Source organism: Xenopus laevis, chromosome 5S (assembly GCF_017654675.1).
Source record: "Xenopus laevis strain J_2021 chromosome 5S, Xenopus_laevis_v10.1, whole genome shotgun sequence".
Lineage (NCBI taxonomy): Eukaryota > Metazoa > Chordata > Amphibia > Anura > Pipidae > Xenopus > Xenopus laevis.
The window spans coordinates 140,097,249-140,160,223 of record NC_054380.1 but is presented as its reverse complement, the minus strand read 5'-3'; the positions used below and the strand labels follow the sequence as shown (position 1 = coordinate 140,160,223).

General features: G+C 43.8%; 1 protein-coding gene across 5 annotated transcripts; it reads left to right on the top strand.

The window, feature by feature from the left end:
- Positions 1 to 13,589: 13,589 nt before the first annotated feature.
- Positions 13,590 to 59,017, top strand: asxl2.S (ASXL transcriptional regulator 2 S homeolog). Of its 5 annotated transcripts, XM_041565126.1 has the most exons (13): positions 13,591 to 13,829; positions 24,300 to 24,382; positions 26,362 to 26,470; positions 36,452 to 36,623; positions 48,411 to 48,526; positions 50,541 to 50,676; positions 51,931 to 52,059; positions 52,410 to 52,573; positions 53,403 to 53,499; positions 53,842 to 53,947; positions 54,350 to 55,043; positions 56,646 to 57,217; positions 57,248 to 59,017. In XM_041565126.1, exons 1-13 carry the CDS (start codon positions 13,749 to 13,751, stop codon positions 58,827 to 58,829), a joined length of 4,041 nt encoding a protein of 1,346 aa, XP_041421060.1. In that variant the 5' UTR covers positions 13,591 to 13,748; the 3' UTR covers positions 58,830 to 59,017. The 5 variants fall into 5 exon arrangements, with proteins under 5 accessions (XP_041421061.1, XP_041421060.1, XP_041421059.1 ...); XM_041565125.1 differs by having other exon boundaries at positions 56,646 to 59,017; XM_041565127.1 differs by lacking the exon at positions 51,931 to 52,059 and having other exon boundaries at positions 13,590 to 13,829; positions 56,646 to 59,017.
- The last annotated feature ends 3,958 nt before the right edge of the window (positions 59,018 to 62,975 follow it).

Genomic DNA, 62,975 nt, shown 5'->3' with positions numbered 1-62,975 from the left:
AACGTCAATGGAAGAGAGCAGCTACATATAAACAGTGTATACTTCCCCTTGAACGCCTGTCATTTAGGGAAGCTTGTGCTATAGAGTTATATGTTTATAAACATCATTAATTTGATCACTTTAATTCCACCCCAACAGGTTATTAAAACTTAAATGAACATCATAATAATAACAATATAATGATTATGAGTGACACAAGAGGAGATCGATGACAGTGTGCCGTGTTGGATCTGCTGATGGAACTCAGATGTACAACAATGGAGGGTGGGGAATTAACTGCAGGGGTATTCATGTGTATAATGTACGGTGCAATAATTCTCAGTATGTCTATGCAGCCGCAGAAATGTACAGATGTTTTGTGTCCATTCATTTCCATCATGATAATCAGGCCTTCACCAGTTGTCTCATAAAAAAAAAGTTGCCGTGTCGCTCAGTATTGATTATCCTGTGTGCATTAAAAATGGCCACAATGTCGTTCACTATGGTTGTCCCTGTGTGCATTAAACATGGCCGCAGTGTTGCTCAGTGCTGATTTCCCTGTGCATTAAACATGGCCGCAGTGTTGCTCAGTGCTGATTTCCCTGTGCTTTATACATGGCCGCAGTGTTGCTCAGTGCTGATTTCCCTGTGCATTAAAAATGGCCACAATGTCGTTCACTATGGTTGTCCCTGTGTGCATTAAACATGGCCGCAGTGTTGCTCAGTGCTGATTTCCCTGTGCATTAAACATGGCCGCAGTGTTGCTCAGTGCTGATTTCCCTGTGCATTAAACATGGCAACAGTGTTGCTCAGTGCTGATTTCCCTGTGCATTAAACATGGCCGCAGTGTTGCTCAGTGCTGATTTCCCTGTGCATTAAACATGGCAACAGTGTTGCTCAGTGCTGATTTCCCTGTGCTTTATACATGGCCGCAGTGTTGCTCAGTGCTGATTTCCCTGTGCACTAAAAAAGCCCGCAGTGTTGCTCAGTGTGGATTTCCTTGTGCATTAAACATGGCCGCAGTGTGGATTTCCTTGTGCATTAAACATGGCTGCAGTGTTGCGCAGTGCTGATTTCCCTGTGCACTAAACATGGCCGCAGTATTGCTCAGTGTGGATTACCCTGTGTGCATTAAACATGGCTGCATTGTTGCTCATAGTGGATTTCCCTGTGCATTAAACATGGCCGCAGTGTTGCTCAGTGTGGATTTCCCTGTGCATTAAACATGGCCGCAGTGTGGATTTCCTTGTGCATTAAACATGGCTGAAGTGTTGCGCAGTGCTGATTTCCCTGTGCACTAAACATGGCCGCAGTATTGCTCAGTGGGGATTTCCCTGTGTGCATTAAACATGGCCGCAGTGTTGCTCAGTGTGGATTTCCCTGTGCATTAAACATGGCCGCAGTGTTGCTCAGTGTGATTCTCCCTGTGCATTAAACATGGCTGCAGCGTTGCTCAATGCGGATTTCCCTGTGTGCATTAAACATGGCCGCAATGTAGCTCAGTGCTGCTTATGTTGTGCTTCGGAGCAGGAGGGAGGGAGCGAGACAGAGAGAGAGAGGGAGAGTGCGCAAGTGAATTAGGGCATGAGAGGCCCCAGCTGGGATTAGCGAAGAGAATCTAATAGCCTTTGTCTTGCCTCCATTCACTGCAGATAATGGGCACAGGGTGGAAAGAAATGCTCCAATCTAAGAACCTTCACATAAAACCACTTGCCATTTCTTACAGCGAATCCAACAGGGGCTGCGCGGTTGGCTTTTTGATACAATAAATTCCTTTGTTTTGTGCATGCGACGAGCTTTAATCTTCTTCTCAGTGTAAAATGCGTCTGCTCTGTAGAAGTGAAGTGCTCCCAGTGGCCCCGCAGTCGAATCTACTTTACTCTGATGTGCCCAGAGCCCTGGTGCTTCATCGGAAGGAATTTCAATTACGCTTTCAATGCAAAATATTAAAGGGAATGTTGACCTTTATATTAACTCTTGGTATGTTGCAGATGGCAGTAATCTGACCAACTCTACCATTGGTCGATTGGTTGTCAGTGTTTTATCTTTATATTTGACCCTTGAAGGAGAAACCAGCAGATAGAGAGTAGCTTCACTATGAGGCTTACCTTCCAGTTCAAGCCGTTCATCCTTCCTATTGACATTCAGACAAAGACCTGGTTCCTAGCATCAACAGGCATATCAACCAGGAGAGCAACTCCAAACTGGATAGCTGCAAAAATACATAAATTAAAAAAACACACACACACACACAAATAAAGTCCAAGTGCAAACTGTCTACACAATCAAAAGATTAAATTGTAAAGTTAACTTCCCCTTTATCATTTGCAGATGGGCTTGTGCTCATGACAGGTGACAGTACAACAGTATTTATGCAATATAAGAACATTATTTTGGGAGGGAAGGGGCCCCTTTTAGTATTTAGGGCCCAATGGGCAGGTTGTCAGAAACCATTATGCAGAGACAGGATGGTGAATTGCACTAACATTGTGGGGCCCACAATGTTTGAATTTCGAATGTTTTTTTTTGGCTACTTCGACCATCGAATTGGCTACTTCGACCTTCGAATCGAACGTTTCGAACAAAAAATCGCTCGAATATTCGACCATTCGATAGTCAAAGTACTGTCTCTTTAAAAAAAAACTTCGACCCCCTAGTTCGCATCCTAAAACCTACCGAGGTGCCATGTTAGCCTATGGGGAAGGTCCCCATAGGCTTTGTAACAATTTTTAGGTCGAACAAAAAACGTTCGATCGATGGATTAAAGTCCTTCGAATCGAATGATTCGAAGGATTTAATTGTTCGATCAAAAAACCCTTCGATTTGAAGGATTTTAATCCATCGATCGAACGATTTTTCTTCGACCTTCGAAGTTGAAGGATTTACATTCGACAGTTGAATATCGAGGGTTAATTAACCCTCAATATTAGACCCTAGGTAAATCTGCCCCTGTATGTTGCTAGTCTGCAAGCATGGGTTCCAAATGGAAATTATAAGACTAATAATAGGTCAACCAAGCCTGGGACCCCTCCTGACACCTCCAAACTGAGCTAATATAATCCAAAGCAAGGAATGAACAAGGGATGCACCGAATACACTATTTTGGATTAGGCCGAACCCCCGACTCCTTTGCGAAAGATTTGGCCGGATACCAAATTTGCATATGCAAATTAGGGGTGGGAAGGGAAAAACTATTTTTTCTTCCTTGCTTGTGACAAAAAGTCATGCGATTTCACTCCCAGCCCCTAATTTGCATTATGAATTTGGTTCGGCCGGGCAGAAGGATCCTGCTGAAAAAGGCCCGGATCCCTAACACATTTTCTATGATATAAAAACGGGAGGAGTTCCTGAAGACATTAGAGGAAATCCGGATACAACTGCCATCAGAACCACGGATACTGAAGCTGCCATGCTGCATGCCAGTCTCTGCATTGCCGTGCTTAGTAAGGGGCACTGAAAAATCATCCATTAAATAGTTTCATAATTCCTATATGGATATCATTTCTTTCCCACAGTTTTTTTTTCTCTCCTTTGTTACACACTTATTTGAGGGCACACATGGGGGGTGGGGGTGGAAAGCCAGTTATAGGAAAAAAAAAATGCAGGGGGCACTATAAGGGTCCCAATTTTGGGATACAGAGTCAAGTTGGCCAAAATCAACCCATTTACCCAGAGGTTTAAAGGAGAATTAAAGCCTGTAAAAGAACATGAGAACATTTGCTGCATTTCCTATAGTGAACTTACTGCACTGGCCCAGAGATTCATCAGCCCCCAGTATCAAACTGGGCTAGATGGACTCCGGGAGGAAACCTGGTGGACCCCCGATGCTCCAGGCCCGGTGCCCACCACAGATCTGCAGCAGGAGGATATTTTTGCTGGAGCCACGTGTTTTCAGGGCTGGGCTGTGGCACCGGTTTTTAAAACAGCGTCTTTGCGAATGTTTAGCACTGCTCGCAATCTAAAATCAGTCGCTGGCGAATAGCATTTTCGCTAAGCAAAGGTTAAGCGGTAACACCTGGAGTTTTGTTAAATATTTTGTCGCTAAAAAAGTTTTGCGGTTGCGAAATCTTATTACATCCACTGTGAACGTTTGCAAAAACGATTTTGTCACAAACTTTGTGAAGTCGTCGCAGGACGCAAACATGGTCGCTAACCTTCGCAAGCATCTTTGTGCAGGTTTCTTGAGCTAGTGAAACATAATACATTCGCCCCAATGGGCGTGATTTCTTGTGGAGCCTTTTTTTTTGTGACTTTTTGTCCAAATGCATTCGGCAATGGTTGTTTTTTTAAATCCAAATGCATTAAAAAAAAGGGCGTTTTTTTCTTATGGCTACCTTTTTGTCTCCAAAATGCATTCAAGTCAATGGGAGGTTTACTCAAGTTTCTTTTAACTCCAAATGCGTTAAAGTCAATGGGCGTTTCTTTTGTCTGTTTTTTCGCTCCACATTTTTGCGAAACAAATTTGCAGAGGGGGGGAAATGTGGAATTTCGCTTTAAATTCCCTCACCACTACTGATAACATTCCACTAAATCATAACCTGTAAAAATTGATAGAAAAATCTAACAACACGAGCAGGTCAGAGTTCCTGGCTCGGTCTTATACTACTCTCTTTATCTGTTTCGCAGGAGATTTAGAGTGGGGCGCTGGTGCCCGGGGTGCCATTAAGTAGCTGGAGGGGAAGTGCCAACATTGTATAGATTCTTTTAATCATTTGCCCTATCTTTCAGCACCTCCCCCCCTTTCAGTGCAATACTAATGGTGCGTATGTGTTTGGCACTTTAACCCCCGGAACTGGCAGGGGTAGAGAAATGCCAAGATCAAGCCCAGCCAGGCAGGTCCCACGGGTACACACACAAGAGCAAGGAGCAGGCAGTGATGTCACAATTGCTAAGCAGCCTCACAATCTTTTATAATCTTTTGTGCAGCTTCAGACTGGGGAGATGAAGTCCATCAGAAAGTCTGAGCTATGGACCCACCACTCCAGTCCCCTCACAATAATTAACAAGGGAATGTTATAAAAATGTATAATGAAGCAATAGAATTCTTAGATGAAAGTTGAGTGTAGGACTGGCCAGATATGGGGTGGCCTGCTTAAATATATAGACAAAACAATCCCTGTTTTGTTTACAAGGTAAGACATTTTTAGGTAGCTTAAAGGGATACTGTCATGGGAAAAAAAAAATTTCAAAATGAATCAGTTAATAGTGCTACTCCAGCAGACTTCTGCACTGAAATCCATTTCTCAAAAGAGCAAACAGATTTTTGTATATTCAATTTTGAAATCTGACATGGGGCTAGACATTTTGTCAATTTCCCAGCTGCCCCCAGTCATGTGACTTGTGCCTGCACTTTAGGAGAGAAATGCTTTCAGGCAGGCTGCTGTTTTTCCTTCTCAATGTAACTGAATGTGTCTCAGTGGGACCTGGATTTTACTATTGAGAGTTGTTCTTAGATCTACCAGGCAGCTGTTATCTTGTGTTAGGGAGCTGATATCTGGTTACCTTCCCATTGTTCTTTTGTTTGGCTGCTGGGGGGAAAAGGGAGGTGGTTGATATCACTCCAACTTGCAGTACAACAGTAAAGAGTGATTGAAGTTTATCAGAGCACAAGTCACATGACTTGGGGCAGCTGGGAAATTGACAATATGTCTAGCCCCATGTCAGATTTCAAAATTGAATATAAAAAAAAATCTGTTTGCTCTTTTGAGAAATGGATTTCAGTGCAGAATTCTGCTGGAGCAGCACTATTAACTGATTCATTTTGAAAAAAAATGTTTTTCCCATGACAGTATCCCTTTAAAGAGATACCGACATCAGAAAGTAAACCTTTTTTTATCTAGCATAACATTGTCTTTGCATGCTATTTATAATTTTACCATGAAAGTATTCACAGATGCTTTTACATTACCCATCTGATCCCCCATGTTCCTGTATGAGGGGGCTGCCATATTTGAGCTTCAGTAGTCTGTTAGCATTAGTTAGACCAGTGATCCCCAACCAGTAGCTCGCGAGCAACATGTTGCTCTCCGACCCCTTGGATGTTGCTCTCAGTGTCCTCAAAGCAGGTGATTATTTTTGAATTTCTGGCTTGGAGGCAAGTTTTAATTGCATAAAGACTAAGTATAGTGTCAAGTAGAGCCTCCTGTAAACTGGCAGTCCACATAGGGGCTACCAAATAGCCAATCACAGCCTTTATTTGGCACCCCACTGGACTTTTACATGTTTGCGTTGCTCCCCAACTCTTTTTACATTTACATGTGGATCACGGGTAAAAAAGGTTGGGGACCCCTGAGTTAGACTGTTGTGCCTGGCCGAAACTAAATCCAAATCCTAATTTGTATATGTAAATTAGCAGCGGGTAGGGAATAAATGTGATTTTTCCTCACAAAAGAAGAATTTTTTCCACTTTTTCCTTTCCCGTCTGATTTATTTTCAGATACTTAGTGGGGGTTTGTTTGACTTCACTATTAATGGTAGCTTTTTTTTTTTTTTTAGTTGAGTTTCCCAGTTGACCTATGAGTCATAATCTGATCCCAAATTTTATTTAAATCTAATATGCTTCTAATATGGGTTGCCTTCTAAATACAAATGTATCTGCATTACATATATGTATATAGTTTTGAGTTCATATTTGGGATGCACCGAATCCACTATTTTGGATTTGGCCGAACCCCCGAATCCTACTCGAAAGATTCGGCTGAATACCGAATCCTAATTTGCATATGCAGGGAAAGGGGGAAATATTTTTTACTTCCTTGTTTTGTGACAAAAAGTCACGCGATTTCCCTCCCCTAATTTGCATATGCAAATTAGGATTCGGTTTGGCCTGGCAGAAGGATTCAACCGAATCCCAAACCGAATCCTGGATTCGGTGCATCCCTAGTTCATATGTAGAACTATTGATACAATTGAACAGGCCAGAACTAGCCATTGGGCTGTATAAATGCCTGATGGGTCGCTCCTAGGGTTGCCACCCAGCCGGTATTTTACCGGCCTAGCCGGTAAAACACCTGCCAGGGCTTGTATTACAAATTTACCAGCAATGTAGCTGCCGGTAATTTGTAATACCATTAACAAAATCCCTTGCCCGCCGATTGGGGCGGTGGCCCCGCCCCTTTTGTGGCCCTTCCCCCGTGGCTCTGCCCATTTTGTGTTGCGTCTCATCGGCTCCGCCACTTTTTGCACCCCTGCCCCTTCCAATCGCCGGTAATTTTTTTTTTTAAAGGTGGCAACCCTAGTAGCTCCATTTATAGGCTGGTGTAGCTGTAGAATGGGAGCTTCACCCGAGACCGAATGGGGGACCAAAGATGAACTGGGGGATGAAGCCAAATGGGGCCGAAGATGAATGGGGGCCAAAAACGAAGCTGTTGAATAGGAGCCAAAGCGGAAGCCACTGAAAAGAGCTGAAGCTGAAGGTAAGTTTCCACTAAACACCAATGTTTTTTTGTTTACTTGTATATGATCACATATCTAAATAATAAAAAATATAGTTGTTTATATCCCAGAACTATGTTAACTGTTAATCTGTCTGTAGCTGTTGAGATGTATCTCTGTTCAATGCAACGGATGGAACTGAAGTTAAGTAGGTCCCACCCCAGTGGGAGGGCAGTTTGCCCTGTCAGTGACTGCAGTCAAGTTTGGTTGTAATAAATTTGCAGTACAGATGACTGATCCTGTATTTGCCCATTGGTGTGTATAAACAAGCACCTGTGACTTGTGAGATCTTGCACCGTTCCCAAGAATAAAAGGGAAAGGATCACTGGTGCAAACCCGAATGTGCTTCTGTTCAAGGTCTCTGTGTGAGTGCACCATTATTTATGGAACAATCTATACTCTAAAAAAAAAAAAACATGACCTGTTAACATTGCAAAAATACTCTGCCCTTATAATCAGAAAGTGCTTTGTATTCCATTAGCCTTGGAGTGATCTCTGATCATTAGGGTTTAGGCATTTTTCAACCACAGCAACTATGAATGTATCATTTGCCATCAAATTACAGACCTTCTATTAGGGTTGCCACCCGGCCGAGGCCGGTATTACAAATTTACCGGCAATGCAGCTGCCGGTAAATTTGTAATACCCTTAAAAAGACCCCTCGCCCCCCCCCCCATCCCCTGTAAACTTAGCTTGTCCTTCGGTTTTTGTCCTGGCCGTGCCCCCGCCTCTTTGCGTCACAACACCGGCCCTTTGACGTCACACCATTCCCCTTTTTGTACCCGCCCCCCACCAGCCGGAAAAAAATTTGCAAAAGGTGGCAACCCTACCTTCTACATGTATATCAATACAGAATCATAAGGTGAAGCAGCACATGTCCCTGCCCCAAAGAGCTTATAGTCTAGGTTTCAGGCCAGAGGCAAAAGATTTGTGTAGTGACGTGCCCAGACGCAACAAGAGGGTGGCACCACAATCACACGCACAATTTCCCAAGTGATTCTCTTAAAACTGTCCCCCACCAATTAAATTTCTGAGAGCACAGCGAGGGGCGCCCAATCTCCTGGCCAGGATGCAGGGATTACAGGCAGTGCATGCTGATTGGGTGTCATGACAACTGTTTCCAGGGGCTGATGCTCAGCTAAGGGTGCACCAGCCTAAGGTGCTGGGTTCCTTATTAGTTATTAACATGGGTGCAAACTTTTCATAGAGGTACTGAACGTGCCTTCCAGTACTTTATTACTTCAGGAATCTCTCCAGCTGAGGTTAAAGGAGAATTCAACCTGTTCATAAAAAAACTGTACCCCCCACCCCAGGTAGACCCCCCTCCCCCCAGGCTAACTACCCCCCCCTCGGGGGAAATGCCCCATACTCCATATTTACCCCTCGGCGCAGATTCTTCCACGCATCCATCTTCCACAATCTCAGTAAGCTGACTGCGAGATCGGTTTGCGACAACTGCGCATGCGTGAAACTCTGAGTCAGCTTACAGAGATCGTGGAAGATGGATGTGTGGAACTCCGTTGGAAGAATCTGCGCAGAGGGGGGAGTATGGGGCATCTCCTCGGGGGGGGGGGGTACTTAGCCTGGGGGGAGGGGGGAAGGAGGGTCTACCTTGGGTGGGGGGTTAGGGGTTTTTTTTTTGGTTGAATACTCCTTTAAACTACAACTCACAGCATTGCCACCAGCCAAAGGTTCCCGTTTCTTTAGCCTCTAACCCTGTTATTTGACCCATGTGCAGATTGTAAGTGCCGTCATCTCCAAAGTGTTATAGAGCAGTCTGCCTCTTACTGATGAACCTTATCTCAGGTAACAGGTTATTGCAGCTGTCTATAGCACAGCTGGTATATTTAAGTGCTATTATAGCTCCACCTGGTGCCTATTTTAAGCATACACACTCCATGCATGCTTTGAATAGTTGTGAGACAGAATGAAAGACTTGCTACTTTTTTTTGTTGTGAAACTTTCCACTTTCCTGACCACTCACCTTGGTGCCTCCTTCCTCATCTGCCTGACCATATTTTTTCAAGTTTCCATTTATTTTGTCATGGTTTCTGAGATGTGTGCAGTTTTAGACCGATACCAAGCTTTGGGCTCAGCAGCTCTCTATCAGAGTCAGAGTGACAGCAACTCTAACCACCGACAGTGGAGTCACTTAACCCCAGGGTCGTGGACGCTCTGCTGGGACACTATTGGGTCAAGGGATCGTCACAGGGAAATGCTGCCATTATCAAGCAACATGCCCCCTTACCCATATCTCTTCCTTCTTTTTCTCACTTGCACCTATTTGACCTATGTGACACTCCACATCACCACAATACAGTATTGCAATGCTGGTTTTTTTTATATTTTTATACAATCTTCACTCACTGTCACTTAAGTAAATAATATGGTTTATGTCACCTTACCCATATCTCCTACCCCCTCTCCCTTTTTTCACTTGCACCTACTTGATCTATGTGACACATTACGTCACCACAATAAAGTACTATAATTACTATACAATCCACATACTATGCACTTTAATACCGTGTATTGTTACTGCACCGTTTTCTTCTACCCTCAAGTAACATGGTTATTTGGTGTATATTTGTATACACTCTTCACTCACTGTCACTTATGTAAATAACATGGTTCATCTTGTACTACATATGCTCTGCTGCTTTACTTACTTCGTTGTTGTATTTAACTAGTATGTTTTAATTCTACACAATGTGGATCAGGATGCATTTCACTGCACGTTGTACTTGTATATCTATGCACGCGACAAATAAAGAATCTTATCTCTTCTCAACAATTACACGGTTCCAGGCAACTGCCCCAGAACTGAATATGAGCATTTTGGAGTATTTCAGCAAAATACCCCAGAACTGAATGTTATTTATGATATGATGAAAACTAGTGCAATCAAATAGTCATACTGTAGGTCACTCCAGCTAATGAAAAATCAACAAACTGACTGCATTTTTTGTGGGGTAAAAACACAGAAATATGTTTAACCTCCAAAACCAAATATATTTGAAAAGGACACATTCTACCAAATCTAAAATAGTTACCTATGCCTTTCTGCTCCAAACTCTAAAATGAAGTTAGAGCATACAAAAAGTCCTGTGGGTAAATCCAGCTAATGAAAAATCATTACATTGCCCTCACTTTTTGTGGGGTAAAAACAGGCCCGGACTGGCAATCTGGGGGCTGCTGTAAGACCCCCATAGACAGTCAGTATTTAGTGGGCTAGTGTGGTCTGATTGGGCTTATGTGTAACTGCAATGCCAGGGCCTATTTTGACTTCCAGTGCAGACCTGGGTAAAAACACAGAAAAATATGTTTACCCCGCAGAAAACAGTATATTTTTGGAAAGTACACATTCTACCGAATCCCATGCCTTTCTGCTCCAAACGACTGAGTCGCGAGGCTTTCCCAAAATTGGCAGTTTTGGTGAAATACCTAAAAATTGCTTCAAAGCTTCAACTTGCCAGCACCTATCACCCATGTATCATTACGTACCGAGAAAAAGCACCTAAATATGATTGCCTGGCGTCCTCCAACAGTTTAGCCCACTGTTCATAGGTTTACCAAAGTATGTGGCATTTAGAGGCCCCAAAATGAAGTTAGTGCATACAAATAGTCCTGTGGGTAACTTCAGCTAATGAGAAATCAACACATTGACTGCATTTTTGGGGGGTAAAAACATCGAAAAATATGTTTACCCCACAGAAAAAAAAAAAAAAAAAAAATAATAATTATTATACATATATATATATATATATATATATATATATATATATATATATATATATATATATATGTATATATAGTATATTTTTGGAAAGTACACATTCTACTGAATCTAAAATGGGTATCTATGTATTTCTGCTCCAAATCGCAAGGCTTTTTTTTATTTTGATTAAATATCTGAAAATTGCCTCAAAGCTTCAACTACCCAGCATCATATCACCCATGTATCATTAGGTACCAAGAAAAAGCACCTAAATATGATTGTCAGGGGTCCTCCAAACAGTTTGGTGGCCATTGTTCATAGGTTTACCAAAGTATGTGGCATTTCGAGGCCCTGAAATGAAGTTGGCGCATACAAATAATCCTGTGGATAAAATCAACACATTGACTGTATTTTGGGGGGTAAAAAGAGAGAAATATATGTTTACCCCTCAAAACCCTATATTTTTGGAAAGTACACATTGTATTGAATCTAAAATGGGTTCCCATGTCTTTCTGCTCCAAAAGACTGAGTCGCAAGACTTTGCCAAAATTGTTGGTTTTGGTGGATTACCTGAAAATTGCCTGAAAGCTTCAACTTGCCAGCACCTATCACCCATGTATCATTACGTACCGAGAAAAAGCACCTAAATATGATTGTCAGGAGTCCTCCAAACAGCTTAGCCCACTGTTCACAGGTTTACCAAAGTATGTGGCATTTAGAGGCCCCAAAATGAAGTTAGCGCATACAAATAGTCCCGTGGGTAACTTCAGCTAATGAAAAATCAACACATTGACTGCATTTTTGGGGGGTAAAAACACAGAAAAATATGTTTACCCACAGAAAAAAAGTATATTTTTAGAAAGTACACATTCTACTGAATCTAAAATGGGTACCCATGCCTTTCTGCTCCAAATGACTGAGTCGCAAGGCTTTCCTAAAATAAGGGATGCACGGAATCCACTATTTTGGATTCTGCGGAACCCCCGAATCCTTTGCAAAAGATTTGGCCGAATACCGAACCGATTCCTAATTTGCATATGCAAATTAGGGCTGGGAAGGGTGAAAACATTTTTTTACTTATTCCTTGTTTTCTGACAAAAAGTCACGAGATTTCCCTCCCCACCCATAATTCGGATTCAGATTCAGTTCAGCTGGGCAGAAGGATTTGGCCGGATCTGAATCCTGCTGAAAAGGGCCGTATCCCGAACCGAATCCTGGATTTGGTGCATCCCTACCCAAAATTGTCAGTTTTGATGAAATATCTGAAAATTGCCTCAATGCTTCCACTTCCCAGCATCATATCGCCCGTGTATCATTACGTACCAAGAAAAAGCACCTAAATATAATTGCAGACTCTGGTCTGACCACGAGTCCCTCGCACCATTTAGCTCATATAACGGAGCAGAGATAAAGCACCTAAATATGATTGTCAGGAGTCCTGCAAACAGTTTAGCCCACTGTGCATAGATTCAGGACCGCCATCAAGAATCGCAGGGGCCCATACGACAAAATTTCCTGGGCCCCCTGGGCTCCACCCACTACAAGCCCCTCCTACAGGCCTGCCCCCCACCACACAGTAAGAAAACAAAATGGCTAGGGTTCCCACATGTTAATAAAAAGATATTGGTGGTCAGGGAACCCCATAAAAAAACGTGGCCAGGGCCCCCCCATTAAAAAATATTGGTGGCTAGGACCCCACATGAGAAAAGATTGGTGGCCAGGGTCCCCTCCCCACATTATGAGAAAATTGGTGGCCAGGGCCCCTTAAATGTCCATGCCTTATCGAAGTCAGCAGCTCTCAGAAAGATGGGGGGCCCGGCTAATCAAGTAAGTGTGGCGTGGCCCCCCCTTACCCCCCCCGATGGCGGCCCTGCACAGGTTCACCAGAGTATGTGGCATTTTGAGGCCCTGAAATGAAGTTGGCGCCTACAAATAGTCCTGTGCGGAAAATCGACACATTGACTGTATTTTTGGGGGGTAAAAAGAGAGAAATATATGTTTACCCCTCAAAACCATATATTTTTGTAAAGTACACTTTGTACTGAATCTATAATGGTTCCCATGTCTTTCTGCTCCAAGTCGTAAGGCTTTGCCAAAATTGTTGTTTTTGGTGGATTACCTGCAAATGGCCTGAAAGCTTCAAGTTGCCAGCACATATCGCTCATGTATCATTAGGTACCGGGAAAAAGCACCTGAATATGATTTCAGACTCTGGTCTGACCACGAGTCCCTCGCCCCTCATATAACGGAGCAGTTTGTGTGAGAGAACACGACGCTACATCAGTAAGACTCACACAGCAACACGTTCTGTCCCCGCCCCAGTGAGGGCACCTGTAGAAGCGCCTCTACCTCAGTGCCACCACTTCTCACTGCGCTTGCGCGCAGCATTCCCCGCCTGAAGTACTTGAAGCTCCCCGGACACGCCCTTAATGCTAGAGGACACGCCCTGTGCATAACAGCCCAGCCCCTGTGTTTGACAGCGGGTACAGTAAGAGTTGTGACGTCAGGTAGGGTCACATGATCTGATCCCCTTACAGTACGGAGCCAACATGGCAGCGGGCAGTTGAGCGCGGGCAGTAGCGACTGGCAGTGATACCGATTGGGCCCCGGCCGGGACATGAGGGACGCGGCACGGAGGAAGAGGAGGAGGCGGCGGAGGAAGAAGAAGGGACGGACGTGGGCCGAGGCCGCCAAGACGGTGAGTGAGAGTTTGTGGGGGAGGGAGGCCTGGCACTGACTGAGGAGCAGGTGTCATTCTTGTACTGGGACTCAGGGCCGGAACTAGGGCTAGTCACGTGCCTTCTGTCTCATACCCCAGTCCCGTCCCCCCTCTCTCCGTTCTAGTCAGCTTGTGCCTACCGTGCGCGTCCTTTTTTGCGCGCCTCCTTTTCGCGCATGCGCCCGCCTATTAGTCTCACCTGGCCTGTCTCACTAGGCGCAACTGGGACTGACCACTCGCTACTGTCTCTCCTGCACTGACTGACCACTTACCTCTCGCCACTTACCTCTCACCACTCACCTCTCACACTTACCACTCACCACTTACCTCTCACCTCTCACACTCACCTCTCACCTCTCACACTTACCTCTCACCACTTACCTCTCACACTCACCACTTACCTCTCGCCACTTACCTCTCACCACTTACCTCTCGCCAAAGATCTCACCACTTACCTTGCCACTCACCACTTACCTCAACTACTTACCTCTCACACTTACCTCTCACACTCACCTCTCACACTTACCTCTCACCACTTACTTCTCGCCAAACCTCTCACCACTTACCTCTCGCCAAAGATCTCACCACTTACCTCTCACCACTTACCTCTCAACCACTTACCTCTCGCCACTTACCTCTCACCACTTACCTCTCACACTTACCTCTCACACTTACCTCTCGCCACTTACCTCTCGCCACTTACCTCTCACACTTACCTCTCACCACTTACCTCTCACCACTTACCTCTCAACCACTTTCCTCTTACCACTTTCCTCTTGCCACTTACCTCTCACCACTTACCTTTGCATGGCAGACACACTACTTACCTCTGCATGGAAAATAGACTATATACTTCTGCATGGGAGTCTGGCTGAACACTTACCTCTGACTTCTGCATGGGGGACTGGTTACTGAAGGCTGGACTGGCATGGGCACATAGGCACTGGCTACTTACCTTTTTAGTGCTGCTGGGTGTCTGCCTCTCATAGGCACCGGGTTTGCTCTGAGCATTTAGATATAGTTGATGCTGGGTATATATATATATATATAATACACAAAAGTCATTAATATCTTGTAAATTATATCCTTATAAACGGTGAGTTCTGATGTCATCAGTTATAAACGGTGAGTTCTGATGTCATTTCTGTCACATGACTCACTGAAACTTGTGTATTATAATAAATAAAGTACCCCCAGTTGTAAAATATGAGGATATTAGAAGTTACCTCGGAGTTCCATGACCTGTATAACTTGGCCTTCAGCCTCGTACTTTTATATGGTCATGAAACTCCTCGGTGATTTATAATCTCCTTATATTTAACAAGAGGGGGTACTTTATTCACTATTTATTGCCACAGTACACTGGGTATCTACCTGTAATTGATAACTGTTTTGTACAACACGTGGCACTGACTACTTCTCCCTGTCATTCACAGTGTCCCCCATATTATCTGTAACTTTGCTCTGATCATTTACCCCTCTATATACCCTTCTAATAGGCAGGGTACTAAACACGCCCCTGAGTATTTACTCCAACCTTGGACTGGTACTTACCCATACTTTGCTACTCGGCGGTCACTAGGGGGCACAATGGAAACCTGGGGGCAATACAGCCTTATAGAAAGTGCAAATGTGCCCCAATCCTGCGAAAATTGTGTTTATTTATGTACAGGAATCAGCACTGAGTGCTCTCTGTTTCCTCTTATTTAAATATGCAGCATTGGCAGCCAGTGAGTGAGCTGCTTCTCACATTCCTCTTGTGTTGTGTGTGTTGTGTTGTGTGTGAGACTCTCCTGGTGTCGGTCGCTGGGGAATAAAGAGCAGAAATCCGACTGAGAACAACACCTTCTCTCCCATAGTGTTAATAACAGCAGATTTTGTAGCGAGTCTTATAAATATCATTTACAGCTCCGGTTTCAGGGAGGAAAATCCACTTTGGACCTGACAGAACCGTGATTTAGAATTCTGCAGAACCGTGATTGAAATGTTTGTTTAATTGGGTCCAAGAAGGTTGATCTCTCCACCCCAATTTATGTCATGCAAACATATATCACAACGAAATCACAATTCATATATTTAACCCATTAACTGCCAAGATCGTAGCTACTACTATCTGGCAGGGAAAAACTGCCAAACACATAGTACCTATGTGCTGATTAGTAAAGGGTTTCCTTGCTGCTCTAGCGACTGTTTGCTGCTGTGAAACAAGTCCAATGGGCCCCTAACCCCTTATACAATGAGCTAAGTGTACACCTAGGTTTGCAACGAGATCATCACAGGACTTGACTTCCAGTGCCTTTAGTGTAACTTTGCAATGGTCGCAGTGGTAGTTTGGAGTAGAAAGACATGATTACCTATTTTGGATTTGTCAGAATGTGTACTTTCCAAAAATAGATGTTTTTGGGTGGGGGTCTTTGTGCTGTTAGAAGGCTCTTGTGGCACATAATACGCAGTCGGGGACTTTGTTCACAGAAGGCAAATTGACAGCCGAGAAAATTCACATGCACTATGTTGATTTGGGGTCCGCACATGCCCACCTGCTTTGGTAAATTTATGTGAATTGGGCATCAGACTGTTCAGTAGACCCCTGGAGTCAATATTTATGTAATTGTATGTAAGAAATTGGGTGAGATAAATGTGACCAATTGCAATATTTTTAGACGATTTTCAGAAATGTCATAAAAACCGCTGCCCTTAGCGTAATTTTGTAGTATGGTAGTTTGGAGTGGAAAGACATAATCACCCATTTTGCATTCATCAGAATGTGTACTTTCCAAAAATATATGTTTTTAGGGATCAACCTCATTTTTGTAGCTTTTATTCCACATAAAACTGGCAGCGTTTATAAATTAGTGTAAATGCAAGCCATCAAAAAAGTATACACAATGTAGATTTGGGGTTTTTTAAATGCCATATACTTTGATAAACCCACGTACATTGGGAATCAAACTGTTTAGTGGACCCCAGGCTTTCATATTTAGGGTGTTTTATCTTGGAAACCTAATGGTATGTGGGAAAAAAGATGCTGCAGGCTGTAAGCTTTGAGGTCATTTTTGTAAATGTCACCAAAATCGTCAAATTTAGGAAAGGTTTCCGGCTCGGTGCTTTGTGGTAGAAAGACATGCATACTCACTTTAGATTTAGGGGAATGTGTACTTCCGAAAATATATGTTTTTCTGGGGTGAACATACTTTTGTACTCCTTTTACATTGGTACCTAATGATGTGTGCGAGATATGATGCTGCAGACTATAAGCTTTGAGGTCATTTTTCAAAAATGGCACAAATTTTTATAAAAAATGATAACTTTACGAAAAAATTGCAACCTGTCAATTTGGAGTACATAGATATATTCACCCATTTTGTATTCGCCAGAATCTGTTCTTTCCAATAATGTGTCGTTTTCTAGGCATAATCTACCGTTAGTGGGGTGTTTGGCCTTGAAATCGGAAGTAGGGATGCACCGAATCCACTATTTTGGATTCGGCCGAACCCCTGAATCCTTCATGAGAGATTCAGCCGAATACAGAACCGAATCGAATCCTTATTTGCATATGCAAATTAGGGGTGGAAATGGGAAAACTTCTTTACTTCCTTGTTTTGTGACAAAAAGTCACGAGATTTTCTATCCACCCCTAATTTGCATATGAAAATTAGGATTCGGTTTGGGCGGGCAGAAGGATTCATCTGAATCCTGCTGAAAAAGGCCGAATCCCGAACCGAATCCTGGATTCGGTGCATCCCTAATCGGAAATATGCCATTTTGTAGAGCGGTGCTTTGAAAATTTGGTAGTTTAATGCTTGGAGTTTTTGTCCTATACAAGTGTGAAATCTATTTGGTATTGGTGTGTTCAGGAGACATGGAATTTTCCAAATCTGCTGTGTTTTTGTGCATACAATTATTTATGTTTTCTGATATCTGTGTTTGTATTATTGGAAATTATTTTTGTTTTATTTGTAGACACTAAGAAGGCAATATCTTGTTACAGTAGAGGAATTACACCAAAGTTCTAGCATATTTTGAAAGCTTAGGTTCTCCCGAAAAAAACCTTTATATTGTTTTCCTGGGTAAACTAAAAGACCCTCCCAGAAAAGGCCCCTAAATTGAAAAAGCGCAAAAATGGTCTGCCAATAAAGTACCAAATTGGCTGGCAGTGAAAGAGTTCTACATTATACATACACACGCATATATAGTAAATAATGTACACCCTATTGTAAAATATACGGATATTAAAAATCAAAGAGGCGCTGCATGACTATATAGAGTAGTAGTAGATCCAGGATTCTGCATTTTTAGCAGGATTCAGATTCGCCAAATCCTTCTGCCGTGCCGAACCAAATTGGAATACTAAGTTGCATACGCAAATTAGGGACAGGGAGGGAAATCGCGTGATTTTTGTCTCAAAACAAGGAAGAAAAAAAAAATTTCCCTTCCCACCCATAATTTGCATATGCAAATTCGGTTAGGTATTCAGCCGAATCTTTCACAAAGGATTCGAGGGTTCGGCCTAATCCAAAATAGTGCATCCCTAATATAGAGATACAAGATCGAAGGCTTAGTGTATTTATACAGGTCATGTAACTCCAAGGGGTTTACTTCTGATATACTCATGTTTTACAACAGGGGTACATTATTTCTTTTAATAGATATGGGACCTGTTATCCAGAATGCTCGGGACCTGGGATGTTCCAGATAGGGGATCTTTCCATAATTTGAATCTTCATACCTTGTCTACTAGAAAATCATATCAACATGAAATAAACCCAATAGGCTAGTTCTGCTTCCAATAAGGATTAATTATATCTGAGTTGGGATCCAGTTAAAGCTACTGTTTTATTATTACACAGGAAAAGGAATTCATTTTTCAAAATTTGATTTATTTGGATAAAATGGAGTCTATGGGAGAGAGCCTTTCAGTAATTCGGAGCTTTCTGGATAACAGGATTCCGTATGACGGACCCTGTATCTTTAGAGAAGTTTCAGTGAGTCATGTGACAGAAATTACATCACTAAGCACCTTTTATAACTGATGACATCACTAAACAGTAAATATAGTAAATAAAGTGTCCCCCCACTTGTAAAATATAAGGATATTATAAGTCACCAAGGAGTTTCATGACCATATAAAAGCACGAGGCTGAAGGTCTTGGAACTCCCAGGTCACTTGTAATATAGTCATATTTTACAACTGGGGGTACTTTTTTTATTATAATACACAAATTTCAGTGAGTCATGTGACAGAAATGACATCAGAACTCACCGTTTATAACTGATGACATCAGAACTCACCGTTTATAAGGATATCATTTACAAGATATTCATGGCTTTTGTGTATTAAAATAGAATATAATTTACAGGGTATTCATGGTCCTTGTGTATTAAATAATGAATAAAGTACCCCCTGTTATAAAATATAAGAATCTTATAAGTCACCGAGCAGGTCGGCCGTGCGCTCTTATACAGGTCATGGGATTTGAGGTTATGTCTAATATCCTTATTATTTATTATAGTGAGTCGTGACAAAAATGACATCACTAATCTCCGTTTATAACTGATGACATCATTAAGAGACGTTTATATAGGGAATGAAGTAGTCCCTCTTGTAAATTATAAGGATATTATAAATTGCCTTCAGCCTCGTGTTTTTATACAGGTCATGGAACTCCGAGGTAACTTCTAATATCCTCATATTTTGCAACAAGGGGTACTTTATTTATTATAATACACACGTTTCAGTGAGTCATGTGACAGAAATGACATCACTACTCACCGTTAATAACTGATGACATCACTAGTCACCGTTTAAAAGGATATCATTTACAAGATATTCATGGCTCTTTTTTATGACATATGTATATAAGTTTTGTGTGAGTGATAATGAAGGGTCGCATGCTTAAACTTCTGTTGTTTCCTACATGGACAGTGTGCGCTACAAATTGAGTTTGTGTGGCATGTCCCATAAGAGATAATGGCCTGTGTCCGCCATGGTACCAGTGGACCTCGTCCTTTATGCCGGGTGCCCTTGTAGCAAGGCCCAGTCCAATACTGTGTATCTTTAGCCGCTGTGCATTGGGAGGGACAGGGTGAGGGTTGTGTTTAGGCTACTGATGTTGCTCATGTTGCTGGCAGTGAGATGCCAAGAACAGGCAGTTGCCATTAAACACAGGTATTTGTGTGTGGCTGCTCACACCTTTATCACTTTTGATTTATCCAAAGTGTGTAGGGAAATATAGTTACAGTGTGACCCCCCCAGGCATTGTGCTGCCCCTGCCTATTGCACCCACTACTCAGCACCAATACACACATAGGATTATATGGCAATGGGCCGGGGGGCTGCAAGGAAATCACACAAAGAGGAAACTTGAGGACAGATTGGTCACTGGGGATTAGACAGATTTATTTGCAGTGGATTTGTCTGACTTGATCCCACAGGATAGAGATTAACCGGCCTGTCTGACACTACAATATTGATAATAAGTGGGAACCTGTGATCCAGGGCTGCAGGCCATGTCTGGTATCTGTGGATGGTTAAAGGATAAGTAAACCTTTAAAATAAGTGAATGTAAAACGGACGAGGGTGCTGTTCTAAGCACTTCTGCAATGTACATTCATTATTTATTTTCTTTTAATTGCAAGATATTAAGGGATACATGTACTGTTAATATGAATGAATTTTGTTACAACAGCGCCACCTGCTGGTCATTTTCCCACCAGTCTGACCAGCAAGTAGTCAAGGAAGTTGTCAGGAGAAAGAGGCTGCTCTGATGTTCTTCTGCTTAGGAAAGATGTGAGAAAAGTTATCTGAGGTTTCTCATTTTTTTCCTAAGAAGAAGATCATTCATTAATGTGAGAATGTGAGAATATAAGAGATTCCACCACAATCCTTTGCAATAAAGTTTAGAAGGATAAATATAGTTGGTGAACGTGACAGATGTGTGTTTTTTCAGCCTGCGCTGCTGCTGCTACTGCTACTACTACTTCTAATACTACTACTACTACTACTGCTATGACACATGACTAGGCCGCTGGGAGTCTTGGTGGGAAGCCTGTGGATGAGCTTCCCTGGAACAGACAAGGAATAAAAGGCAGAAGGGAGAAGAGCCTAATTCTTTAAAGAGATTCTGTCATGATTTTTATGGTGTAGTTTTTATTTCTAAATGACACAGTTTACACTGCAAATAATTAACTGTACAATATAAAATGTCATTCCTGAACCAACAAGTGTATTTAGTTGTAATATTGGTGTGTAGGTGCATCTCAAGTCATTTTGCCTGGTCATGTGATTTCAGAAAGAGCCAGCACTTTAGGATGGAACTGCTTTCTGGCAGCCTGTTGTTTCTCCTACTCAATGTAACTGAATGTGTCTCAGTGGGACCTGGATTTTACTATTGAGTGTTGTTCTTAGATCTACCAGGCAGCTGTTATCTTGTGTTAGGGAGCTGCTATCTGGTTACCTTCCCATTGTTCTGTTGTTAAGATGCTGGGGGGGGAAGGGAGGGGGTGATATCACTCAAACTTGCAGTACAGCAGTAAAGAGAGACTGAAGTTTATCAAAGCACAAGTCATATGACTGGGGGCAGCTGGAAAACTGACAATATATCTAGCCCCATGTCAGATTTCAAAATTAAATTTAAAAAAATCAGTTTGCTGTTTTGAGAAATTGATTTCAGTGTAGAATTCTGCTGGAGCAGCACTATTAACTGATGTGTTTAAAAGAAATAATGGCAGTGTCCCTTTAAATCTTACCCTCGAGTCCCCAGATGTTGCTGGACTACAACTTCCAACATAAAGATTCAAGTCTTGCAGGGATTAGTGGTCCAGCAACACCTGACACTTAAAGGGATCACCTTTTTATTAACTTTTAGGGGCAAATTCACTAAGAATCAAAGTTGCGCCAGGCGCAACTTCGCCGCACTTCGCCAGGCGAATTTTCGCCAGCGCTCCGCAAATTCACTAAAATGCAAAGTTGCACACAGGGGTAGCGTAAGTTTGCCAAGTTGCGCTAGCGTTAATTCGCTATATAAAGCGAAGTTGCGCTAGCGAAGGCTAATTTGCATATGGCGCGAAATTCAAATTTCAATGGAGGAACACGTATCTGCACTACAAATGCCTAGAAAACCATCAAATCTGCCAATAAAAATTTTATTTTGCCCTACACATGTGCCCACTGTATAGGTAAGTTGCCATGAGTCAGGAAAAGTAGGGGGGAAGGAGGGGAGCCCCAAAAAAATTTCGATCTTTTTCAGCCTATCACCCATAATGTAGAAAACACGCCAGCGTTTTTTGCGACTTAGAAAAAATTTTGACTTTTTTTTTAAACAATCTCTATTTACTCTATTGCGCTTCGCCAGGTCTGAGGTGGCGAAGGAAGTCTAGCGTAAAAGGTAGCGTTCGCTACACTGCGCAAGTTAGTGAATTTGCGTAGTTTCGTCGCTAGCGAAAATTCGCCAGGCGTAAGGTTGCGAAGTAACACTAGCGAAACTACGCCAGCGTTCGCGCAGTAGCGAAAATGCCGAACGCTAGCGAAAAAACGCTAGCGTTCGGCGCTTCGCGCCTTAGTGAATTTGCCCCTTAGTATGTTATAGAGTGGCTAATTCCGAATAACTTTTCAGTTGGTCTTCATTTTTTATAGCTTTTTAATCATTTATTCCTTCTTCTTTTGACTCTTTCCTGCTTTCAAATGACTAATTATATTAAAAAAAGGTAACCAATCTAGAATCCACAATTCGAACTTTTATTAATAAAAAAAAGTACAATTTAATCAGATTGGGGACAAACACGAAAAAATTGAGCGAAAATCCAAAACATACATTTTTTTTTTTTTTTTTTTCGAATCGTTCGATTTTTTTAACCTTTTTGTCCGAAAAGTCCAAAATAGTCGGATTTTCAGGCTAATTCCAGCGCAGACCACAGAACCTTCCAAATAGGATAGGGACTTCTCTCATTGACTTACATACAACCTTGGCAGGTCTGAGATGTTGGCTTTTCGGATTCTGACTTTTTCCATCCTTGGGGTATAATAAATCTCCAAAAATTTGGGGGAAGGGGGGTTTCCATTAAAATGTTGGATTTTATAGTAAAAAAACCATGAATTTATTGAGATTTCAGACTTTAATAAATAACCCCCTTATTGTTATTGCTATTTTTTATTCCTCATCTTTCTATTCAGGCCTCTCCTATTCATATTCCAGTCTCTTATTCAAATCAGTGCATGGGTTGCTAGGGGAATTTGGATCCTAGCAACCAGATGGCTGAAATCGCAAACTGAAGAGCTGCTGAATAAAAAGCTAAATAACCCAAAAGCCACAAATAATCAAAAAATTAAAACCAATTGCAAATTGTCTCAGAATGTCCCTCTCTACATCATACTAAGGGGCCGATTCACTAACTTCGAGTGAAGGATTCGAAGGTAAAAAACTTTTGACTTTTTTTTGGGCTACTTCGACCATCGAATGGGCTACTTCGACCTTCGACTACAACTACGACTTCGAATCGAAGGATTCGAAGGAAAAATCGTTCGACCATTCGATAGTTGAAGTACTGTCTCTTTAAAAAAAACTTCGACCCCCTAGTTCGCCATCTAAAAGCTACCAAAGTCAATGTTAGCCTATGGGGAAGGTCCCCATAGGCTTGGCTAACTTTTTTTGATAGAAGGATATTCCTTCGATCATTGGATTAAAATCCTTCGAATCGAACGATTCGAAGGATTTTATCGTTCGATCGAAGGAATTATCCTTCGATCGTTCGATCGAACTATCTGCGCTAAATCCTTCGACTTCGATATTCGAAGTCGAAGGATTTTAATTCCTAGTCCTAGTTAATTAACCCTCGATATTCGACCCTTAGTGAATCGGCCCCTAACAGTTCATTTAAATGTGAACAATCCCTTTAAGGGTAAACCCTTAAGGGTCTAATTGCTGCCCTGGGCATTAAAAGAAAATGCTCATACTCAGCCCTTAAGACTTTATTCCTTTAGTAATCCCTTTAGTAAGGCCCCTGTGAGCATAATGTAGGCAGCAGTTTGCACCTATATAAATAAGGGCCACATTGCTGCTGGATTTAGCTCTAGCCACTATACCTTAGCCATGGAATATAGAGGAGGCGAGGCACCCTGGCAGGTACAAAATCAGTTCCCGGGTGAGAATGGTGTCCATTAGAGGCCTTGTCCAATGATACAAATAAACCCTGGCCCTTTAATTTCCCTAAACCGTACTGCTGAGATTGAATGATACCGAGTATCCTTATTTGTACTCAGCACAAGATACTCTTTTGCACTTATAGTACAGAGTCCCTCAGGGACCTATATAAATATGTATGTCGATTATATTCTCTCTCGTATAGATTCATATAGACTCCTGTTTACCCACAGTAACACTGTATCAATGATCACATGTCTGTGTATTACATTGCTTTATGGAATATAATCATAATTCAATTATCATGTTGTAGGTCCTGGAGAAATATCACAACACCCCAATGAGCCATAAGGAGATCCTGCAAGTGATCCAGCGTGAAGGCCTGAAAGAGATCAGGTGGGTCCCCAAAATAAAACGCAAATACTAAGGGAGCAACAACCGACCTGAGCGTCACTCTCTGCTACACGTGTGACATTCCCCCTGTCTAAAGCCTATCCATAGAGAAGTGACACAGACTTGTATAATTCATTGTACCTTTTATTCTCCATTAAAACTCACAGCACACGTTCTGCATAGGGCCTTACACTTCCTCGGAATACATCTCTTACTGCACCCCATGAAAACAGGGGTGGTTCACTATTGAGTTAACTTTTAGTTTAGCCAGTTATGGGGAGATTTGGGGTGAGTGCTTATTTGTGCCCTGGGTACCCCTGGAACTATAGCAGGGCGACTGTTACCCCAATGTTTCTATATATCTGTAACATTATGAGCTAAAGGGGCCTAGCCTGAAGGCCAGTTAGGGAGAGATTTGGGGTGAGTGCTTATTTGTACCCTGGGTACCCCTGGAACTATAGCAGGGTGACTGTTACCCCAATGTTTCTATATATCTGTAACCTTGTTATGAGCTAAGGGGGCCCAGTCTGAAGGCCAGTTAGGGGGAGATTTGGGGTGAGTGTTTATTTGTACCCTGGGTACCCCTGGAACTATAGCAGGGTGACACCCCAATGTTTCTATATATCTGTAACCATGTTATGAGCTAAGGGGGCCCAGTCTGAAGGTCAGTTAGGGGGAGATTATGGGTGAGTGCCTATTTGTACCCTGGTTACCCCTAGAACTATAGCAGGGTGACACCCCAATGTTTCTATATATCTGTAACCTTGTTATGAGCTAACTGGGCCCAGTCTGAAGGTCAGTTAGGGAGAGATTTGGGGTGAGTGCCTATTTGTACCCTGGGTACCCCTGGAACTATAGCAGGGTGACACCCCAATGTTTCTATATATCTGTAACCTTGTTATGAGCTAAGGGGGCCCAGTCTGAAGGTCAGTTAGGGGGAGATTTGGGGTGAGTGCTTATTTGTACCCTGGGTACCCCTGGAACTATAGCAGGGTGACTGTTACCCCAATGTTTCTATATATCTGTAACCTTGTTATGAGCTAAGGGGGCCCAGTCTGAAGGCCAGTTAGGGGGAGATTTGGGGTAAGTGTTTATTTGTACCCTGGGTACCCCTGGAACTATAGCAGGGTGACACCCCAATGTTTCTATATATCTGTAACCATGTTATGAGCTAAGGGGGCCCAGTCTGAAGGTCAGTTAGGGGGAGATTATGGGTGAGTGCCTATTTGTACCCTGGTTACCCCTAGAACTATAGCAGGGTGACACCCCAATGTTTCTATATATCTGTAACCTTGTTATGAGCTAAGGGGGCCCAGTCTGAAGGTCAGTTAGGGAGAGATTTGGGGTGAGTGCCTATTTGTACCCTGGGTACCCCTGGAACTATAGCAGGGTGACACCCCAATGTTTCTATATATCTGTAACCTTGTTATGAGCTAAGGGGGCCCAGTCTGAAGGTCAGTTAGGGGGAGATTTGGGGTGAGTGCTTATTTGTACCCTGGGTACCCCTGGAACTATAGCAGGGTGACTGTTACCCCAATGTTTCTATATATCTGTAACCTTGTTATGAGCTAAGGGGGCCCAGTCTGAAGGTCAGTTAGGGGGAGATTTGGGGTGAGTGCTTATTTGTACCCTGGGTACCCCTGGAACTATAGCAGGGTGACACCCCAATGTTTCTATATATCTGTAACCTTGTTATGAGCTAAGGGGGCCCAGCCTGAAGGCCAGTTAGGGGGAGATTTGGGGTGAGTGTTTGTACCCTGGGTACCCCTGGAACTATAGCAGGGTGGCTGTTACACTAATATTTGTATCAGACTGGTATCACAGTGTGACAATATTATACACCCTGGGCTGATTGCCTAATCCATACACTTTATCTTAGTGGACTTTTTCCTTGTTTATCCATAAATGGTTTATGAAAAAGCAACTTCCTCTTACTAAAGTCCTGCACTTGTGACATGAGAGAATTTTATTTACACTTACAGCGGCACGTCCCCCCTCGCCTGTCTGAACGCTATGCTGCACACCAACTCCCGGGGAGAAGAAGGAATATTCTACAAAGTTCCAGGGAGGATGGGAGTCTATACACTTAAGGTAAGATGAGTATGTTTACTATACACTGACACAGTAACCAAACCATCCATGTTGTTGCAGGATGAGGCCATCACACTCTAAAGCAAAGTAATGGGCCAGTTTTGTTCTGATGCTTTTATCAGATCCCCCAAGTTCCTCTGTGATGGGGGCTGCCATATTTGTGCAGGCAGTAGTCTAAGGGGTAGTAAAGTGTAAAATAGAATAAGGCTAGAAATTATGTATTTTGTATACTAAACATAAACTTACTGCACCACAAGTCTAATCAAACAAATGATTTATGCTTTCAAAGTTGGCCACAGGGGGTCACCATCTTGTAACTTTGTTAAACATCTTTGCAAGACCAAGACTGTGCACATGCTCAGTGTGGTCTGGGCTGCTTAGGGATCGTCATAAATGATCATAACAGCTCAAGTCAAATAATATCTGCCACAAGCCGATACAGCAAGACTGATTAATAATCAGAATATACAGACTGCACTGGGTCCTGTGTTGTCATGTAATCTAATGTGGATTTTATAGTTTTTGTATTGTTTAATACAAACTTTCTCCAACTCTGCAGAACCAGTGGCTGCAGCAAAATAATCCTTCAAATAGAATCCCAGTTTATCTGTTTAAATCTGCCTCCGTGATCTTTGTCCCTGCAGCTGGAGTTGGAAACAGTAAAGGGGATGTAAAGGCAAAAATAAAATCCAATACAAATCTCTACACAGTCGCTGACTGCACTACAGGGAAACAAACAAAGCTGCTTGAGTTCTGCATGGCTGGGAAGTAAGGCGGGGGCTCCCCCTGCTGTTCATAAGTATGATTGTTTCCCTGTAGAGCAGTTAGGGACTGTCTGACAATTCCTATCCACAGCAGTAAATGAAGGGAGAATTTCACTGCATACAGTCAGGTTTCTTATAAAAACGGTACACGTTTTTTAATTAAAGTATATTAGGTTAGGTTTTTTCATTAAAGTAAAAACGGGATTTAATTTTTTTGCCTTTACATGCCCTTTTAAGGTCGAGTTCTAGAGTTTTATTTCACCTCTAATGAACTCGAATGACCTCGAAACTCGAATAGTATCTTTTTAAGAAAAAACTTGAACGTCTAAAATTCTAACTAATATTACCGACCCAAAACTCTTATCAATTCAACTATACTCAAATCGACTTTTTTCTCTGAAAAAAAAACGTGGATGTCAGGAAGGCTATTAACATCTTCAAATGGGTCACTGCATCTCTGCCATTGGCTTCTACATGAACTCGGCAGGTTTTAGGTGGCGAATAGCCGAATTCAAGTTGTTTATAGGGTCCAGGTATGATCATTTTTAGAATTCGAATTTGGCATATACCCAACTCGAGTTTGTGAGTTTTGACCAATAATCCAACTCAAAAATTCAAATTTACAAATGGAACCTTAATAAATCTGCCCCTTAGGGGGGAATTCACAAAAGTGTCAGTAAAATAAGTAACTCAGAAGTGGTGGTCGACAAATTTGTAAAATGTCTTTCCGACGGCAAATTCACAAAGTCAGATGTTACCGTCTCTGAATGTCCGGTAAGTCCGACAATTTTCTAAAATGTTTTATATCTTTTCGTCAGACAGACGTCATTTTACCGAGCGTTTTCAAAAGACAATTTGACAAACATTTTCATTTTGGAGAGCCTAATGTGTCGGCAAAATTGTTGGCAAAACAAATGAGTTTATGAGCAATTTATAAAAAATATCTGGAAACATGGTGAATGAAAAAAACCACGGCTACTTTTAACGTCACTATTTCAAAAGTGTCGGAAAATTGGCGGTTAAATGCTCTGTGAATTTGTCGGCTGTTACTACGACACTTTCTACGACATTTTAAAGTGTTTTTTTTCCCCTACACTTTTGTGAATTCCCCCCTTAGTGTTAGAAATTCTAACTGACAGTTTTGAGAAGGGACAGTCAGGTTTATGAACTAGTAACAATTACAAAATCAGTCCTATTAGCGAAAAACAAATAACTCGACCTATAGGTAACTTTTCATGTACATTCATATTTTGAAAGTCGTTTTTTTTCATGGCAGTATCACTGGTCTGGGAGAAAGGTTAGCGACTGTTGTTAATGGCAAACTATAATTGTCATTTATATTCATAATAGTGATCAGTGGAAGCATGTAGATATAAAACATAGGAATCACCTTGTTTTAATGAACAAGAAATGTTTTACAATGTGTGTTTTAGACACTGGAGTTCATTTGTAGAGTGTTTTCAACTCTATTTGGATTAGACAGCAATGAAACTAGGCCATTTTTCTTAAAAAGCCTTTATTTAGAGGGCTTTTTCTCAGACAGACATACAGCTCAGCAACGTTTCAGGCTTACAATAGCCTTTCCTCAAGCTGAGTGTTTTCAAGGCATATGCACCTTGTCCATGTATCCAGCTGACTCTAAAGATTAGGGGAGTTGTGGTTCAACAGGTATCCCTAGATACTTTAGGTGCCCATGGATGATATGAGTTTCTCAAAACTGCCAACTGTCTTCTATTATACAACTTTCCTGTATAATCTGATTATTGCCTTCAGGTCTGAACACGCTCTCCAGCAAACCCTTTGGGCACAATCCATTGTAAGTGAATTGAAACTGTGTAAAAAAACAGATTGTAAGCTCTGGAGATCAGGGACTCATACATATTGTAACACAGTAAGTTAGCTTGAAAAAAGAGACACATCCATCAAGTTCAACCATTTAGGTCTATATATAACCTGCCTAACTGCCAGTTGATCCAGAGGAAGGCAAAAACCCAATTTGAAGCCTCTCCAATTTGACTCAGAGGGGGAAAAAATTCCTTCCTGACTCCAAGGGGTAAATTTACTAAGCAGCGAAAATTCGCCAGCAACGGCTTCGCACCCATCGCTACATGAAAATTCGCTCAGCTAACACTTATTTACTAAAATGCGAAGTTGCGTCCAGGGCGACGAATACTGTTGAATTTTCACTATCGTTACTTCAGCAAGCACGGCGAAGTTGCGCTAGCGTTCATTTTTGCCTAGCGCTACTGGAAGTATATATTGCAGCAAATACATTACATTACACAAGTCCAGGGAACCTTAATAAAGACAATAGAGTTGTTATATTGCCCTACACATGAACCCACTGTATAGTTTATGTGCCATATGTTAGGAAATCCAGGTTACCCAAAAAAAAATGTAAGGTCTTTTGCAGGCTGTCACTCTGAAAAAAGGAGAAGATGCCAGCGTTTTTTGGGACTTTTTCCACTAAAAATATGATGTAAGTAACAGAAGAATGAGGAAGATCTATACACTCCATTGCACTTCTCCTGGTCTGAGCTGGCGAAGGCAAGTCTGGCGAAAGAGGTAACGTTCAGTAAAATCCGCATCTTAGTGAATTTGCGGAGTAACATCCATTCGCCAGAGCGAAAATTTGCCTGTCAATAGAGTGCGAATGACCGCTAGCGTCTGTCTCTTTCGCTTGCGAAGTTACGCCTGCGCCCGTTAGTAAATCGGCAAAGTGCCTGAAAGTGGCAATGCTAGCGAATCGTCACCAGCGTTAGTCACTTTGCGCTTTAGTAAATCTGCCCCTAAGAGGCAATGGGACCAGTCCCTGGATCAACTTGTACTATGAACTATCTTCCATATTCCTGTATTCCCTCACTTGCTAAACACTATCCAACCCCTTATTATTATTCCAATATCTGTAGTCTGGAACAAAGGACCAAATCGCAGGATAACTGCAAATGTGCCAATGTATCAATCACATTATTGAGACCCTTATTATTATTATTATTATATGATCCCCTTATATATTTATACATAGTTACCATATCCTCCCTCAAGCGCCTCTTCTCCAGTGTGAACATCCCCAACTTGCAGTGACATCTAGTGAGTACAGAATCAATCATGCGGAGCGCTCACCTCCCTAGTTCACACTTTTATAGTGCCAGGTGCTATACTGTGAGACCCACCCCTGTCACTGGGTCAAATTGATATCCAGAAGAAAGCCAGCAGCACACTGAGTCTGGTTGCAGTTGTGTTCAAAATGAAATTTTATTTAGCCCATATGCAAAAGGCAACGTTTCGAGCCTACCAGGCCAGGGCCTGGTAGGCTCGAAACGTTGCCTTTTGAATATGGGCCAAATAAAATTTCCTTTTGAACACAACTGCAACCAGACTCAGTGTGCTGCTGGCTTTCATCTAGTGAGTACAGGGCTGTAGAAGAGTAGAAGTTCCTGTTGTTAGATTGTCATGCTTTGGTAGCACCAGAGACACAACTGCACATCACAATCAATGTTCCCACCCCAGAGACGCATTTATTACACCTATCTGGCTCAGTGCACTTCCATGGGGCAGTAATAGTGTTCCCAGAGTACAATTGTGCTTTTGTGCTGGACATTCATGTGACACATAAGTGTTGTGTTACTAAGTGCAGTCTCTTGTCTTCTCATTCGCCCTTCTCTCCAAACACTTCATCAGTAATAGCCGTCTCGGCTCAGTTAAAGGGAAGATATTCCATGACTACGGACAGTCTATATCTTCCATGTTTGACCAGTAGTCGTCTCTAAACGCCAAAACATTGGTTATTAATCTAGATAAAGGGCACATTAGCAGGCCAGCCAAGCCGATGACATGAAGAGCTGATGTTCCAGTAGAAGAGTTGGTTGTCTGAGTGTAGTATGGAATAGGCAAGGGCATCAGGTAGGGTACAGCAGAGCAGGAGATCACAGCAATGCATCTTTTTGCAAAGGCAATCATTGGAATGAATAGGATTTCACTAGGCTTGGGGCCTGTCTGTAGTGTTCAGATGAACAGCAACAAGATGAGGACAGGGTACATTATTCCTTATGGAGCTGCACACACACAGGCAGGAAAGTCTGTGAGCGCTTATAACAAAAGAACATTATTATGCAGCACTGGACTGACTTGCCCGGGCTCTCTTTACACGCTCTGAATGCATTTGAATTCAGCGTTGAAGGTTGTAATGAAAAGTGATTTAACATTTATGGGGCTTATTTTAATCATTATAAAATAGCGGTTAGCTTCCATTTCCATGTAGCTGTCACATGCTCTTCTGAGCACCCTTGCAATTTACATTAATTTTTCTTTTTCATGACTGCAGCAGTTTTTACACTGCTTATGCCACAACGGTGTAGCAGGGGTGCTTTCTGCTGTTGATTTGGTGCCAAAAGCTTCATTTACTGAGGCAGGAAGCAACTTCTTGCACTTCCCTTCTCAGTTCTATCAGTGTGACAGGGGTCATAGGACTTAGCAGAGAATCATCAGGAAACACTTGTTGCATCAGTAGTTTGTCCTGTTACACAATCCTGCTTCAGTCAGCGGGTAACAGCAGATCCTCTGGCACAGAAACAGTTAAATAATTATCACTCCAGGTGTAGGCCTGTTTAAATGGGGCTATCACTATAACCTATGGTGGTTATAGTTATATCATATAACCAAGGAATAAAAGGCAGAAGGGAGAAGGGCCTGGCTAAAGTCTAATTCTTTAAAGAGATTCTGCCATGATTTTTATGGTGTAGTTTTTATTTCTAAATGACACTGTTTACACTGCAAATAATTCAGTCTACAATATAAAATTTAATTCCTGAACCAACAAGTGTATTTAGTTGTAATATTGGTGTGTAGGTGCATCTCAGTTCATTTTGTCTGGTCATGTGCTTTCAGAAAGAGCCAGCACTTTAGGATGGAACTGCTTTCTGGCAGCCTGTTGTTTCTCCTAATCAATGTAACTGAATGTGTCTCAGTGGGACCTGGATTTTACTATTGAGTGCTGTTCTTAGATCTACCAGGCAGCTGTTATATTGTGTTAGGGAGCTGCAATCTGGTTACCTTCCCCTTGTTCTGTTGTTAGGCTGCTGGGGGGGGGGATATCACTCCAATTTGTAGTACAGCAGTAAAGAGTTTATCAGAGCACAAGCCACATGACTTGGGGCAACTGGGAAACTGACAATATGTCTAGCCCCATGTCAGATTTCAAAATTAAATATAAAAAAATCAGTTTGCTCTTTTTGAGAAATGAATTTCAGTGTAGAATTCTGCTGGAGCAGCACTATTAACTGATGTGTTTTGAAGAAAAAAAATTTCCCATGACAGTATCCCTTTAAAGCAAAAGTGTATGTAATGCTGGATGAGTGTGCCAGTATAAAGCATCTGCCCTAATTTATCCTCCCCTTGCCAAAAAGCTGTATTTCTTCTGCCTCTTCTGTCATTGTGCTTATTTAAAAAGTTTTTACTATTCATTATATTTATATCGTTATCAATGGGCAAACCTTAGGCGCAAGTGGCCACTATCCCTTCCCCAGGGCATTTGATTGCTGGCCATTGCCATCGAGGTGCATATAGTCTGCGTCTGGGATTTAGCATTTAAAGGAGAAGGAAAGGCTAAAAGTAAGTAAGCTTTATCAGAAAATTATATATAAATACACCAGTAACCCCTCAAAGTAATGCTGCTCTGAGTCCTCTGTCAAAAGAAACAGCACATTTCTTTCCTTCTATTGTGTACTCATGGGCTTCTGTATCAGACTTCTTGTTTTCAGCTTAAACCTCCAGGGCTAGGGCTTGAGCATGCTCAGTTTGTTCCTCTCCCCTCCCTGCTGTAATCTGAGCCCAGAGCTATAAGTGAGCAGGGAGAGACTCAGGCAGGAAGTGATGTCACAACAAGCTAATATGGCTGCTATCCTAAACAAACAGAGAGCTTCTAGAGCGGTTTACTCAGGTATGGTAAAGCATTCTGCAGAATAAATATAGTGTTATAGCTTGTACTATTGTGGCTAATCTATTGGCAATAAACTGCTTCAGTAGCTTTCCTTCTCCTTTAAGGCAGAATGTATGTGAAATAGGAAAGTATATGTATTCTATGGGGTGATCTATAGGTAGTCATTAGCCCTCTCTGTGGCGCCTTCCCAGGAGTAGGGGTGAGTATACAGTAGGTTGGCACTGAGCTTTTTGGGGTGGTGCTGCTTAGAATAAGATCTAAGCTGTGAAAAAGACTAGCAGAAAACTCTGTTTTAAAGGGATAATGTCACTGTCTATAGAAATACATCTGTCTGCTGGCAAAATACACCGCTGTAGTAAGTTGCTGGGGGCTGCATTGTGCATCCCATTGGAGCCCTCTCATTGGTGTCTTTTCTGCCCTCCCTAGGGGCACTTATGTAGTAATGAGTGAGCTGAAAGTAACCCCTGCTAGAGATCTGATTTATTACCCATCCAACAAGCTGTGCAGTCTCACTTACACCTGAATGTATCTTGATCTACTTCAAGCTCTGTTCATCAGTCTTGTGACTCGGACACCCAGAGCTATCCTGTTGGGCTGAAAATGTGATGCAAGTAGATGTTTGTGTACCTGTGTGTGTGTGTGTACCTGTATGTGTGTACCTGTATGTGTGTACCTGTGTGTGTGTACCTGTATGTGTGTACCTGTATGTGTGTGTGTACCTGTATGTGTGTGTGTACCCTTTATGCGTGTACCCAGGGCCGCCATCAGGGGGCACAGGGGGTATAACTGTACCGGGCCTGGGCCTAAAGGGGGGCCCAGCTGTGCTGTAATTTTTTAAATAGCCGGGCCCCCCTTTGCAGCGCTGAAACCGTGCCGCCTACACTGGAATACCCTACGCTCAGCCGATTGGTTAGAGGTCCACGCTCCGATGACGTCAACTTATACCGGTAAATCAACCAATCTGTAATCGCTGCGTTCAGGGCTGTGCGCGAGAGAGATAAAGGAGAGGTAAAAAAAAATACTCCCGGGCAGATAGAAAAATTGATGCTTAGGTTATTTACAGGGGGAGCGGTGAAGACTGCCAGCAGTTCTGAGCAGAGGTGATATATATATATTAGAGGCAAAGGGCTTCAAATGGAAAGGGGACGGATAAGCAATATGCTTATACACGGCGAGGCTGAAGGCATGGTTTACATTGCATAGACTGACAGGTACTGCTGCTGCTGAACGGGCTGCCGTTGAATGCATGGCAAGGCAATAATATCTAATGAGAAAGACTATAAATACTGTATAGAGGGACTGAAGTAAGGGAATTAAACAGAAATCCCTTTTTTATGACTTTGGAATACCATCTGACATAGTTGTGTCTGTATGTTTCTATGCATCTGTATTTAGACATATTTTATCATCTATGTAGTGTATATATTTATGTTTGCATGAAGAAATGGAAACTGTACTGTAAGTGATTCCCCTTTTAATAGTCTCTCTGTTGTTTCCAGCTTAGAGAGGTGGTGGTGTTGCTGACACCCATATTTCTCTCCCTAAACCAACACCAGAGAGAGTTGTTTTTGAGGTACATATGTGGTTTGGGGCAATGTAGCTGAATAAGAGGCAAGTTTTTTTTAACTAGTAAGGGGGGCCCTGGCGCCAACAATTTTTTTAACTTATCGGGGGCCCTGACCACCATTGATTTTTTAAAAAACTGGTGCAAATGATTTAAAAGAAAAAAAAAAAAACTTTTATGGGGGCCCTGGTGCCACAGTTTGTTTTTGTAACTTATATGGAGGCACTGACCATCAATGGCTTTTTATAACTGTGTGGGGGGGTTTACTGTTTTTAGAGCTGTTTGTGTGGTCTTTTAACTGTGGTGGGTGGGCGGGATCTGGGGTGGGGCTAGGGTGGGCAGGCCCAGGGGGCCCCAAAAATTTTGTTGTACAGGGCCCGTGATTTCTAATGACGGCCCTGCGTGTACCTGTATGTGTGTGTGTGTACCTGTATGTGTGTGTACCTGTATGTGTGTGTACCTGTATGTGTGTGTGTGTGTACCTTTGTGTACCTGTATGTGTGTGTACCTGTATGTGTGTTTACCTGTATGTGTGTTTACCTGTATGTGTGTGTACCTGTATATGTGTGTGTGTACCTGTGTGTGTGTACCTGTATGTGTGTGTACCTGTATGTGTGTGTGTACCTGTGTGTGTTTACCTGTATGTGTGTGTACCTGTATATGTGTGTGTACCCGTGTGTGTGTACCTGTGTGTGTGTACCTGTGTGTACCTGTATGTGTGTGTACCTGTATGTGTGTGTACCTGTATGTGTGTGTACCTGTATGTGTGTGTGTACCTGTATGTGTGTGTGTACCTGTATGTGTGTGTGTACCTGTATGTGTGTGTGTACCTGTATGTGTGTGTGTACCTGTATATGTGTGTACCTGTATATGTGTGTACCTGTATATGTGTGTGTACCTGTATGTGTGTGTGTACCTGTATGTGTGTGTACCTGTATGTGTGTGTGTACCTGTATGTGTGTATACCTGTATGTGTGTGTGTACCTGTATGTGTGTGTACCTGTACCTGTGTGTGTGTACCTGTATGTGTGTTTACCTGTATGTGTGTGTACCTGTATATGTGTGTGTACCTGTATATGTGTGTGTACCTGTATGTGTGCGTACCTGTATGTGTGTGTACCTGTATGTGTGTGTGTGTGTACCTGTATGTGTGTGTATCTGTATGTGTGTGTGTACCTGTGTGTGTGTACCTGTATGTGTGTACCTGTATGTGTGTACCTGTATGTGTGTGTACCTGTATGTGTGTGTGTACCTGTGTGTGTGTGTGTGTGTGTGTGTGTACCTGTATGTGTGTGTACCCTTTATGCATGTACCTGTATGTGTGTGTACCTGTATGTGTGTACATTACTATGGGACTTATTCTGTGCCTGTCCCAGCCTTTCCCACGGCTATAACCTATTGTATGTGATTCACATCACACATACTGTGAACTTACGTGACTTACACCTATTGTCTGTATATAAACAACAGCCTCCAGTTATCAGGTGTGGTGCCTCATTCTGTGACGGGAGACTCGGGATTTCTGTGTTTATTTCCTTGTAGCTTTAGCCCCAGTCTCTTCTCCATACAGCTATGAGCAGGTAGGGCTATTGCATGGGTGTAGGTAGGTTGTTCTTCTGCTGTGAGAGGTAAGTAGGGCATGGGATTCACAGTTCAGGGAATACAAAGCAACTTTACTCCTTTATACGAAATTCCTTGCGTGTCTGTTTTGGCAGAAAGATATCGGTGGGGATGGGGTGAAGGAAATTTCCGACTCCTCAGAAGACAGCAGCGAGGCCCATTCCGACTCCCAGACATCGGAAAACAGCAGCACGAGCAGCACCTGCACCAGCAGCAACAGCAGCGACAGCACAAAGGAGAGACGCAGCAGCCGATGGCAAAGGAAAGGTACCTGAGCTCTTGTAAATACTGGGGGGATCAACCCACTCAGTGCCCCCCAATGTGCCACTGCCTTTTTTATTGGAATCTGCCCCCAATGTGCCACAGCAGTTTTATTTGGAACGTGCCCCATCTCAGCGCTTGTGCCCAATAGTTGGGTGCAGTACTTGCGTTAGGGGTGATGATGGGAGTTTTACCCACGGTACTTCTCGTCTGGGGGCAGTAGCAGACAAAACATCCAGTCTGCAAGGGGCAGTAATGTTATATTGATACTTGTACATATATTAAATGAATGCCCTGCTGGTGGCCCCCCCTTATGTTTCATCAGTGTTCCCGTGGGGCCTTCTATCCTGACTACTTATAATATTTCAGAGGAGTAAACGAGATTTGAACAGGTCATTATTTTCCCGTATTTCTCCTGCGCTTTCCTATTACTTGAGCAGATAATTACGTGAATGGGTGGTTTACTTTTCCTATGTTATACAATGGCCAGTTCTAAGCAACTTTTCAATAGATCTTCATAATATATTTATTTTTTATAGTTTTTGAATTATTTTTCTTCTTTCCATCTTTCAAATGGGGGGTCACTGACCCCATCCAAAAAACGAATGCTCTGTAAGGCTACAAATTGTATTGTTATTGATACTTTTAATTACTCATCTTTCTATTCGCGCCTCTCCTATTCATATTCCAGTCTCTTATTCATATCATTGCATGGTTGCTAGGGTAATTAGGACCCTAGCAACCAGGTGGCTGATATTGCAAACTGGAGAGCTGCTGAATAAAAAGCTAAATGACTAAAAAAAACACAAGTAATAAAAAATGAAAACCAAATTGTCTCAGAATATCCCTCGTTACATCATACTAACAGTTAAAAGGTGAACAACCCCTTTAAAGTACAGCTTTGATCTGTCACCCATGTGGTGATGCTTGGCCCTTGTATAGATTATTTAGGGCCCCTAGGTTGATTTTTTTGTTGGGCTCTTGGCTACTAGCAAAAGCAGCAGGTTATTTGGAGCAACAGACTGAATATATCATGACACTTCCTTGTTCCTTATCTAGTATTGTCTGTATGTATGTCACTGCCATCTGGACTAACTGCCGCCTATGTGTACACTGTATGTATATATGTACTGTATGTACCTGTATATGGACCCTGTCTGCCAATACAAGGAAGTTCAGCTCCAGTATTGAAAAGGTAATATTCCAAATGGTTGATAGGTTCAGTAACCTGGCAACCAGAAAGCAGTTTAATACTTTTGCACATCTTTGTATCCTTGTGTTCACACTCCATTGTAGCACAGGTGCAAATGCCTGGATACGGCACAGTGAGACCCCCTATGTTACTACAGCACCGGTGAACAAGGGACACTATCTCTGTTAGTATTTTTCTCCCTTCTTTTTTAGTGAATCACATTTCAGTTTATGTGAAGAAAGAGCAGGAAACCTGAGGCTGGAGAGCTGGTTAGGTGCAATCTAGAACCCAGCTGAACCCTTGGCCTTGCCCAGCTCTGCACTCTACAGCCGATTCCTTGGCCTTGCCCAGCTCTGCATTCTACAGCCGAACCCTTGGCCTTACCCGGCTCTGCACTCTACAGCCGAACCCTTGGCCTTGCCCGGCTCTGCACTCTACAGCCGAACCCTTGGCCTTGCCCGGCTCTGCACTCTACAGCCGAACCCTTGGCCTTGCCCGGCTCTGCACTCTACAGCCGATTCCTTGGCCTTGCCCAGCTCTGCACACTACAGCCGATTCCTTAGCCTTGCCCAGCTCTGCACTCTACAGCCGATTCCTTGGCCTTCCCAGCTCTGCACTCTACAGCCGATTCCTTGGCCTTGCCCAGCTCTGCACTCTACAGCCGATTCCTTGGCCTTCCCAGCTCTGCACTCTACAGCCGATTCCTTGGCCTTGCCCAGCTCTGCACTCTACAGCCGAACCCTTGGCCTTGCCCAGCTCTGCACTCTACAGATGGTTCTTTGGCCTTGCCCAGCTCTGCACTCTACAGCCGATTCCTTGGCCTTGCCCAGCTCTGCACTCTACAGCTGAACCCTTGGCCTTGCCCTGCTCTGCACTCTACAGCAGATTCCTTGGCCTTGCCCAGCTCTGCACTCTACAGATGTTTCCTTGGCCTTGCCCAGCTTTGCACTCTACAGCCGTTTCTTTGGCCTTGCCCAGCTCTGCACTCTACAGCCGTTTCTTTGGCCTTGCCCAGCTCTGCACTCCACAGCCGAACCCTTGGCCTTGCCCAGCTCTGCAGTCTACATCCATGGGGCAGATATCATTGTGTTCTTTTGGGTTTGTCTCAGACACAAGAGAATGTAGTTCTAAGCAACTTCCCAGTGTGCATTCATTACATTATTTTCTGCACTGTTGGTTCTGACTCCTGAAATATTATAGCAAATTAAGACATATGCTTAGGCAGAAAGAAAACTGACACATTGTTTCAAGAGTCAGACCTGCAGGATAGAAAGCGACAGACAGATCCTGTTGCAATAACACTTGCATTTACACATAACTCCCAGTGAGAATGAATACATATTGGGAAGTTGCTTAGAATTCGATTCTCTTTGTTTAATATTAGTATTTACATCCGCTCTAACCGTTTCCTTTGTTTTTGAGAAGCTCTGCCCCGCTGCATGCTCTCTGGGTTCTGCAGCACTATTTCATAGGCCCTGTTTTTTTGTTTTTTTTCTTTAGAATTAGCACTTTTAGGTCTCAGTGACATCACCTTTTTTTTCAAATGTACTGAAACAGGAAGTTCGATATGATCAACTACCCACTTCCTTATATGAGCAAAAGTATAGTGCGTTCCGCCACAGCGAGGATTCAACTGTCGGTTTCAAAAATCTATTTAAATTGAAGAAGGATAATTAATGTAAGCGCGGGGTTTGTTAATAATCCAACCAGCGAGCGAGCAGATCAGGGGGATCCGAATTGGAGTTCAATGTGACAAGGTTGTAACGGCCTTTAGAGTGAAGTACCATGCACAGAGACATAGAGCAGCGAGAAGGGGAACAGCAAAGAGGTAAGAAAAGGTCATCATTATGCAGCTCTGTCTGTATTCCCTGTTATACCCAGGCTATACACTGGGTCTACTCTGATCTGCAGCTAAACCACATGCTCTGTTATACAGATAGCTAGAATCTCAGCTGCCATAAAGCAGGGCAGGACTGCTGCTTACAATGGGGATCAGATAGGATCTGTGCAGCCACTGGGACAGAATGTTCTGTTATACAGATAGCTAGAATCTCAGCTGCCATAAAGCAGGACAGGACTGCTGCTTACAATGGGGATCAGATAGGATCTGTGCAGCCACTGGGACAGAATGTTCTGTTATACAGATAGCTAGAATCTCAGCTGCCATAAAGCAGGACAGGACTGCTGCTTACAATGGGGATCAGATAGGATCTGTGCAGTCACTGGGACAGAATGTTCTGTTATACAGATAGCTAGAATCTCAGCTGCCATAAAGCAGGACAGGACTGCTGCTTACAATGGGGATCAGATAGGATCTGTGCAGCCACTGGGACAGAATGCAATGAGTGCTGTCAGTGAGTATTGAGAAACCCGAGCTTATATTATATGAAGTGTGATACATGGTGACCTCCCCTATCTCTATACTTTATTGCCTGTGTCTAAATACAAGGAAACATGATCCGGGATTTCCATTCATCCAAGTAAATGAAGGTTTTCCTTCTCAGTCTTTGATAGGGATTTAAACAAATTTTGGAGAATTTGGTGTGTTGGAGATTTACAACAGACAAGAGACTGCCGGTGTGGCCCCCTCCTGGCAAGTCTGCACAGAACTATAGAGTATTCCAGCAATACACCAGCCTGTCTATTAAAGAGCATCTAGTTCTGTTCCTGGCAGTGCAAAATTCCCATTTTACCCACACAGAACCCACTGCTCTTCCTGGAGGCAGAACTGTCCCTGCCCAGACATGAGCCGACTCTTCTACTTCCTGATACTCCTTCCCCAATTTTCTCTGCAGCCCCAGGAAAGAGGGACCTTCTCTCCCCAGCGAGCTCGACTCTCCATGGGTCAGGTAACATGCAGGGCTCCTCTGGGCTGTCTGTGCCCCATTAGCGTTAAATCTGAAGTCTGTACAGTTTCCTCTATGTTATTTTCCTTTCCAGACCTGTATCAACTGCACAGAGACTTGCCCAATAGACTCTACATGATTCATTCTGTCTGCAACTATACAGATCTGCCCTGTGCATTGTATTGCATGGAGCACAGGGATCTATTTGTACAACTGTTACTATAGGCACCATCTCTCCCTACTATACCTGCTATCCCACAGTCACACTCCCTTCCCAGAGACTATTATCCACTGTTACTATAGACACCATCTCTCCCTACTATACCTGCTATCCCACAGTCACACTCCCTTCCCAGAGACTATTATCCACTGTTACTATAGGCACCATCTCTCCCTACTATACCTGCTATCCCACAGTCACACTCCCTTCCCAGAGACTATTATCCACTGTTACTATAGGCACCATCTCTCCCTACTATACCTGCTATCCCACAGTCACACTCCCTTCCCAGAGACTATTATCCACTGTTACTATAGGCACCATCTCTCCCTACTATACCTGCTATCCCACAGTCACACTCCCTTCCCAGAGACTATTATCCACTGTTACTATAGACACCATCTCTCCCTACTATACCTGCTATCCCACAGTCACACTCCCTTCCCAGAGACTATTATCCACTGTTACTATAGACACATCTCTCCCTACTATACCTGCTATCCCACAGTCACACTCCCTTCCCAGAGACTATTATCCACTGTTACTATAGACACCATCTCTCCCTACTATACCTGCTATCCCACAGTCACACTCCCTTCCCAGAGACTATTATCCACTGTTACTATAGACACATCTCTCCCTACTATACCTGCTATCCCACAGTCACACTCCCTTCCCAGAGACTATTATCCACTGTTACTATAGGCACCATCTCTCCCTACTATACCTGCTATCCCACAGCCACACTCCCTTCCCAGAGACTATTATCCCACTGTTTCTATAGACACCATCTCTCCCTACTATACCTGCTATCCCACAGTCACACTCCCTTTCCAGAGACTATTATCCACTGTTACTATAGGCACCATCTCTCCCTACTATAACTGCTATCCCGCAGTCACACTCCCTTCCCAGAGACTATTATCCCACTGTTACTATAGACACCATCTCTCCCTACTATACCTGTTATCCCACAGTCACACTCCCTTCCCAGAGACTATTATCCACTGTTACTATAGGCACCATCTCTCCCTACTATACCTGCTATCCCACAGTCACACTCCCTTCCCAGAGACTTTTATCCCACTGTTACTATAGGCACCATCTCTCCCTACTATACCTGCTATCCCACAGTCACATTCCCTTCCCAGAGACTATTATCCCACTGTTACTATAGACACATCTCTCCCTACTATACCTGCTATCCCACAGTCACACTCCCTTCCCAGAGACTATTATCCACTGTTACTATAGACACCATCTCTCCTACTATACCTTATATCCCACAGTCACACTCCCTTCCCAGAGACTATTATCCACTGTTACTATAGACACCATCTCTCCCTACTATACCTGCTATCCCACACTCACACTCCCTTCCCAGAGACTTTTATCCACTGTTACTATAGACACCATCTCTCCCTACTATACCTGATATCCCACAGTCACACTCCCTTCCCAGAGACTATTATCCACTGTTACTATAGACACCATCTCTCCCTACTATACCTGCTATCCCACACTCACACTCCCTTCCCAGAGACTATTATCCACTGTTACTATAGGCACCATCTCTTCCTACTATACCTGCTATCCCACAGTCACACTCCCTTCCCAGAGACTATTATCCACTGTTACTATAGGCACCATCTCTCCCTACTATACCTGCTATCCCACAGTCACACTCCCTTCCCAGAGACTATTATCCACTGTTACTATAGACACCATCTCTCCCTACTATACCTGCTATCCCACAGTCACACTCCCTTCCCAGAGACTATTATCCACTGTTACTATAGACACATCTCTCCCTACTATACCTGCTATCCCACAGTCACACTCCCTTCCCAGAGACTATTATCCACTGTTACTATAGACACCATCTCTCCCTACTATACCTGCTATCCCACAGTCACACTCCCTTCCCAGAGACTATTATCCACTGTTACTATAGACACATCTCTCCCTACTATACCTGCTATCCCACAGTCACACTCCCTTCCCAGAGACTATTATCCACTGTTACTATAGGCACCATCTCTCCCTACTATACCTGCTATCCCACAGCCACACTCCCTTCCCAGAGACTATTATCCCACTGTTTCTATAGACACCATCTCTCCCTACTATACCTGCTATCCCACAGTCACACTCCCTTTCCAGAGACTATTATCCACTGTTACTATAGGCACCATCTCTCCCTACTATAACTGCTATCCCGCAGTCACACTCCCTTCCCAGAGACTATTATCCCACTGTTACTATAGACACCATCTCTCCCTACTATACCTGTTATCCCACAGTCACACTCCCTTCCCAGAGACTATTATCCACTGTTACTATAGGCACCATCTCTCCCTACTATACCTGCTATCCCACAGTCACACTCCCTTCCCAGAGACTTTTATCCCACTGTTACTATAGGCACCATCTCTCCCTACTATACCTGCTATCCCACAGTCACATTCCCTTCCCAGAGACTATTATCCCACTGTTACTATAGACACATCTCTCCCTACTATACCTGCTATCCCACAGTCACACTCCCTTCCCAGAGACTATTATCCACTGTTACTATAGACACCATCTCTCCCTACTATACCTTATATCCCACAGTCACACTCCCTTCCCAGAGACTATTATCCACTGTTACTATAGACACCATCTCTCCCTACTATACCTGCTATCCCACACTCACACTCCCTTCCCAGAGACTTTTATCCACTGTTACTATAGACACCATCTCTCCCTACTATACCTGATATCCCACAGTCACACTCCCTTCCCAGAGACTATTATCCACTGTTACTATAGACACCATCTCTCCCTACTATACCTGCTATCCCACACTCACACTCCCTTCCCAGAGACTATTATCCACTGTTACTATAGACACCATCTCTCCCTACTATACCTGCTATCCCACAGTCACACTCCCTTCCCAGAGACTATTATCCACTGTTACTATAGACACCATCTCTCCCTACTATACCTGTTATCCCACAGTCACACTCCCTTCCCAGAGACTATTATCCCACTGTTACTATAGGCACCATCTCTCCCTACTATACCTGCTATCCCACAGTCACACTCCCTTCCCAGAGACTATTATCCACTGTTACTATAGACACCATCTCTCCCTACTATACCTGCTATCCCACAGTCACACTCCCTTCCCAGAGACTATTATCCACTGTTACTATAGACACCATCTCTCCCTACTATACCTGCTATCCCACAGTCACACTCCCTTCCCAGAGACTATTATCCCACTGTTATTATTGGAATCTGGTTCACAATCATTATGATTTCTGGTGAAATATGAATGAGGAGTAGGTGTTAGTGTGCTGCTAGTATAGACACTGTAGTGTAGGACTGAAGTATCCTGATAGTTCATTACAAGCAGTTAGGAAATGTGTGTTGCAAATCTCTCTAAAAGCTGTTCCCATAGGGTGGATCCTGTTTCATTATAAAACAATTTATAGGCATGCTGAGGCCGTGCCCAGCAGAGTATTTAGGCAACAAGTAACCCAGTCACTCCCAGACTTACTTCAAGCCCCTGCTTGATATCCAATGACCCTGTTAACCAATAGCTGCAAGAATATCAGGGGTATCCAATAAGTGTACACCCCAAATCTCCCCCAGGCTGAACTTCAAAGGGGACATTGGGGAGTATTTCAGTAACCTCTGTGCACCAGTTCTCCTTTATATATCTTATGCCTTGTGTTAATGATTAGGATGTTGAAAGGTGTGTTTTCTATTCCACTTTAATGTAGATTTACTCAGGTTATTTTTGTAATTTTGATCAATTACATTTACCTTTGGTTGTCATGGTATTAACCCTGCCCATACTGTGAAAACGAAAGGAAGAAGCAGTTTATTTAAAGTGCTCAGAGGAGCAAGTTGCTTAGCAACCCCTACTTTTCTCTTGCACTCTTCTGTTTCAGTTGGTCATGCTGATTTCCAGGCAGCAGTACTGTAAGTGCTGTTAGTAAGTTCCCTTATTATATGCCAGGGATTGTTCTGTGCATAAGCCTGGGGTTAGGGCCCCTGTCTCCCTGCAAGAGGCGAGTGTAACCCAATAAATGCCGGTGTGGTTGCTGTGCTAGCTCTGAACATCTGGATACAGTTAATCGCTTGAGCATAAAGCTGGCTTATTTTGGATTGCTGACTGCACAGATTTTGGGAGAGAGAAGGGAACCTAGCCCTGTATTTTTAGTGCAGCTGAAACTCTGCTCCGGTTCAAACTGAGTGCGTTTCCATCCGACGCCTTGTGGCAAATCAATCATCCCCCCCCCGAGCTAATGCTAAAAACACCACAATGTTTCTGTGCACTGCTGCTGGAGCTAATATTGTTAGGCAGTCGCACACTTATCAGTGTATGTGGCAGGAAGTGTTACCCGGTCCTTTCACTCCGTAGGAATTTGCGCAAAAGAGCTTACACTCTGGATATGCTTGGTAAGGCCATTACTATAAACACTCATTAGGGAAGAGTTAGGCCTGGGCCTAGGCCATGGGTTGTAAAGTTATTAGTTAAATTATTGATCTGATGCACCAATGGGAAGCTTAGTCTGTATTACCTGCACAAAGCCATTGGCTGGTGGTGTTTGGTAGGAATATGATGCACCAATGGGAAGCTTAGTCTGTATTACCTGTGAAAATCCATTGGCTGGTGGTGTTTGGTAGGAATCTGATGCGCCAATGGAAAGCTTAGTCTGTATTACCTGCGCAAATCCATTGGCTGGAGATGTTTGGTAGGAATATGATGCACCAATGGGAAGCTTAGTCTGTATTACCTGCACAAATCCATTGGCTGGAGATGTTTGGTAGGAATATGATGCACCAATGGGAAGCTTAGTCTGTATTACCTGCACAAATTCATTGGCTGGAGATGTTTGGTAGGAATATGATGCACCAATGGGAAGCTTAGTCTGTATTACCTGCGCAAATCCATTGGCTGGAGATGTTTGGTAGGAATCTGATGCACCAATGGGAAGCTTAGTCTGTATTACCTGCACAAATCCATTGGCTGGTGGTGTTTGGTAAGAATCTGATGCACCAATGGGAAGCTTAGTCTGTATTACCTGCGCAAACCCATTGGCTGGTGGTGTTTGGTAGGAATCTGATGCACCAATGCAACGCTTAGTCTGTATTACCTGCGCAAATCCATTGGCCGGTGGTGTTTGGTAGGGATCTGATGCACCAATGGAAAGCTTAGTTTGTATTACCTGTGCAAATCCATTGGCTGATGATGTTTGGTAGGGATCTGATGCACCAATGGAAAGCCTAGTCTGTATTACCTGTGCAAATCCATTGGCTGGTGGTGTTTGGTAGGAATCTGATGAACCAATGGGAAGCTTATTCTGTATTACCCAATGCTTATTACTGGTCAATGCTTATTGCTGAGAAGTTTAATTCTGTGACGATAAAATCCAAAGAGCAAACATTGTTATACCATGAAGCAACTGCAGCACCAATGGGAAGTGGGCCTCTGCCATATTGCCATGAACTATATTTCTTTATCATCCTTTAGATTGTAAGCTCTTGCGAGTAGGGCTATGTTAAAACCCTTCATTAGCGCTGCACAATTTGCTGGTGCTGTATGAATAAATTAGAATGCCAACTGGGCACTGTATATATAATTTCCTATGTAGCGTGTGCTCTCTGTTCTGCAGAGTTCCGTAGGCATGCTATGGGGCATAGGCTTTTGACAGATAGGAGGATACACCTGCCAGTCAGAGCCATGCACGGGACATACCGTATATACTCGAGTATAAGCTGAGTTTTTCAGCACCCAAAATGTGCTGAAAAAGTCTACCTAGGCTTATACTCGAGTCAGCTAAAAAAGTTGCTGCTTACTCACTGATTGAAGCGTGCAGTGACTCCTCCGTGCTGCCCATACTTCTCCCCCCTCGTGGCTTGATTCTGCTTCCTTAGCCCCTCCCCTCTCAGCTCTCGTCAGTACTCTCCCTCCTCATCCCTTCCCCTTTTTTTCCCCGCATAGTGTGCAGGAGATGTGGGGAAAATATGTGCGCATTATTTTTAATAGGAGCACGCGAGAGTTTAGAAGAGGAGCGTTTGAGATGACAGTTGGACGAGGTGCGCGCACATTCTGTGATACGAGCGCGCACCTGTACAGGGAGCTGAGGCGTGCGTCTTCTCCCTTTGTGACGTTCCCTGCTTCTTTCGTGACACATAGTTGCGGGAGGGGCTGCAGCTCTGAAGTTATACTTTTTAAATATGGCACCTGTCAGAAAGAAGAGAGGCGAAGCATGGTTCAATCTGTGGAGAAAAGGTAGCGCCAGAAGAGGGAGGACTGAGTGACAAGAGCTGAGAGGGGAGGGGCCAAGGGCTAAGGAAGCAGAATCAAGCGAGGAGGGGGGAGAAGTACGGGCAGCACGGAGGAGTCACTGCTTGCTTCAGATCAGTGAGTAAGTAGCAACTTTTAAGCTTTAAATTGGCCATGTCTTAAAATACTCGAGTCAATACATTTTTCACAGTTTTCTTAGGTAAATTAGGTACCTCGGCTTATACTCGGGTCGGCTTATACTCAAGTATATACGGTAGTACCAAATGTAGGCTGGGCACCACTCTCATATTAAAGGTTCCTATTACCATCTTGCCCTTCTGTCACCATTTGCTTTACTGTAGCTGTAGTTCTTCAACTCTGTGTTCTACTACTACTTCTACTGCTACACTGCCAGGTTCTCTGTGTTCTACTACTACGATTACTACTATTACTACTACTACTATTACTACTATTACTGCTACTAATATTACTACTATTACTGCTACTACTATTACTACTACTTCTACTGCTATACTACCAGGCCCTATGTGTAATACTACTATTACTACGACTACTACTACTACTTCTACTGCTACACTGCCAGGCCCCGTATTGTTCCATGGCCCGCTTGGATCCTCTAAAGTCAAATGTTACAGATTTGTTGTGGATTCCATTGAATGTTATGGCACTAGCACCATCTAGTGGCAGCTTCCATACTTTCTTCTTTTTACCCTCCATTGTCCTGTTCCTGGCAGTGACTGGGGCAGCTGATTGGTGCATTTATACTTCACCTGTTCCATAGGGGCAAGGAGTCCCCTAGAGCAATGGCACACAATGGCCTATGACTAAGTATCTCCGGATACGAAACGCGTAAGGTTCATTGTTTTAGCTGTTCCAATAAAGATCTTTTATTATATCCATTGGTCCATGGAGTGCGTGCTTCTTCGCTATCTACGCACTTTAAGAGACTTGTTTTTAAAATGTGGCATTTAATCACCCAAAGGACCCCCCAAGGCTGTTCGGTTTTGGCATATCTAAAAATAAGGCTCTTAAAGTGCCTGAAGCAGCCTTGTGTGTTATCACCTGAAGTGCAGCCAGATCAGTGACCCCTGCAGCCTCTGTAGCTCACAGGTGTGTATTTGCATTCCATAGGCCAGTCACACTAACATTTTTGTTTCTTTTGCTCCATGGTTTGTGTGATCCAAAACTCATGCTTTTTATTTTTATTTTATGTTTGTTTCCGTAGTCGCATCTAGAATATCCCAGCCATCCTCTCCCCAATCAGGCTGTCCATCTCCCTCCATCCCTGCGGGGAAAGTCATCTCTCCATCCCAGAAGCACAGCAAGAAGGCCCTCAAACAGGTAACCAGACAGTCTGCCTCATCTACATACCTGCAATAATGCTCTAGAGATGCCATATTTACTTTCTCTCCTTGCCAAGTATGCTCGCAACACTATCCATATAACACACTGGAATCATTTTATTGTATCTCTCTGTACAGACTATGAGCAAACTTAGGGGCTGTTCCTGCTGAATTGTGCTTAGTACAAGGAATACCTATGCTGCCATAGTTTTATGGGATCTCTCTGTACAGACTATGAGCAAACTTAGGGACTGTTCCTGCTGAATTGTGCTTAGTACAGGGAATACCTATGCTGCCATAGTTTTATGGGATCTCTCTGTACAGACTATGAGCAAACTTAGGGGACTGTTCCTGCTGAATTGTGCTTAGTACAGGGAATACCTATGCTGCCATAGTTTTATGGGATCTCTCTGTACAGACTATGAGCAAACTTAGGGACTGTTCCTGCTGAATTGTGCTTAGTACAGGGAATACCTATGCTGACATAGTTTTATGGGATCTCTCTGTACAGACTGTGAGCAAACTTAGGGACTGTTCCTGCTGAATTGTGCTTAGTACAAGGAATACCTATGCTGTCATAATTTTATGGGATCTCTCTGTACAGATTGTGAGCAAACTTAGGGACTGTTCCTGCTGAATTGTGCTTAGTACAGAGGAATACCTATGCTGTCATAGTTTTATGGGATCTCTCTGTACAGACTATGTGTAAACTTAGGGACTGTTCCTGCTGAATTGTGCTTAGTACAGGGAATATCTATGCTGTCATAGTTTTATGGGATCTCTCTGTACAGACTATGTGTAAACTTAGGGACTGTTCCTGCTGAATTGTGCTTAGTACAGGGAATACCTATGCTGCCATATTTTTATGGGATCTGTCTGTACAGACTATGAGCAAACTTAGGGGACTGTTCCTGCTGAATTGTGCTTAGTACAGGGAATACCTATGCTGCCATAGTTTTATGGGATCTCTCTTTACAGACTATGAGCATGCTTAGGGGACTATTCCTGCTGAATTGTGCTTAGTACAGAGGAATACCTATACTGCCATAGTTTTATGGGATCTCTCTGTACAGACTATGAGCAAACTTAGGGACTGTTCCTGCTGAATTGTGCTTAGTACAGGGAATACCTATGCTGCCATAGTTTTATGGGATCTCTCTGTACAGACTATAAGCAAACTTAGGGACTGTTCCTGCTGAATTGTGCTTAGTACAGGGAATACCTATGCTGCCATAGTTTTATGGGATCTCTCTGTACAGACTATGAGCAAACTTAGGGGACTGTTCCTGCTGAATTGTGCTTAGTACAGGGGAATACCTATGCTGCCATAGTTTTATGGGATCTCTCTGTACAGACTATGAGCAAACTTAGGGGGCTAAAGATAAAATACTTTTGCAACCTAAGACTGACAGTTAGACAGTGGCAGCTAAGAGAAGAGAGAATGGTGAATGGCTGCAAATGGCAGTAAAGCAAGAGGAAAATACATCAGGAAATACTAAATCTCTTTCTGAGCTGTAGAGCAGTTTGAAGTTGCAGTTGCTCCCCTTATATCTGTGCTTAAAGTTGCCCTAAAACCAATACTATAAGATCACTGTGATGACATCAGAAGTGTATCCATGTGTATCCATATTGTTTTCTGCTCTGTTTGTCTGTTGGTTTTTCTTCCCCTTCTTTCAGCATCTCATTTACATACATGAATAACTGATCGGTGTGGTGCTGAGGCAGTAACAGGGCACTGCTGGTCTCTAACTGTCAGCCGGAGAGACTGACTCCAACTGTCAGCCATTTGTAATTGTTTGTTTTTCTTTAAATATATATCACTAGGCCACAGTATTTACATGTGTTTCAGTGAATGCCGGAGTAGGAGGGTGACAATGGACAGGTCTCCCACGTGACCCCATTTATTATTCTATTAACAGGGGCAGCCTTTAGCTCAGTCTTTGGGCATCAGGTGCCTGTGTACAATCTTCTTATCCTCACTGCCATGTATTTCTCTCTGTCGCCCCCCACAGGCTCTGAAGCAGCAACAGCAGAGGAAGAAGCAGCAGCAGAGGGTGGGTATGCCAGTCCCTGCCAGCCAGCGCCTCCTGCTGACTACAGTGAAGACTGCAAGCAACGTGCCACCTGCTAAGCCCACCCCAACCCACAGTATGTACCTGTACATCTTACCTTCCTCCTCCCCTCATCCATCCCCTCTTCACTATAATGGACTCTGATCATTGCTGTGCCAGTTGCAGTGCAGGGGTCCTGGGTATAAAGTACAGTAGGTACAATCAGTAGGTGTGAGTCCTGTGCATGTGTAATATAGTATCAGGAGGATAGCCACTCACCTGCCCTATCTGTATAACAGACCCACCCATTGGGTGCCCCTTATAGCTGCATGAGGTAGAGTCCAACGCCAAACTAATTTTTGAAACCGGACCCACAACCCTCATTCGTACCCGCTTGGACCCGCTACCCAACCGGCAAGTGCCTTATCCGCAACCCGATCCGAGTCCCGCTGAGCAACAAGAAACAGGAAGTGCTGTCATTGTAAACTGGAAGTGATATCATTAGAAGCAGGCATAGTCAGAGAAAAAAGTTTTAAAGGAGTAGTAAAGCCTAAAAATGGGTATGGCTAAAATGCCATATTTTATATAGTGAACTTATTGCACGAGGCTAAAGTTTGAGCTTGTCAATAGCAGCAATGATCCAGGACTTCAAACTTGTCACAGGGGGTCACCATCTTGGAAAGTGTCTGTGACACTCACATGCTCAGTGGGCTCTGATTGGCTGTTGAGAAGCTAAGCTTAGGGCTCGTCACTAATTATCCAGCAGAAAATGAGCTTCCCTGGCTGTAATATAAGCTGATGCTACAGGTTTGCTGATTATTCAATTCTGATGCTAATTGCACTGGTTTCTGTGCTGCCATGTAGTAATTATGTGTATTAATTACTAATCAGCCTTATATTGTGATATTTCTATTCTATGTGTACTGTATATTGTGAGTGGGTCCCTAAGCTCAGTAAGTGACAGCAGCACAGAGCATGTGAATCAGTGAATCAGCAGAAAAGAAGATGGGGAGCTACTGGGGCATCTTTGGAGACACAGATCTTTACTGCTAAAGGGCTGTGGTTGCCTTGGGCTGATACAGAAGCACAAAACATCATGTACAACATTCCTAGCTACTTCTTTAGTTAGACTTTAGTTCTCCTTTAAAAACATATGTAAAGAAGTAAAACTCGCTATTGAGAAGACCAGCAACCCGACCCGCAAACCCGCAGAACCGCCGACCTGCATCTATATCCGCACCCAAAAGTTCTACCCGCAGGTTATCTGCTTTTTTGCCGGTACCTGACCTGCTGCAGGACTCTAGCATGAGGGTCTTACATATAATCTCCACTCTCTGTTCCTTGTGTGCAGCGTGGGAAGCAAAACAGACAGAAGTGCAAGCAAGTAGTGCCCCCATCTCTGCTCCATCCGGCACCTCTCTGGCATCTCTCCATGGACTGGGGAAGAAGCCACTGCCCAGATCAGACAGGCTGCAAGCCAGTAAGTAACACCGTTACTGCAACTGCCAACCTGAATCTGTCAAATGTGGCCTGGCAGCATTACAAATCTGTCCCTCCATGCTTTGCGCAGTGTCTGACTGGTAGGGGGGTTCTGTGTGACTAATGTGGGTGCTCCTTAGTGAACCGTTGGAGCTTTGAATTTGAAACACCTGTGGCGGGGGTGTCCACTAGGATTAACAGCCTTGAATGAACCACACTTAGTCACCTCTACAGATTTAATGTGGGTGCTATGGGTGGTAGTGGCACTGCTGTGGGTGCTGTGTGAGGGTTAGACGGAGTATTGTGCCATGCAGTTGCTTCTCTTAATATGAAATTTACATTTGTGTACAGGACATATAAAAAGAACCAAATGTGCAGAGATCGACGTAGAGACTCCAGACTCCATCTTGGTGAATACCAACCTACGGGCGCTGATAAACAAGCACACGTTCTCCCTCCTCCCCGGCGACTGTCAGCAACGGCTCCTCCTGCTTCTGCCTGAAGTGGACCGACCGGTGAGTATTGTCACGCGGTGACCTGAGGTTAGTGTTCCTGTACCTGGGGTTAGTGTCCCTATTCCTGGGGTTAGTGTCCCTATTCCTGGGGTTAGTGTCCCTGTACCTGGGGTTAGTGTCCCTGTACCTGGGGTTAGTGTCCCTGTACCTGGGGTTAGTGTCCCTATACCTGGGGTTAGTGTCCCTATTCCTGGGGTTAGTGTCCCTGTACCTGGGGTTAGTGTCCCTGTACCTGGGGTTAGTGTCCCTGTACCTGGGGTTAGTGTCCCTGTACCTGGGGTTAGTGTCCCTATACCTGGGGTTAGTGTGCCTGTACCTGGGGTTAGTGTCCCTGTACATGGGGTTAGTGTCCCTGTACATGGGGTTAGTGTCCCTGTACCTGGGGTTAGTGTCCCTGTACCTGGGGTTAGTGTCCCTGTGCCTGGGGTTAGTGTCCCTGTGCCTGGGGTTAGTGTCCCTTTGCCTGGGGTTAGTGTCCCTGTACCTGGGGTTAGTGTCCCTATACCTGGGGTTAGTGTCCCTGTACCTGGGGTTAGTGTCCCTGTACCTGGGGTTAGTGTCCCTGTACCTGGGGTTAGTGTCCCTATACCTGGGGTAGTGTCCCTATACCTGGGGTTAGTGTCCCTGTACCTGGGGTTAGTGTCCCTATACCTGGGGTTAGTGTCCCTATACCTGGGGTTAGTGTCCCTATACCTGGGGTTAGTGTCCCTGTACCTGGGGTTAGTGTCCCATGTCACTTCATATACTGTGTCCGTCATAGAGGAGAGCAAAATTAAATGTCTGTTCACGTTCTGTAAACCTTTGGTTCTGATCTGAGCTTTCTTTCCAGACTGCTCCGGACGGCCTGATGAAACTGAACAGTTCAGCCCTAAATAATGAGTTCTTTACCTCTGCATCTCAGAGCTGGAAGGAGCGCCTCTCAGAAGGTGAGAGATGGGGGGTCACGGAATCCAAGAGGGGTTTCAGGGGGTTTAACCCTTGTCTCCTGATACACTATTTGTACCGGGCTGTCATACATCTGCTATATAATTAGGGCTTGGGTAAGAACACTCGCATCTGCATTATCATTCCTGAATGCCTCTGATCTGCCCAAAACAGCAATACCCATTTGTACAGTGTCACCATAGTTACCATTAATCAGCACACATGGACAGGGACACGCTACATGGGTAGGGACACGCTACATGGGCCAGTACATTCCAAGCCATAAAGAACCTGACCAATAAAAAAGTAGGGGATATGACTGGCATTCTTTCTGTTCCATCCAGGGGAATTCACCCCAGAGATGCAGCTTCGGATTCGCCAGGAAATTGAGAAAGAGAAGAAGGTGGAGTCATGGAAGGAACGATTCTATGAGAGTTACTATGGGGAGAAGTAAGTGGGGCATATTCCTATTCATTTATATGTTTGTGTCCCTTGAGGGGGAGGCTAAAGGGGTGGCACTGACCTCAGTGGGGCTCATTTATAAACACTGGGCAAATTTGCACCTGGGACGTGACCCATAGCAACCAATCAGTAATTAGCTTTATTCAGCCAGCTGCAGGTTGTACAGTGAAAGCAATCATCTTGATTGGTTGCAAATTTGCCCAGTGTTTATAAATGACTCCCAGTATTGTTTATTGAAGGTGTACTGTGCACTGGGGAGGCCTAGTAATACTGGTGCTGGCCCATAGACTTTTTTGGTCCCAGTGGGTGACAGTTGACAAATCGTAGAAGGTGCCCAACAATGAGCAGAAATTATAACTAATCATTTTTATCTTTCTTCCTTCTTACCAGCTCTGGGCTAAACCCAGACGATTACAGAGAGCTGATTGCAGAAACCAGTGATAATGTGACCAGAACCCACGTCTCCCCTCCAAAGGAACAGGGTAAGTCCGACCAGAGCCCCGATCTCCAGCCGACTGAAGCCAAGCTTGAGACCACAACCCAGAAGCAAATAAATGAACGTGCCCCGATAAAGAAAGAAAATGAAGAAGTCATGGTTCATGTGAAGGCAGAATTACCAACAGCTGGTGATACAGTGCACCCCCCAGATATAACGGATACCAAAGAGAAAGTCGCTACCATTCCTGTGAAGGTGACAGAGGGCACTGCAGAGGTTATAACCCCAGTTCCCAGCAAAGAGACTGTGCAATTAATAACCCCTAAGCCTGAGGAGATGGACTCAGAGAGCCCACCAGCACCGAGCCCACTAAACAGCCCAGTCCCTATACAAACTCCCAGTGCTCCTCCAGCCACCGCTGCGCTGTCTCAGGATTCTGCAGAGGAGGGGTCTACGGAGATGGCGGAGCTCGCGCTCGGCACAAGAGTCAAGAGGAAGTTGGATGTAGGCGCCGGGGATTCGGATCCGTCTGGGAAATTCATACGAATGTCGGAGCAGCAAGAAATCCAGCGGCCATTTCGTGACTTGTGCAGCCCCAGTACCAAAGGGACAGCGCAGGCGTCGGAACAAAAAGTGCCCCCACTTAAGGTAACGCATAACTGTCTGTTTCCCCTTACAGCACTTCTATTGGCTCCATTATTAAACGTCATTTCCTGATTTGTCCACCGTAATTGGCTTAAAGGAGAAGGAAAGGCTAAAATTAAGTAAGCTTTATCAGAAAGGTCTATATAAATACACCAGTAAACCCTCAAAGTAATGCTGCTCTGAGTCCTCTGTCAAAAGAAACAGCACATTTCTTTCCTTCTATTGTGTACTCATGGGCTTCTGTATCAGACTGTTTTCAGCTTAAACCTCCAGGGCTAGGGCTTGAGCATGCTCAGTTTATTCCTCCCTCCCTGCTGTAATCTGAGCCCAGAGCTATGAGTGAGCAGGGAGAGATTCAGGCAGGAAGTGATGTCACACAAAGCTAATATGGTAGCAGATATCCTAAACAAACAGAGTTTCTAGAGCTGTTTACTCAGGTACCATAAAGCATTTTGCAGAATAAATATAGTGTTCTAGCTTGCACTATTGTGGCTAATCTTTTGGCAATAAACTGCTTTGGTAGCTTTCCTTCTCCTTTAAGTGGTAATCTTGTGCAGTAGTCCATTGCAACCAATCAGACGCTTACTTTTAGAATCTTGCCTGCATGGATGCTAGGGCTTATTGGTCTGAGGCAGATTAGCTATGTATTACTGCACACACTTGTTAGAACATAAATCTGCATCAGTCCCTGTCAGTCCCTTGTATGTGTATCAGGATCAGTGTACAGGAGCCCTGTGATAATAAAACTAGTAGGGCTTCTTTATAAAGTGCAGGGTAAAGTGCAAAACATGGGCGCACCTGCCTAGCGCTTAGCACCCATAGACCCAGCTCTTTTCAAAAACCTGCACCTTTTCCAGATTCTTACCTGAAGAACCAAATAGTATCGATAATTAAAGAAAAACCACAAAAGAAAATACAATTAATTGCAAATTTTCTTCAAATTCAGTTGCCTATGCCACGTGGAGTGTTAAAGGATAAGTAAACCTTTAAAATAAATGTAAAATTGACGAGGGGGCTATTCTAAGCACTTCTGCAATGTACATTCATTATTTATTTTCTTTTAATTCCAAGATATTAAGGGATACATGTACTGTTAATATGAATGAATTTTGCTACAACAGCGCCACTTGCTGGTCATTTTCCCACCAGTCTGACCAGAAAAGTTATCTGAGGTTTCTCATTTTTTTCCTAAGCAGAAGAACATCAGCCTCTTTCTTTCTCCTGACAACTTCCTTGACTACTTGCTGGTCAGACTGGTGGGAAACTGACCAGCAGGTGGCGCTGTTGTAACAAAATTCATTCATATTAACAGCACATGTATCCCTTAATATCTTGCAATTAAAAGAAAATAAATAATACATTGCAGAAGTGCTTAGAATAACATCCTCATCAATTTTACATTCACTTATTTTAAAGGTTTACTTATACTTTAAAATAAACCAACCCTTTAACCTAGAATAAGTTGAGGGACTTTTTTTATCTTGAAGCTCATTTATTATTTTGGACATTATTTGTCAGTCACTGACTGGCTCAGTGATTTATTGCTGATGTTACCATACTGTACTGACCGTGTACTGATGAGTGTATCGTTTCTCTCTCCTTTAGATCCCTGTCTCTTTGTTTTTCTCAAAGCCCTTTCCAAGCAACCGGGTCTCTTCCAGGCCCTATTTTCCGAGCACCGGTACCAGTCCCAGTAGAACAGGAGCAAGGACCCTGGCAGACATCAAAGCCAAAGCCCAGTTGGCTCGAGCCCAGAGAGCAGCAGCAGCAGCAGCAACATCAGCCGGCCTCTCCGTTACTTCATCAGTCCCAGGGCCAGGACCTGGAGGAGGAGGAGGAGGAGCTGGGCCTGGGACAGGAGCGAGGAATCCAGCAGATGGCGCCAGTGAAACAGGACACAGGGCTGGAGTACTGGACATGGGACGTACTGGAAGCTGGAGAGGTGAGAGGGGAAATCCAGCCCATTCATCAAGTAGCCAGAGTTCCAGGGAGACCCAGAACGCAGTGCAGGTATCACCTGACAGTGCAGCAAGAGCACAGCTACTGCAAAAACCCAGTCTACAACCCAGAAACCCAATAACAGGAGCCCGAACATCTCCAGCCTCCAACCGCCTCTTACCAGCCCAAAGCTGTGCCAGCATCCGAATGCCCAATCCGTTATCTGCTAATGCTGATAGGCTGGTAGCAATATCTGGCAATGCTGATAGGCTGGTAGCAATATCTGGTAGTGCAGCCATTGGGGTTGCAGACATAGTTCCATCAAGCACAACCTGTCCATCACCACAGAATGTAAAAAGCAACCGGTCCAATGTTCCCAATGAAGTCAGACCTAGAATTTCTTCGGGGACTCAGACAATCCCACCAAGGCCTGTCATGTCTCAGCCAGTGAGCTTTAACCCTTCTGCCCCAGCCAAAGATCAGGCACCCAGTCAGGCAGCAGCTCCAGTTGCAAGCACTCAGAGAGGACCTACAAAGACGGGATCCAGCATACCCGCCAATAACCCTCTGGTAACCCAACTCCTGCAGGGCAAGAATGTCCCCATGGAGCAGATACTGCCCAGACCCCTCAACAAGGTAGAAATGAAGACTATTCCTCTAGGTTCAGCTCAGACAGAGAGGGGAACTAACACTGCTGGAGTTCATTTCCCTCCTGGCAGCAACATGGTAAGTGGAGAGGATTCAGTAAAACCCTCGCACATGGCTGTTCAACAGCTGGAAAGGTTTCTTATCCAAAATCGCCAGCTGCCCTCCAGTCAAAGGATCCTGCAGCTCTTCTCTGGAAGAGATCTGAGCAATATTAGCAGCAGCCAATCACAGAGCCAGGAAGCAGCCGGCAGTGCCGCCCAAGAGCAATCTCTGCAATCCCTGATCAGAAAAATTCAACAAGAGAAATCATTGGTCGGCCCCAATCCAGCTGAACTGAGTGAGAACGTATCCGCCAGCCAAAGACTTGGCTTTGTGGGCAGGCGAACGTCTAAACCCGCCATGTCCGGGCACTACTTGCTAAACGTCGCTACGTATGGACGGGTTCCCGAGAGCTTCAGACGGACACAGACTGTAAGTCCTGAGCGGGGCATGAGCCTAAACGACCCTGAGAAGTGTCAAACCATAGACGACGAATCAGAGTCCGTTACAGAGAGCGAAGAGGAAGAAAGCAAAAGTGAGATGAATCCAGAGGAATGTGAGGCTGCCCCCCAATACTCCTCAGCCTCACTCAGGTCTGCAAAACCCGAGGGCCCCATGTTTGATCTGAAAGAAACTGTCCAGGCATTATCAAGGGGGGACATTTATAACGAGTCCAACATAGCCAGAGACTTTATCCAAGCGGCACAGGCCAAGATGGTGAATGTATTGGGCATAAAGCTGAAAGGTGAGGCTTCTGAGCTGTTCAAGTCCCACCAGGGCTCCCAGCCGCCCCATTCTGATCACATGCACACGCCAATTGGATCCAGTTACGGAGGCACAATCAATATCACCACTTCACCCGAGGGAATGCACGGACCCTCCGTCCCTACAGGGGCCCACGTCGTTCCAGCTAACGCCGACAATCTGGTCTCCTTCTCTGTAACTGTGACCACCATCCCATCAGGCCACATTGTAAACTCAGGTGATCACGACCAACCCGTGTCTGTCCAGGCCTTCACCGATGAGCCCGGCGCGGACTCAGCTCCTTCCAAATGCTACTGTCGATTAAAAGCCATGATCATTTGTAAAGGCTGCGGAGCCTTCTGCCATGACGATTGCATTGGGCCCTCGAAGCTCTGCGTCTCCTGTCTGGTGGTGCGGTGATCCATGGTTCCAATCTCATTGGCTCTGCAGCGGAGAAGGAGGGTACTCTCATCAATCAGCAATGTTGACATGTTTGCACTTATGAAATCCTGTATATAATATATATATATGTGTGTGTGTGTGAGTGAGGGGTCAGAATATGCCTTTTTTAGATTTTAAAGGATAAGTAAACCTTTAAAACAAGTGAATGTACAATGAATGAGAGGCTATTCTAAGCACTTCTGTAATGTACATTCATTATTTATTTATTTTAATGCCAAGATATTAAGGGATACATGTACTGTTAATATGAATGAATTTTGTTACAATAGCGCCACCTGCTGGTCATTTTCCCACCAGTCTGACCAGCAAGTAGTCAAGGAAGTTGTCAGGAGAAAGAAAGAGGCTGATGTTCTTCTGCTTAGGAAAGATGTGAGAAAAGTTATCTGAGGTTTCTCATTTTATTCCTAAGCAGAAGAACATCAGAGCAGCCTCTTTCTTTCTCCTGACAACTTCCAACCAGCAAGTAGTCAAGGAAGTTGTCAGGAGAAAGAAAGAGGCTGCTCTGATGTTCTTCTGCTTAGGAATAAAATGAGAAACCTCAGATAACTTTTCTCACATCTTTCCTAAGCAGAAGAACATCAGCCTCTTTCTTTCTCCTGACAACTTCCTTGACTACTTGCTGGTCAGACTGGTGGGAAAATGACCAGCAGGTGGCGCTGTTGTAACAAAATTCATTCATATTAACAGTACATGTATCCCTTAATATCTTGGAATTAAAATAAATAAATAATGAATGTACATTGCAGAAGTGCTCAGAATAGCCCCCTCAACAATTTTACGATCACTTATTTTAAAGGTTTACTTTTCCTTTAAGAAATACTGCCCAAAGATGTCTCCTAAATCCATAGCAATATCCCCCAGCTTCTTGCCCTTAGACTTGCAGGAACAGAGCGCACTATAGGAGGGCTGGGGGGGGGGGCTGTGGTGAAGCAATAATTTTATATTGTCCGTTCTGTTGGGAGTTCAATGTCTATTGTCCCCTCTCTGACCTTCTATACCATTGCCGAGGGTTGTTTTTATCTTGTGCAGCAGATGTAGAAGGTTAAAGGAGTTTTTAAAATGTTTTAGGGAAAAAGCACAAGGTTTTCAACAATCTAATTGCCGTCGGCTGAGCAAGGCTGACTCCTGATTGGTTGTTGTGGGCTACTGAAGCTCACAAAGCCTGGGCTCCTGCCATTTTTGAAATCTAAATCATTTAAAAGCTATATAGGAATTATTTCAGCTCAAGGTTTGTGTCTGCCTTGACCTCCACCATTAGGTTTTTGTGATGTGTTCGGCGGATTTTGATAATGGTCAGTAATTTAACCTTAAGTCAATTTCATCCCTTAGAGGTCCAAAATATGATATATAGGGGGCAGAGCCTCGCTCATGTGACAGAGGGGGGCTTGATATAAGGGCAACCCAGTATAGAGCAGTCACATGTCAGTGTTTGGAGTTATAGTCCAACTACAGCCGGGGGCACAGATACTCACCCGTGAAATTATTTACATCTCCCAATGGACACGTTTTGTAAATAAAAGGTGTTTTTAGCAATGATTGTGATTTGTAATGACAGTTACTGTTTAGCCTGATAGCAATAAAATCAATGGAAAACGGGTTTAAATACAGGGCTAGAATAAGGGCCACCGGGAGAGCCCATTGGCTATCCATCCAACACTCTATGAGCAAGTACAGACAGGGGGCGGAGCTCTTTATCAACACTAAACTGACTTGGTTGCCATGGAAACGTCCCGAGGTTTAGCTGCATTTGCTGAAACGTATTACTGGGAGATTACCCATTTTTTTATAGAATAGATTCCTTTTTATCTTCAGTTTCGGTAATTGAATTAGAGACGCTGGATGGACGTTATTCCCGTCACTCTATAGAACTGAATCCCCATTTCTTTTGTCCCAATGCACCACACTCTCTCTCTCATCTGCCTACATGGGACCGTAAGGGGCATCTATAAGGGCCTATAGGACATAGTATATAAATAGTATATAAGGCCCGATCGTTTATGTGCCCAGGCTGTGCCATGGCAGTAACACAGTGTTTAAAGTAAGTCTGTAGTACAATATAATGTGTTCCAGCATGAGAAGAGGTTCATATAGTCCTAGTTCTGTAATGGAACGGCAGCTCTAAATCTCCGCAGTTGCACGTATTTCCAATATATAACCCAGAGGGTATTCTGGTATTATCATGGGCATCTCCAACCTTGCTGCTGGCCACTAAAACCTATATCAAAGCTATGGTGTGTCAGGGCAAAAAAAGGTTTCTATGCTGTGTGCCAGAACTATTCTAGGTATCAGTTCTGCTAGAGCGTGGTCAGGTTCTGTGTATTAAAATTGTGTTATACTTGTAAGTAAGTTACAAGCTGGCGCTAGAGCACATTTTGGTTTTATAGTTCTGCTGAACACTGGGAGAGATTTAGGAATCGGTTTCACTGTGCTATACAGCAGTCCAGTTCTGTGCATCTGCCGTGTGCTAGAGCAGTCCAGTTCGATCTGCCGTGTGCTAGAGCAGTCCAGTTCTTTCTATCTGACATGTTTTAGAGCAGTCAAGTACTTTCTATCTGCCGTGTGATAGAGCAGTCCAGTTCTGTCTATCTGGCATGTGCTAGAGCAGTCCAGTTCTGTCTATCTGGCATGTGCTAGAGCAGTCCAGTTCCGTCTATCTGGCATGTGCTAGAGCAATCCAGTTCTGTTTATCTGGCATGTGCTAGAGCAGTCCAGTTATTTCTATCTGCCGTGTGCCAGAGCAGTCCAGTTCTGTCTATCTGCCGTGTGCTAGAGTAGTCCAGTTCTGTCTATCTGCGTGTGCCAGAGCAGTCCAGTTCTGTTTATCTGTCATGTGCCAGAGCAGTCCAGTTCTGTCTATCTGGCGTGTGCTAGAGCAGTCCAGTTCTGTCTATCTGCCATGTGCTAGAGCAGTCCAGTTCTGTCTATCTGGCGTGTGCTAGAGCAGTCCAGTTCTGTCTATCTGCCGTGTGCTAGAGCAGTCAAGTTCTCTTTATCTGCCGTGTGCTAGAGCAGTCCAGTTCTGTTTATCTGGCATGTGCTAGAGCAGTCCAGTTCTGTCTATCCCACTGCAAAAGGGGGCAGAGCCCGGCCCGGACTGGCAATCTGTCAGTTCTGGCAAATGCCAGAGGGGCTGCTGTAAGATGCCATAGAAAGTGACTACTAATTGGGATGGTGTAGGCTGTTTGGGCCTCTGTGTACTAGGAATGGCGGGGCCTATTTTGAATCCCAGTCCAGTCCTGGGCAGAGCTGTTACTGCTCATTGGGATTCATGGAACTGTCCCCTCTGGTTAATACTGTGGATTCATTTAATTTACTGTTTCTCTGAGTTATTCACTTTCATATTTTGTATTAGGAGGTATAATTAGTCTTACTGATATTTCTCTGTTCCCATTGTACTGAATCTCTAATCTGCAGCAGTGTTGTACTTGGTCTTGTCTGTAGGGGTAGTAAGTCTTGTGTCTCCACCTAGTGACCCCTACAATGCAGCAGGTGAAGGTAAGGAGAGTTTGAGAAATCCTAATAATACACACTAATAACTTCTGGGAAGGGAGTGTGACTGTGGGATAGCAGGTATAGTAGGGAGAGATGGTGTCTGTAGTAACAGTGGATAATAGTCTCTGGGAAGGGAGTGTGACTGTGGGATAGCAGGTATAGTAGGGAGAGATGTGTCTATAGTAACAGTGGATAATAGTCTCTGGGAAGGGAGTGTGACTGTCGGATAGCAGGTATAGTAGGGAGAGATGGTGCCTATAGTAACAGTGGATAATAGTCTCTGGGAAGGGAGTGTGACTGTGGGATAGCAGGTATAGTAGGGAGAGATGGTGCCTATAGTAACAGTGGATAATAGTCTCTGGAAGGGAGTGTGACTGTGGGATAGCAGGTATAGTAGGGAGAGATGGTGTCTATAGTAACAGTGGATAATAGTCTCTGGGAAGGGAGTGTGACTGTGGGATAGCAGGTATAGTAGGGAGAGATGGTGTCTATAGTAACAGTGGATAATAGTCTCTGGGAAGGGAGTGTGACTGTGGGATAGCAGGTATAGTAGGGAGAGATGTGTCTATAGTAACAGTGGATAATAGTCTCTGGGAAGGGAGTGTGACTGTG

Excerpts from the sequence above, each read along its gene's own strand:
- asxl2.S (XM_041565125.1), top strand. The coding sequence starts at position 13,749 with ATGAGGGACGCGGCACGGAGGAAGAGGAGGAGGCGGCGGAGGAAGAAG. Across the intron at positions 24,383-26,361 it reads GAAGGCCTGAAAGAGATCAG|CGGCACGTCCCCCCTCGCCT; the intron begins GTGGGTCCCCAA and ends TTACACTTACAG. Across the intron at positions 50,677-51,930 it reads TAAGCCCACCCCAACCCACA|CGTGGGAAGCAAAACAGACA; the intron begins GTATGTACCTGT and ends CCTTGTGTGCAG.